The 69,883-nt window shown below is 35.8% G+C and overlaps 7 protein-coding genes, 1 long non-coding RNA gene and 1 pseudogene across 32 annotated transcripts in view; 4 read left to right on the top strand and 5 right to left on the bottom strand.

Moving 5' to 3' along the window:
* The window catches only part of LOC126592931 (uncharacterized), a 9,649-nt gene extending 4,998 nt beyond the window's left edge, over positions 1-4,651 (top strand). Inside the window, exons 7-11 of the mRNA XM_050258735.1 lie at positions 911-1,117; positions 1,846-2,081; positions 3,004-3,082; positions 3,188-3,328; positions 3,946-4,651. Coding sequence (XP_050114692.1) covers positions 911-1,117; positions 1,846-2,081; positions 3,004-3,082; positions 3,188-3,328; positions 3,946-4,161 — 879 coding nt within the window. The 3' untranslated portion in view covers positions 4,162-4,651. The remainder of the gene's footprint in view (positions 1-910; positions 1,118-1,845; positions 2,082-3,003; positions 3,083-3,187; positions 3,329-3,945) is intronic.
* Positions 4,652-6,107: 1,456 nt separating this feature from the next.
* LOC126592932 (eukaryotic translation initiation factor 3 subunit E) lies at positions 6,108-9,734 on the bottom strand. The gene is made up of 8 exons (XM_050258736.1): positions 9,415-9,734; positions 9,129-9,283; positions 8,627-8,854; positions 8,409-8,530; positions 7,613-7,832; positions 7,271-7,413; positions 6,601-6,738; positions 6,108-6,484 (listed from the first exon to the last, which is right to left on the bottom strand). The coding sequence occupies exons 1-8, from the start codon at positions 9,620-9,622 to the stop codon at positions 6,385-6,387; spliced, it is 1,314 nt and encodes a 437-aa protein (XP_050114693.1). The 5' UTR covers positions 9,623-9,734; the 3' UTR covers positions 6,108-6,384.
* Positions 9,735-12,086: 2,352 nt separating this feature from the next.
* On the top strand, positions 12,087-15,928 carry LOC126593045 (alpha carbonic anhydrase 4-like). 2 transcript variants are annotated; one of them, XM_050258907.1, is made up of 7 exons: positions 12,087-12,466; positions 13,672-13,889; positions 14,028-14,134; positions 14,286-14,388; positions 14,898-15,059; positions 15,142-15,195; positions 15,638-15,928. In XM_050258907.1, exons 1-7 carry the CDS (start codon positions 12,337-12,339, stop codon positions 15,725-15,727), a joined length of 864 nt encoding a protein of 287 aa, XP_050114864.1. In that variant the 5' UTR covers positions 12,087-12,336; the 3' UTR covers positions 15,728-15,928. The 2 variants fall into 2 exon arrangements, with proteins under 2 accessions (XP_050114864.1, XP_050114865.1); XM_050258908.1 differs by lacking the exon at positions 12,087-12,466 and adding an exon at positions 13,404-13,460.
* Positions 15,929-17,821: 1,893 nt separating this feature from the next.
* On the bottom strand, positions 17,822-20,517 carry LOC126593044 (probable calcium-binding protein CML49). Of its 6 annotated transcripts, none has more exons than XM_050258902.1 (6): positions 20,135-20,517; positions 19,811-20,101; positions 19,073-19,119; positions 18,790-18,965; positions 18,566-18,584; positions 17,822-18,133 (listed from the first exon to the last, which is right to left on the bottom strand). In XM_050258902.1, the coding sequence occupies exons 1-6, from the start codon at positions 20,460-20,462 to the stop codon at positions 18,029-18,031; spliced, it is 966 nt and encodes a 321-aa protein (XP_050114859.1). In that variant the 5' UTR covers positions 20,463-20,517; the 3' UTR covers positions 17,822-18,028. The 6 variants fall into 6 exon arrangements, with proteins under 6 accessions (XP_050114859.1, XP_050114861.1, XP_050114862.1 ...); XM_050258904.1 differs by having other exon boundaries at positions 19,811-20,068; XM_050258905.1 differs by having other exon boundaries at positions 20,168-20,517.
* A 17,662-nt stretch (positions 20,518-38,179) lies between these two features.
* On the top strand, positions 38,180-41,120 carry LOC126594589 (uncharacterized). Its single transcript, XM_050260956.1, has 2 exons — positions 38,180-39,924; positions 40,120-41,120. The coding sequence occupies exon 1, from the start codon at positions 38,854-38,856 to the stop codon at positions 39,697-39,699; it is 846 nt and encodes a 281-aa protein (XP_050116913.1). The 5' UTR covers positions 38,180-38,853; the 3' UTR covers positions 39,700-39,924; positions 40,120-41,120.
* Positions 41,121-44,137: 3,017 nt separating this feature from the next.
* LOC126594596 (glycolipid transfer protein 1-like) lies at positions 44,138-47,523 on the bottom strand (annotated as a pseudogene).
* Positions 47,524-47,664: 141 nt separating this feature from the next.
* Positions 47,665-64,580, top strand: LOC126594592 (actin-related protein 4-like). Of its 12 annotated transcripts, XM_050260964.1 has the most exons (13): positions 47,665-47,820; positions 47,921-47,989; positions 48,079-48,155; positions 48,353-48,511; positions 48,602-48,651; positions 51,292-51,346; positions 52,208-52,282; positions 52,630-52,670; positions 52,736-52,796; positions 55,692-55,723; positions 57,093-57,158; positions 57,752-57,811; positions 57,899-58,080. In XM_050260964.1, exons 4-12 carry the CDS (start codon positions 48,452-48,454, stop codon positions 57,801-57,803), a joined length of 492 nt encoding a protein of 163 aa, XP_050116921.1. In that variant the 5' UTR covers positions 47,665-47,820; positions 47,921-47,989; positions 48,079-48,155; positions 48,353-48,451; the 3' UTR covers positions 57,804-57,811; positions 57,899-58,080. The 12 variants fall into 12 exon arrangements, 10 of the variants coding, with proteins under 10 accessions (XP_050116921.1, XP_050116918.1, XP_050116922.1 ...); XR_007613334.1 differs by lacking the exon at positions 57,093-57,158 and having other exon boundaries at positions 55,692-55,722; positions 57,899-57,928; XR_007613335.1 differs by lacking the exon at positions 57,899-58,080 and having other exon boundaries at positions 55,692-55,722; positions 57,016-57,158; positions 57,752-57,804.
* LOC126594599 (uncharacterized) lies at positions 52,638-57,825 on the bottom strand. The gene is made up of 2 exons (XR_007613344.1): positions 57,688-57,825; positions 52,638-53,046 (listed from the first exon to the last, which is right to left on the bottom strand). It is a non-coding gene; the product is annotated as an uncharacterized LOC126594599 (long non-coding RNA).
* Positions 60,024-63,083, bottom strand: LOC126594594 (actin-related protein 4-like). Of its 8 annotated transcripts, none has more exons than XM_050260972.1 (6): positions 62,801-63,083; positions 62,374-62,717; positions 61,698-61,757; positions 61,548-61,610; positions 60,613-60,675; positions 60,024-60,328 (listed from the first exon to the last, which is right to left on the bottom strand). In XM_050260972.1, exons 2-6 carry the CDS (start codon positions 62,380-62,382, stop codon positions 60,287-60,289), a joined length of 237 nt encoding a protein of 78 aa, XP_050116929.1. In that variant the 5' UTR covers positions 62,383-62,717; positions 62,801-63,083; the 3' UTR covers positions 60,024-60,286. The 8 variants fall into 8 exon arrangements, 3 of the variants coding, with proteins under 3 accessions (XP_050116929.1, XP_050116931.1, XP_050116930.1); XM_050260974.1 differs by having other exon boundaries at positions 62,821-63,083; XM_050260973.1 differs by having other exon boundaries at positions 62,824-63,083.
* Positions 64,581-69,883: the final 5,303 nt, after the last annotated feature.

Below are 69,883 nucleotides of genomic sequence, written 5' to 3'. Positions count from 1 at the left end.
AATGTGAAACATGCAATTTTAGCATATTCTGAATGGTGTAAAACAGAAGATTGATATCAAACCTTCATTAGGATAAATTCCATTCACAACACACACACACACACACACACACACACACATATGGGGATGGATCCATGGCACTACATTTTAGACACAACTTCAGCCACAAATTTTCTACCATTTGATTGAGGTAAGAGAAAAGATAGACAGTTGGATCGTTGAAGTACATTACGGAGTGCGCCCCACAAAAACGTGTGTCAAAATCTTGTGCCTCGGATCCTAATCCATATATGCATATAGCATCTCTCACTTGATGGTTTATATTTGTATTAGTCCAAGTTGATCAACAATGACAAGAATTCCTCATTCTGGAAGATGAAAATGATAAATATTAGGGTCACTAGGGAGACTTACCAGAAAGGACATGGCAGAAAAATTTTCTGGTTATTCGATATTCTCTAAATACTGGAAATGTGAAAATAGTAAACTAAGTTAGGTCTTTTCCAGTAATAATCGAAGTTTGGTATGAATTTAATATATCATTGCAGTTTGGAACCTCTCTGACCACGCAGAGCATAACTATGTCCCCTGAAATCCGAAGTAGGAAAGGAAATAAATGCTTACGCTGTATGTGGTCAGAGAGTTCCTAAAATGCAGTATTTTTTTGTGGATAGTTCATCAAATGGTTTACTCCTTTATTTGGTGGAAGCTTACTGTTGGTGCGGGTTGGTTGCAGTTTAGTCATCTTTTATTTTAATGATTTTTAACTTACAACTAAGTGTTTTTTTTCTTTTTTCTGGCCTAGTGTTCATAACTGTTCGTGATCATTTGAGTTAGCTATCAGTATGATGATAATGCCAATGCCGATAGTTTTGAGCATTTGAGTTAATCACAGCTCTTCTAAAAACAGAATGCAGGCAATGAAGCATTTAGATCAGGAAGCTATACAGAAGCAGTGGAGCATTATACTGTTGCTTTATCTAGCAATATGGGATCTCGTCCGTTTTCAGCTATCTGTTTGTGCAACCGCGCTGCAGCACACCAAGCTTTGGGTCAAATTACTGATGCCATTGCAGACTGCAGTCTTGCCATAGCTCTTGATGGCAATTATGTAAAGGTATGCCATGAAAGTTCATTTCAAAGTGAATACAGCATAAGCATGTGTGGGTAAACTAAGAATGAATTTGCTCTTTCCTCTTTAATGATGGGAAAAGCCTCTGTCAATTGCTCTAGTAGGGGATGATAGGCTTTCTTGTCACAAAGACCCTTTCTTTTACCCTATTTCTAATTAGTAGATATCAACATACCAATCCATTAAAATTTGACAAAATCAGTAAAGTCTGATATTTTTATTGGAAATATTTCAAAAAATAAATAAAAATCATTGTACTCATTTGCCTTTTTACTTTAAAAGAAAGAAAACCTGCAGTTCTTTTTTCATTTTTTATCAGTGACTACTAGAGCTCACAAAAATATCTGATATTCCAATTAATAGTGCCAAACGTAATCTGTTCAATCTACAATGGGTGCAACTTAAGTCCTGAAACCTAAATATCTGATATTCCAATTGATAGTGGCTTTCCTAATTTTTCTCAAGAAATCAAGGTATTCTGTTAAATGTTACCTGTATTCGTACGTGGTCATCCTGAGCCCTACTAGTTATTGTTCATGAGAACCATTGTATGAGTATAAATAGTCTGTTTCTTTTGGCACTGAATTTTCTTTTGTAATTTTTTAAGAGCACTGAATTTTCTTATGTAATTTTTTTTTCTTTTCAGAGCACTGAATTATTCTTAACTTAAAATTAGATCCTCAGTAGTTTTGTTTCCGATTTTCTCCTAACAGGCAGTTTCTAGAAGAGCCACCTTACATGAGATGATACGAGACTATGGACAAGCGGCTAGTGATCTCCAAAGACTTGTATCCATTCTAGAAAACCAATCTAATGACATGGCCAAAGAGTCTGGCTCACAAGATAGATCCAATGGTAGTGTAAAAGAATTACGCAATGCTCGTCGACGTATGCCTTTGATGGAAGAAGAAGCTAAAAAAGGAATCTCCTTGGATTTTTATCTTATTTTGTAAGTTCCTCTTATAGTAATGCCTTCACAGCTTAGTAATTTAGTACCTTGCATATATGATGCTAGAAGCCTTGTTTATTCTTCCTGAATCAGTTACAGTATAGTTAGCATTTCATTAAATATGGACAGCTTTCAACAATTTAGGGTGTTAAAGTTAATGAAAAGATAAGACAGACGTCAAATGTAATTAGGATAAGAAATCTCTCATTATTCTTAATAGTTAGAACAAGGAAAAAGTTATAGATAGAAAGCGGGAAACTCATGGGCATTTTTGAAAGCATTTTGATATTTACTTCATGGACGTTTCAGTAAAAAGAAAACAAAGACACGATGGATACAAGAGCAATTATATTTGCTGAGCATACATCAACTGGAATCATAGTGAACTTGTACTACATCGGATGGTATCTGTGCATTCATGTACAATAAAAAAAATGTTACAGGTGTGATTCAAGTTGTTTTAAAACAGAACTTAGGTATTATAGTTTGTAGGTTACTTAGTATTCTTGCATGTCTAGACTGCTGTCTCCGATGTTTTTGCGAAAAATCTTTTAGTGGTTTGAAAGTCTTACTTTGCTATCGGCTTGTGGATGAAAGTTTTCCTGTACGTACACCAATGAGAATGATGTCACTGTCAGTGATACAATACGAAGCTTTTTATACTAGAGTTTTGTAGGGAATCTGTCAGAAAATGCTCCAACGGCCAAAGCTCTCCAAACAAATAGTTTGTATATTGTGAAATTTACATTTTAGGCCTACTTGGTCTTTGATTGTGTGTCATCCCATGCCCAGATTTTGGAGTCTATTATGGCGCTAATAATTTTATGGTCAAATTTCTATAAAGGCTATGAGTTTAGAATGTTATGCCTATTTTCCTGTGACTTTTTTTCCAATGAGTTCTTATTATAAATCTCAATGCCAGGGGAATTAAACCATCCGATGAGAGTTCTGAAATTAAGAAGGCTTACCGTAAGGCAGCATTGAAGCATCATCCTGACAAGGTTTTAAACTTTTATACCTCCCACTCTTGTTTAAGCTGTTTTTTTCTGTACATTTTACTCTGACATCCTATTCTGTCGTATTTTTACTTTTTTGGTCGGAGTTAGGCTGGCCAGTTCTTAGCAAGGAGTGAGTGTGGAGATGAAGGGCAACTCTGGAAAGAAATCTCTGCGGAGGTTCACAAGGATGCTGACAGGCTCTTTAAAATGATTGGAGAGGCATATGCAGTACTTTCAGACCCTACGAAGGTTTTTTAACCCCCCCCTGATGTGTGCTAATTGATAGTTATTTACTTTTAAGAGAAACGTATTGATCATTGTACTACAAATTTGAATTTGAATCATTTTATTTAGGATACTTATTGATTTACCACCTCCTACAATATTTATTATTTGCTTTTATCATAGACGTATTCTGCCCTTCCATATCTATAAAAATTGGCCCTAGCTTCCTTTTATAAAAAAAAATTCAAAGCTTATTTTGAAACCTTCATAGATACTGAATTACCGATACAGAAACTGCAGTTTTAAAATTGTGACATCACTCTTGAAGATTATTTGTTTTACATATTTTTTCCCTTTCAAAATTTTCATGTTTTGTTGTAAAGTGTTGATACTCAGTTGAAGCTAAGTTTCATACTTTGACATTTGAAGATCCCCGTCAAGCATGATGACTGAAACAACATTCATTTTTTATGACATGCCTTGCTTTTTGTAAATTTTAGTCATTTAGATGAAATTATAGTTGGTAACATATCTAGTGGGAAGCAGCTACTTGGTGTGAAGTATCGTAGATGCTTCAACTAGGATTTAAACCATGCATTTTACTAAATCAAGATCTCCTTATGTTTTTTTTCTGCCAACAGCGGTCACAGTATGATCTCGAGGAGGAGATGAGAAAAGTAGATATTGAATGCAAGGAAAGCAGCATCTATAGAAAAGCTTCAGGTTTTCAGAGTCCTGGCTGCAGCAGTTATAGAAGACCTGATTTCCGTAGCTCTCCATTTGAGAGAAGCTCTGGTGGTCGAAACTATGGCAGAGAGAGTTGGAGGACATATGGAAATTCGTATCCTCGATGGTAGAAGGCAACTCGTTGATTTGAGAATTTTATACAAGTTCAGAGTGCGTGTTTCGAGTGGCCCTAGTTTGATAGAGGATCAAGGGAAATGTGCTGGCTGCAAGTGCTCGGGTAATTACTTTCAGAAGAGTGGATCCAACTGAAATAGCCGCAGTCTTCGAACTGAAAGCCAGCTACAAATGGATAGCGAGATGTTGAGCCAGGTATACAGCAACAATGTCTATGTATTTACTACCTTCAAAATACAAAACGCAACACCTTGACCCTGCTCCGACGATACTCAGCGAGTGCTGGCGATAACGGAAGAAGAGCTGGAATTCATCGGTTTCCATCCCACTTTGGTGGGAAGCAAATAACAGTGAGCAAAGTAATTGTAACATTTGTATTTGTTCGTAGCAATTTTACAAATGATTAGCCCAATATTATAAATGCTTGTTGAAAGGTGTTATAAAACAATGCTGTAGCTTTGCCCTTCTAAGTCATTTTGCTTGCGATATCGAGCCAACATTTGCACTAACCTTTGCATTTGGACTTTCTCGCTTTAACTAGTGTCATATGTCATTTTTGCATTTGAAATTATATTTTTTTGTTTTCCTATTTCGTTCCTATCCAAAAGGATCATGATTTTTGTGTAAAGAATGACATGTGGCATTTGAAAAAGTGCGAAAGTCCAAATTGACGTTAATTATTGTCACGTGCACACCACATGATAAACCTTTGAAGGTAGAAATGTCACTTTGCTAGGCCTTCAAACACAACAACATGTTGAATCGCATAGATTTGTTGCTCTGCAAAACGTGTCTTGGGCAAAAGTTGGAAAAATTGACGTTACTCTTTTGTCGATTTAGAGGCGCGAATCTGGGGCAATCGTCCAAAGTACCGTAAGTCTACATTTTATCCTTATGTAATTGTTTATGTAATAGATGGCTGTCGGTTTTACATGGCTTTTTCTCTCTTCTGTAGAACTTTGTATGAGATTTCTTTTTGGTTTTCCAATGGTACTTAAATGTATATGTCGTCCCAAAGAAAAGCATGTGCACTTTCTTATCTTTTTTTATTTTTTTATTTTTTTAACAAACAATATTATCTTTACTAGGGGATGAGTTTAACCTCATAATGGGCTAGCAATAATGTGGTTCAAATTCGCCTTTGATGAGAATCACTGTACCGTAATACTTTCTATCTTTTGTCTGCAAGTGTTTTTCTTAATTGAGTAAATGGTATGGTTGTCGAAGTAAATGTGGTAGTTTGGTAGAATCAAGGATAGGAGTTGGCAGGAAGAAAGAGGGGGAAAGTTTTCTTGTTATTTTATTTGTCAGGTTTTCAATTATTTATAAGACTGAAACGATTTAATTACTTTCATATGTCGTGCACTTGCTTCCATTTAACAAAGATTTGAATGGAATATATGGAAAATTAACGATAGAAAGTAGTCGGCTGAAAAATTAGTTTGAGTCCTTAATTTTCAAATACGAAAGTTTAGGGAGACATCAAAACTAAGTAAAAGCTCAAGGAAAAGTAACAAAAGTTCCAATAGAATTATTCAAAATGACCATTGCTCCGCTTTGTGATAAGTTTAAGAACCAGTACTCACAAAATTTTAAGATCAGGGACAACTGCTCCAATTTTTTCAAAGTAAAAGATTAGGGACAACTGCTCCAATCTTTTTCCAATACAAAAAGATAGGAATACGATTGATGGCAATTCAAAATTGATCATAAATGGCAAATCATAGAAATATATACAACGTAAAATCGTCATTTTTGAAAATTCTGTTGATGCTATTCAACATTTAATTTTATGTATACGAGTAATGCTTCATTTACCATCTATTTGTATTATCTCTCTAATAGAGACATGACCCGCCAACGCATGCGGATTCCATCTCTATTAAAGAGATGGTACAGCTAGATGATAAGAATAACATATTTATATATAAAAATATCTTCGTTCCACGAAAATCGAATAAAGTCATCGAATTTCTTGTTAAACTACAACCATCCTTACAAGGAAAATAGCAAACAAGATCAAACGGGAGCATAAGCTCGAAATGAAATTACATTTTGATCCAACAAATCTCGACATGTACTGAGCACAGCTTCATTACTAAAATTCAAAATTTTTCTGGTCACTCAGACTTCAGTTACATGTCAACAAAATCTCGGAGAATTTCTGGATATCAAGGAAATGAAAACTAATAATTTCAGATAAAATTCACCGTCAAAATTCAACGAGCAATCTGTGCTTGTGCATGTTCCAGAATCTGACCAACCAACTTGTAAGTACGCCCCGATAATGCCTTTGTGTGGTCTATCAGTTGCTCATACCTGAAAACCATTTAAGTAATACATTAAAAACGGGCATGAAGCATAAAGACAACTGATCCAAGAACAAAAACAGGCAGTTAATTGTTATAAATTTCAGTCTACGTCAATGAACTTACACATTCGGATGGTTAGGTTCCATGATAACAGTTCCTGACTCCGAGTCAATCTTGGCATCAAGCTTTGAGCTCCGAATTAGATTCACAATCCATCTCTCAGCCTCCTCATAATTTAAGTTTAATTTCTCTGCAAGCACTCTGCGAAACCACGATTCTATTAGATTTAGCAACTGAAAAGAGTGAAGAATGTTTTTTTTTTTCTAAGAACAAAAAAGAAATACGTCCAGTAATAGACAATAAGTCAATTAGGTTCCCGAAAAATTCTACAAAACTATAAAAGACAAGATATCATTCGTACACACTACATATGAAAAACAAAAGGCATGCACCAACATTTTGAACCCAGCAAAAACCCCTACACACATTACTCGTATCTCCCAAGCTCTGGGACAAGAACAAATAAATATGTTGACAGACCGGTCAAATTGCACCTAAAAATCTAAAGGAATATGACTTTAAATGTGCCTAGTCACAATACTTCTATGAAAGTCTTAATAAAGATAAAAAGAAGCAACGAAAGTGTACTCTGACATATGACTTAATCATATACCACTTCGCATGGTGAATTACAGAACTTTTCTACTATTTTCCTTTTCTTATATAGAAATCAGAATAATGATGTCTAACAAAGAAAAAGGGCACAGCCAAACTCATAGAAGAAATTACTTACCCCATGTCAATGCGCTGATGTATACGACAGTATGTCTCGAAGATAAATAGGCGAGCATTTTCAAGGAACTCATCCCTCAGTGGTACAGTAGAGAAATTCCCTTCTTCTGCTCGTTTTCCAAGGAAAGGATCATTCAAAATTACCTACATTGCCAGACAACCCACATTTTCAAATCAATAGTCATGGGCCTAGATGACAGAGATAATGCAAATCAAGTTTTCAAGCAGGAATTGAGATATAGCAGAAGGCAAATTTACAATGAAATGGTCAGCTCAGTTACGCAAGGGTCGAAAAAAGTGGAATTTGAATTCTGAAACATGTCAAGGGTTATCAGGCACTTACTTCTTCACACTCCCTCATCTTCTTTTGTGCACCATCAAAGTCATAATTAACATAAACGCATGTCAAAAACTCGGTGATGGGATCTTTATAAGAATGTTGTTCCTGTTGAATAACCTTTATAAAATCCTTGAACTGAGGTCTCCTCCTCTTATTGACAATGAATGCAGTGGCTAAGTAACGCACAAGATGGGGAGCATTGGTTTGAATGGCATTCAGATACCTGTAAAAAAAATCAAACATTTCTATCAGGAAATAAGTATAAAATACCAAGTCACTTGGTATTCACTAGAACTCAATTTTCCATAGGGAATGTCTATGTTTCATAGCATGAAGCTCAAAAGGATATCCATACTGTCTAATACAATGATAAAACCACTAACTTAATGGCATCTCAACTATGTAAGCTACTAGGATTGTACATTAATAAGCATATTCTTTTTCCAAACATTTCAAGAATGCATTATAAAATGTATCCTGTTCAGAACAATATGCTGACACCATCCACATGGTAGAGGCAAACAATTATTAATGTTACGAGAACAAAAGCACGGGGTGTCACATTTACAGCTCAATACCAGAGCAGAAGTAGCAGTCCCGTTAGTGTCAAATGAATGATCAAGGGTATAAATACATCAATTAGAACCAAAGATGATTCGAAAGTTCTAAGCTTTTAGGAGTAGACGGTGATAAGAAAAGAGATGCGAATGAATTCCGGGTTGTTTTAGCAATTGGTAAAGCAAGAGGTAAATGTAGAGTGAAACCAAAACAGTCAAATCAGTAAGGGCAGATGACATACTTGTCCTGATTAAACAGGTCAATGATTTGTGTTCTCCCGTTATCATGGTTGAAAAATATGAAGAGACTCCAATGCATCAACCATATTCGATTTTGCACTTGATTCATAGGTGAACTGAAACTCTGCAACAGAAATCATCCACCTTTATAATGGAACTCAAAAGAAAAAAATAATACACCTTTAAATAAACAAGTCGATAAGTGAAAAAAATAACAAACCCTTGAATCAATGATTTCTTTCAAGCGGTTAAGCTCTTCAAGGGCAATATCCCAGTTCTGCATCAATATCTCAGCCGCCAGCTTTCCCCACAATGCACTCAGACTCCTGTCACTGTTTGTGCACAAAGCCCTGTACTGATATAGATAATCAGCAGCACCAGAGTAGTTACCACATTCAAACTGAAATTTTGCATACTGATATAACGCCTCGATCTGTTGTGGACCAATCTGTTCATACAACCATGCCATGAAAGTTAAAACTAATGCCAAACCAAAAGAACAAAAAGCCAAAAAGAAAACACAAACCAAATCTCTTTGTCCAATAAAAGTAATGTTAACCACACAAAAATTAGACCTTTTTACATTTAAATACGCAATCTTTTCTAAGATAACATCCGCAAATACTTGCAATATTAAGCTGCATATGCTATTACCCATATCAAATTGGTTGCTTCTACTCCTGGGTTTTAAAAGTTAATAGGAAAAAAGAAATTGGGGCAACCTGGTAACGGTCACTAAGCATCTGGAGATTGTATTGCTTGTCAGCCCTCAATTCCTGAACCGCGGCGGCATTCTGCAAGAAATTAACAAGGGGCGCAGCCGATTCCTCCAGAGCCTTGAGGCGAGCCACGACCTCTACCCTCCTATCCACCATATCTAAACATCCACAGAGACAAATTGTCAAACACCTAATGGGAGCGCACATACAAGCACACACAGACCTATATATACAAAAATTCCCACAAACAAACACATACAAATACATAATGGGTGTGTATATATTTCACCTTGGGGAACATCTTCCGTGTGATAGAGGGACTTGTGGATGTCCATGGCGTAGTCGACCATGTTGGTCTTGTTAAGGAGCTCGATCTTGGCCTTGAGGATCTGCTCATCTGGGTACATCTGACGCTCCTGCAGGAACTCGAGGAGGGGAAAAACCAGATGCCGGTCGAGGTTGGGCGCAATGCGCGGAGTTAGGTCGTACTCCGCCATGGTCAGTGAGCGAGCTCCTGGTTTTTGCGGCAACAGCGGAGACGGAGAGCGTCGAAGAGAAACAAGTAGAAGGAGAAGGGTTTTGATATTGTAGGTTTAGCTTGTCTTTTTTACGTTTGTTGTAGCAACTTGTGCTTTTCTTTTGAGAAGAGGTGGGCCGATGCCCATTTACTAAGACCCGTCGGCCCCAAAACCATTCCTTCCCGAATGCAATTTACATACCTCTCAACCATATTTACTTATCTGTAATTGGAATTGAATTAGGTCTTGAACTTTATCAAAAAGTGATTTTCCCACATCCTTTTTAGCTTTTTACACACTTTTTTTTAATTTATGATCATCGAATTGAATAAATCAAACTAAATTAATACGACCAAGATTAAACAGGGGGATGTGTAGGGGGATAAAATAAATGTGTGGATTCTAATTGCTAGTGTAGGATTAGGTGGGGATGGTTCACCACATTCAACTAATGTTATATTAAAAAATCGATGTCTAACTTGCATATTTTTGCTCATGTAAAAATAGATAATTGATCAATCACGAACCAAGATTGACAAACCCAAAAAAGCCAATCCAACGCCAATAAAGTTTCTCATCTATCCCAAGTCAATGCCCAACGAATTGACAAAATAATATCTTGGAGCTACGAAAAGGAGAATGACTTTCATAAATGAGTTCACCGTTACGTAGCGTTGTGATTTAAAATATCATGTCATGTGAAGAGAAACTTACATCCAACTTGAAATTATTGGAGGAATGCCATAATAGCAATAAACCTGTTTCATACAAGAGTTTCAAAACCTTAATTGAAAATGCAATTGCATTTGCACCTTAACTTTTAATTATACCAACTACATCTAATCTAGTGATATAAGTTCGAATTATTCTTTTCCCATTGCTTACAAAAACCATATGACATGGAGTATACAAAAGACATCCAAAGGATACCCAAAGTAGACAAAGAATTGGACTTGGAATTAATCCTTTTTCCTTTCTTTGTAAAATGAAAGAGAATCAAACCCTAAACCCAACATTAATCTTTAACCCATGGGTAATATGAAAAAGTATGAACAAACTTTCAAAGTTACAGTCTCCTCATTTACTACCTTTTCTTTTCCTTATTTATTTGGACGATTAAGAAAATTGTAAGGAGTTATTTCTACTTACAAACGAATTAAATTATAAGATGTGAATTGTTCATTTTCAAAATTCAAAACTAAGACATCTCACTTACATGTAAAGAGAAATAATATTAAATCATAATACTAAATGGCCCTAAATATAACATTTATACTCTCAACAATGCACCCAATTAGTGTCCGAAATGAGATTGTAAAGATAAAAGAGTCTTACATCGATGAAAGGAGAATCATTGTAAGGGTTTATAAGAGGTTTGACTACTTCCTATATTACCAATTGGTTTTAAGGTAGAACCTCAACTTTTTTATAATATTAGAGCAGGTTGCTCCATGTGTGAAGTCCAATAACCACATGTGCTCCACATCACCCTATTTGTGTTGTCCATGTGTCAGACTTGAAAATTTAAATTTGCCACATGTGAGGGGACGTGTGAGAAAATGAAGACAAAGTTCCACATCGGTGAGAGACCAAACCATGTAAGAGTTTGAGAGGCCAAACCATGCAAAGGCTTGAGGGACCAAACCATACAAAGGCTTATAAGCCATGCATGATTTGAGGAATCAAATCATACAAGGACTTGTATAAGATATTAGACTACTCCCAATATTACGCTTTAATCTCTGGTAAATATTTAAAGTTGTAAACACACCAACATCCAAAATAATTATTGTGATAATTACCAAGTTAATGTTACTTACGACGTTAATCAGGGGCCGACCGACTTAGAGGCAAGGGGGGTGCTGCCCCCTTGAAGGTTGGAGTTTCCCTTCATATATGCCCTTCAACTGCTTGATAAAATGCGTTAGAGAAAAGTTGCCCCTTTACAGTCTAGTCCTAATATTATTTACCTCTAGTTTGTTGTTAGTTGTGATTACAATTGTAGGAAGAAAAAATGAACCAAGTAAAAAACTATCAAAAAATGCAAAGTAAATGAAATGGTGATGTCAGAGAATAACAAAGCATTATCATTCTTGGATAGGATGCAATGATATCAAACATTGCTAGTATGTTCAAGATAAGTGTGTTTCTTCGTTAAGCATTCATATGAGAGCAGCATTGGAACATGTTAGTTACCCATGCAAATGAGGAATTAACAAGTGTGTAGTATGCTTTTCCAAATGACTTCAGGCCTACCAAGACTCGATGAAAAGATGATATGTATGCTATTTCTAGTATAAAAAAAAATTGTGCGCTACTCTTACTGACCCTCGTAATATTATTTCCTAGATTCGTGGCTGATTTTAATTTCCAGCAGGTGGGAGCCGGGAAGCCAAGAGATGAAAGCGCAAGTAGCCGTTACCTCATAACATTAACAGAGAGTGGGTTAATTAAGCAAAAGCCGCTTAATTACTTTGGAAGGTATGGGAAGGGAAGGGCAGACAATCCATCTCCAATTAATTACTTGTTACAGAAATCCTCTACTGGTCTGAAAAAGGCTTTGTCTTCCCAATACGCTGCTCTCTCTCTCTCTCTCTCTCTCTCTCTCTCTCTCTCTCTACATATTTATATCTCTTCTTCTGACATGCCATTTCATTCCGACTCCTCCCAATCCAATCACCAAAACCAAATTTATGAGCTTGTTCTACGTCGCCATGACCAAACCCAACTTCTTCTTTCTCTTTCTTGCGTCTCTCCTCTTCTCGTCTCATCACTCCTCCTTCACCATTTGCAGTGCAGCAGTCGAGGACTCTGATGAAGTTGGTAATTATTCTCTCCCTCTTCCAACATTTCATTTTCTTTATTTTCCATTATATTTCCTGATTTTTTTTGTCAAACCGTTATGTTTCCTTATGAACACCACATTGTTTACGGTGTTTGTTATGCTTTCAATACACACACACACACACTACACAAATTATATAAGAATATGCTGGAAATGGCAGCTCCATTTTCCTAAATATTGTGTTCTGTGAAGTCATAAGAAACCCAGGATCAAAAATCAAGACAAACAATTTGAAATTGAAGTCCTTCTAACAATATAAATCATTTTGATTCTGATTCTTGCATTAATCTAGGGATTTAATGCACCCACACCAACATTTTACCTTTCTTATTATTCCTTGACCTTTTGCTAGAGAGATTTACCTACACTCCCCTTACATTATAGTGGCATCTAAATTAATAATACAATGTCATGTGAGAATTTTCAAACGCGTGACATTGTTATTTTCTAAAGATGCCAAAATGACGTATCAAGAGTGAGAAAATTCAAATGCACGACAATTATCATCAACTCAACAACTTTGCTTAGTATAATTAGCTAATCAAGCTAACAATGCATGTTTAACACGTAGGACCAATTTTGAAATTATGCATGTGATTCAGATCTAGGTGATTTAAATTTTTGGGTACCCCGCTTTGGACTGACTTGTTGAAAGAAGCATTATATACTTGGTATTTTTATGGAATTAAGTTCAATTAGGTAGCAATGTCACGTGCTTGGACCGACATTTTTAGACCATATGAGTTCTTTTTGGTATTCTTGGGAATAGAGAAAGTATTACTTAGCTTCTTACTGTCTGCCATAGGTTGAATTATTCTTAGTGTCTTTCTAACTTTTTCTTTCTTCTCATTCAAGTCCTTGTTTTTAGTTTTAATGTACACCATCCAATCTTTTCTTTGTCTGAGAAAGAAAGTATCCTCTCTCTCTCTCTCTCTCTCTCTCTCTCTCACACACAGACTGTAAATATGGGTGGTACATTTAGACTTTGGTTATCTTATGAAAGTAGATTTGATTTCCACAATTAGATCTTCTATTTCAATCGTAACCCTTCATTTCAGGTATCACTCAATGCTACGTATTATTGAAGATATTTTCATGAAATAACGTGTAGATATAGGAAATAAGACGCTTGGATTACCGTACCTTGTGATGTAATTAACCTAGTTTTTCATATATGGGGCAGGTGATGAAACTCCATTTACTTATCTTGAAGGAACTGGTAAAGGACCAAAGAAATGGGGAGAAATTGACCCTCATTGGAAAGTTTGTGATACTGGAAAATTGCAGTCTCCAATCGATCTTCTTGACCAAAGGGTGCAGGTTTTCCCTCACTTGGGGAAATTGAAAAGGGGTTACAAACCAGCTCCTGCTACTGTGAAGAACCGAGGTCATGACATCACGGTGAGCTACACCGCTCCCAAGTGTCTACTCTTTCTATTCTCTTCCATATTTGTCCATCATATTGAACTTGAATCCAATCAGTTGAATATGTTAATATGTGACAGTTTTTAGTTGTTTTTAACATGGGGTTTTTATCAGATGAGGTGGAACGGAGATGCAGGAAAAATCAACATAAATGGGACTGATTATAGACTGTTACAATGTCATTGGCATTCACCCTCTGAACATACGTTTAATGGATCAAGGTTTTATTTTATTTTTTTTTTCCCCGGTTTTTCGCAATTTTTATTCTGTGAAATATATAATCTAATGTTGCAGCTACCATGCTAATTTATATTGGTATATAACCATTTCTAATTTCTGTCGATGTATTTCTTCCTCTAATTTTCTTCATAGGTATGCTTTGGAGTTTCATGTTGTTCATTTAAGCTCTACCGGAAAGATTGCTGTAATTGGAATTGTGTACAAATATGGTCGACCTGATCCCCTCCTTTCAAAGGTATCTCTCTCTGTTTGCCTCTAAACCTTCATGAGTTTAAGGTAATGAACGTAAACTCAATGCAATAATGTAGAAAAACCTTATCTATTTATACTTGAGACACAAAACACGCTTTGCTCAACAAACCAATTATCATATCAGCTATACAAACTTAGCTAACTAATTAGGTAATATTGCCTGGATATGTAGATGCAGTGAAAAAACTTAAACAGACCTGTTGTATCATGCTGTGGGACGTTTTGAAGTTGAGAAAAACACTCGGTTATCATTTAACACGTATCAGAAAGAGTAGCATGTAATCCCATAGCATAATTTCCTGTTTTCTATGAGTAACCTCCATTTCTTTGCTAAACAATTGATTGGAAAAGGTATAAATTTTCTCATGAAGCGAAAATACAACAAGCTACGGGACTTTTGACTTTTAAGCTGCTATATCATTTCATACCTTAAATGCCAGACTGGTTCCTGGTTTATACACTTATTTGTTATTTTGTTATCCATTCTGGCAGCTATTCCACCACATAAAATCGGTTGGGATAGAAGGGGAGGTTGACATAGGGATTATTAATCCTGGGGATATTAAGTTCGGAAGCAGAAAGTACTACAGATATATCGGTTCTCTTACCGTTCCTCCGTGCACTGAGGGTGTAATTTGGACAATCGTCAAAAAGGTTTTTCACTCCTTACCCTTTTGCAATGACAGATTTTCACTCTACTCCAACAACCTGGTTGCCAACATTTTTCTTTTTATAGGTGAGGACAGTCTCAAGGGAGCAAGTGCATGCACTAAGGGAGGCTGTACATGATGTAAGTATATCTGAATTCGGAAAATATATATCCCAATTGAAAACTCTAAACGCGAGAGACTGTTTACCTATCCGATGTGAGGTTGAGTACTTGATCCACAACCGTGTGACTTGCTCATTAAAAGATTACAACAAAACCATATTGATCAATATTTCTACTTTGAGTTGAATTGAAACCACTGAAATCGTTGGTCCATAGATTCCACACCTCATCTATAATGTTAAACAATGTTAAAACCAAAGAAGTTGATGGAAGAAGACACTTTCCGGCAACTGGATATTCGAGTTCAGATATCCAATCTCGGGTTCTATAAATAGCTATAGAATGAAGAAAAGTTGAAAGCGTGTGAAAGAAAAAACTAAGGCATTGATGCAGAGACACTTTTTCCTTGTTCAATCTGCGTTGCGCAGTTCAAGTTTAACCGTGTGTGTGTCGTTTTCAGGGATTCGAGATGAATGCAAGGCCAACTCAGGAACTGGATGGAAGACCAGTGCTGTTATACACTCCAAGGGACATTGGAGGTTCTGCTTAATTAGTGTCTAAGTACATTAGAGAGGGATATGTGTGCTTTTTCTTCTTTACCCATTTATATTGAAATTGAAGTTTAATAGTTTCCCACTTGTTGAATGTTGGTTGTATGCATCATTTGTCATATCACGTGGTACCCCAATATGATACAAAAAAATGTTGTCTCCCTACTCTATATTAAGATATATCTATTTGAATACTCTCAGATACGTATTATACTTCAACCCTAAATTAGGCCAAATTTTTTTGTGTTCCTTGTGGTGACACGACATTTTCAATGTGACCCTTATGTTGAAACAGTTGTTAATTGTACCTCCTTGGTGAGTGCCGTTAGCAATTGAGGTCCAAAATTAAACTTTCATCAGCCCGTTAAATAAACCCACATGACTATCACACATAGGGGTTACATTTGTCATTTCAATCCAGATTAAGAAGGCCATGGACATCTAGTATGGAGTTGGATTTCATGGAAAAGAAGTTTTGGACAAGGTGAAGCTAATCCTGGAAATCTACGTCAATGGCTAGAAGACGAGGTGAAGGTGAAGTCGCGCCTAATTTCTTAGGTATAGTTTCGTTTGAAAATACGGATGCTTGTGATAAACCATTGTTGTTTGCATTGCCTACCACATCTTCAATCAGGGGTTGAACTCATGTGCAAACAATATATATCCCAAGATAGGAAGAGGGTTGTCGCACCGAACACATCAGTCTCACTCCTCGTGTTTGCCAAGGACGCAGCCACAGGAGCTGTTTGATTTTGTTGCCCTGGGATCAATCGCTAGGTGGTGGAGGAGAAAGAGGTCGTCCTCCAAATTCCAAGGGATCCATCACCAAATCAAACGACAGATATCCATGGCTTTCTTAATTTGGATATAAATGACACCATGTGATAGTCATGTGGTCTTATTTAACGGGAGATTAATGAAAGTTTAGGTTTGGACCTCAATTGCTAACGAGGCTCTCTACAGAGGTTTAGTTAACAACTTTTTCACCGCGGGGGTAACATTGAAAGTACCATATCACCACATAGATCACAAAAAAATTGGCCTATTAATTATATCTACTAACAAGGTAATCTAATCTTCTTTATTTTTTCGGTAACAAGGTAATCTAATCTTTATGTGTGTTTTAGCAAGGAAATATAATCTCGTAGTAGCAACTATTAAGATAATTTAAGGGATGTATGTGCTCTTCATTTTACCTTTTAGGTAGGTAGAGAGTTATTTGGAAGTACTTTTAAAATTGCTGAAAACGATTTTGGTAAAAATGTTTTTGGAACCAATCTTTGATAAAAATGCAAGTGAATCTTGAAAGAGCACTTGAAATGCTTTTGGACCCAAAAACATTTTCTCTAAAAGCAGTTTAAGTGTTTTTAAAAGCACTTCAAAAAAAGCCTTATATGTAACTTAAAACTAGTTTTTTTTTTTTTATTTATTTGGTGCATGTATTATAATAGCTACTGATCAATCCACGCAAATTCAAAGAAAAAATTCATGTGAAATAAAAAAAATATTTGGTAGGTAGCAAAATGATCATTTAAAAAAGCAAAAAAGTGAATCTAATCCGGTATATATGCAAAGTGTGGGACCATAATTTTCTAGAGCCAGAGTAAGACGAACAGGAATACAAACACTAAAAAAATCCAATCATGGAACCAACCGTTCTGAGTGGAGACGAATTTGGGGAAGGGAGATGAATTTGCGAACGACTTGTATAAAAACATTACACAAGCTACGGATCTGGATCTGATGTCCACCAAACTTCGACTTTTTCCAACACATGAAAGATCAAGTCACCCAAATAAAATTTGGTTTTGGACGCTTCATGGCTTTCCTTTTTGTTATTGAATTCATCCTAATATTAGCACGTCAATCCACACACGGCATAACCCACTTTGGAAGCATTTGACCCCAAAATATAATTTTCGCATTCACATTTTGTATTATCGTGCTGCCTGACTGATTAGGGTAACTCTCATACTGAGCGAGACGTGAGTTGGACTGCCGATTAGGCAGCTCTTATATCGGGTGAGATCACAGGTGGAAACAAAATGAAAGACTCATACTTTTGTAAGTACCATGCATAACAGAAAAGAAAATCACTACAAATAAACTTTTATTTCCAACGCATTAACCTTTAATAGGAAAATGATGCAAAAACCAAACTCTGAAAGCATTATTATATGAAAGCTAAAATACAGCTACAGCATCCACTCCACCAAGAAACAGGAAAAAAAAAAGAAAAGAGGTAGACATTACATTACCGTAAAAACCCGAATTCATAAAGCCTTTTAACAACGAACAACCTACGCAATGAGGAATGGCAGGACAGTCAACATGAACTCCTCATAATTGAAAGTTCCCATACCAGTGTACGCTTTGTCCTTCTCCTTAAACTTCTCAGTTAATCCCTGAAAGACACAAGAATAACAAAAGAAAACGCTCCATTAAGTATCAACAGTTTATCCGCTAACCTACATCTTGTACTCATCCAACAGCATAAAACTGCACACAGACACCCCTTTTTTTGAGCTAACTTGAGATAATGGAAGCCCTTTTTGTAAGGTATTAATGTTGTGAAAACTATGACTCAGTGATGAACAATGATTTTAAGGTTTCCGTGCAAAGAAATTAAGCAAAGAATAAAGGGGTGTTTGTTCTCGTTTTGAATACACTTGCACATCGAGGCTTTTAAGATATGCTAAGATAGCAAAAACTTGTAAACAATGCTCAAATATCAAAAGTAGGAGTGAAATTTAAAGCACAGGACCAAGCAAAAGTTCTCCAATTAAAACTATAAATTAAGTGCACAAAATATAAGCTTTAGTGAAAATCAAACTCACCTTAACAGTCAGACAGCACCTGCATTTAACCAAAACAAACAAAAGAACAATGCATAATCAGCATATCGTTAAGAAAACATAATACAAAATACACCAAAACGAAATGCAATACGTATCTCCAACTCTAACGCATAAAGATTTGATCCTCAAACCAAACCCAGCAAAATATGACAGAAAAAAAAAAAGAAAAAAAAAAAGAAAAAAAAAAGTACAAGAAAACATACTCGATGAAATTGTCATATTCAATGGCCCTCTTTTTGCCTCCAGACTTGTCGAATTTAGAGACCAGCAGTTCCAAAACTACAGGTGACACAGAAAATCCCAGACTCAGCAGTGCATCTCTCAACTCATTTGCATCAATGAACCCACTTCTGTCCCGGTCGAACCTCTCAAATATTCCCTAATCAACCACAACGATTACAAAAGAGTTAATTTCCCACAAAAATTAAAAGAAAAAATCTTAGAAAACAAAAACAAAAACAAATAGAAGGGAATTCTGGGGATTACCCTCCAACTTTGAAGACTGTAGAACAGTGCAGCGAATTCCTTAGGCCCTGTTTTCACAATATACCCACACACAGAATAAATATCATTATTATCAACTGTTTCAGTGAATTAATAGTGAATTGAGCTACACTGAAAGCTACAAAGATATATTGTAGCAAATTAGCAATGGTGATGATTTCAAAAGCACGAAAACAGGAGAGCAACTTGCATGTAGAAAAATGAACTGAGACGCCACGGTGAAACTCTTTCCATCTAAGTAATTCTAATTCTCCATGTGTTCCCGGTCCAAGAATAAATGTCATTCCATGTAGAAAAATGGACCGAGACGCCACGATGACGGTCAACACTTTAAGTAATTCTAATTCTCCAAACACAGGAAAAAGTTCTGCATCAATACATTGGATCCCTCCCGCTTAGCATAACGCGTGATGCCATCAACATCTAACGGTCCACTGACCACGACTGCCATACTCGGAATCACACGGTGGGCCCCGGCGTTTCGATTCTATCCGTTAGGCCCCGGTGTCTGACTTAATTACACAACGCGGGCACGCAAATAGAGACTGAGGGCATGATGGACATTACGCAACATGATTCTAACAGCGACTCAGTGCTCACCCCAGACGACACCGTTTGTGAGCCGATCAAAATCGCAGAATTAGGGCATACATTCCCAAATTGGACGAGAAAATTACACAGATAGGAGTCCATGGAGTGTTAGGGTTTGAAAATTGTTACCGATCTTCCTGGCGTTGGTCTGGGTGAAGGTGTACATGAGAAGATGAACAGTCCTCAAGCTGAAGCTCTCATTGTACGACGACAGAGCTCTCTGCATCTCCTTGTCGTCGATGAAGCCGCTGCCGTCCTGATCCGCCAGCTGAAAGCAAGCTATGACGTTCGGGTCTGTGCCCGGCGGGAACACCGACGGCAACAAAGCCGCAAACGGGCTCCCGTAACCATGAGCAGGTGGTGGGTATCCGCCTCCGCCTCCTCCGCCTTGATTCGGGTATCCGCCTCCGCCTCCTCCGCCTTGACTGGGGTATCCGCCTCCGCCTCCTCCACCTTGATTCGGGTATCCGCCTCCGCCTCCTCCACCTTGATTCTTGTGAGGCTTGTCTGGATTGTACGGCTTCTCTGGCGCGTAAGGCGTGCCATACGGTGCTGCCGGAGCACCGTACGGTGCGGAGGATGGAGCGCCGTACGGTGCAGACGGAGCACCGTAGGGTTGGGCTGTCTGGTGCTGCCCTTGCGGCGTTGCGCCGTAGGGTTGACCTTGACCTTGGGGCGGCGCGCCGTAGGGCTGGCCTTGAGGCGGCGCGCCGTAAGGTTGGGCTGGTGGTGGAGCGCTGCCGTAGCCGTAGCCGGGAGGAGGGTGTGGGTAGCCTGACATTTTCTTTTGTCCTCGAGGAAGGTCTGAAAATGGGGGGAGTGTATGAAGATTTTTGAGACCGATGGGGATGGATGTATATAAAGGATTCAAGTTTCAAGATCGGACCTGGAACGGCAAGGTAATTACATCGTTGCCATTGCATTCCAAATTTTAACATTTTCTCTTCTAGTGTACTTAGAATACCTGTCCTTTGTGAAAATAAATGGGAGAAGTCCACTTTATTTATTACTGATTTCATTTTCTTTTCTAACCTGAAAAAAAAAAAATTACATAGTATATTATTTTTATCTTAAAACCATACATATAAAAAAGGACAGGTATTCCAAGTATAAGCGCATCTCAACTAGTTGGTAGACGGCAATGACAATTGTTGAGTAAGGGCAATAAATTGTTCTCACTATTCATTCTAAACAATAATTGCCTTGGTGCAAGTCAACATGTTTGGAAGGAGAAATGGCAAGACCGATTACTATTCACAAACACTTTTTCTTTTATTCTTATATTTCTTTAATCTTTTCTTTGTCTTATCCCACGTATCATTATTGCCGTAGATTTTTGGGTACTTTTAAATGTTAGTTTGCAAGTGTGTTGAACTTTGGAAGATTTTAAAAGTGAGAATAATGTAGGTTTATTTAATTTTTCTAAATAATTTTTATGATTTTTTTTTAATTTTTTAGAGTTGGATTAATCCTGGCCGTTGAATGAATTTTTATTTATTTATTTTTATTCATTTTTATTTTTTAAATAAAAGGCTTACAAAGACCCATGTGGTGTGGGTGGGGAAGTGGGAGAGCTGGTGAACAGCTCACGCGTTGGAATAACTCTGGGCTTCACGTGGCCCCCTGGTCTGTTAGGCTTCAAGTAGGGCGCAAGCCCTTGCAATTGTTGAAGGGGCAGCTGCTTTCAACCAATTGCCTCCCATTTTGTCGACTGTTGGAGGAGTTTTTTTTGGGTGAAAGGCAACTCAACCCAATTGCCCTTGCAATTGGGTGACTAGTGGAGATGCTCTAACTTACTTAGAAAAATTACATAACCAAATACAAGCATGATTATATTTAGGGTTCTTTATATAAAAGCCCATGCAACACTTATTTTCTTAACAAAAACTCATCTCATTTTGAACATTAAAATAAAACCCAAATTTGAAATAGATTGCCATGGAAAATAAGTGCCTTATTATATACTTGTCTTACCATCAAATGTTCCATTTCTTTTATATGTTTGACAATCATTGTAGGTAAATTATTTTGCATGTATGTACCGGGCACATTTGTAATTATTATATATATGTGTGCAAATAATTTATCTACATTTGTATGTAAAATATAGGTAATTAATTAATTTTTTAATCAATTGGCTAAAAACATTCTTTTATTTTGTAGGTAAATTATTTTGCATGTATGATTACATATCCTGGGCACATTTTGTTATTGTTATTTGGTGTGTGCAATCAATCAACATTCCTTTTTTTTTTTTTTTTTGTAAGTAAATTATTTTGCATACATTATTACCAAGGTTCTAAAAGACGCTAGCCGCTAGTTGGGCGGCGGGCTGGAGTCTATCGCCTAGGTGGATTTAAGTAAATCTATTATATTTCGTGTAAATAAGTGTATGTTTATACTTCAAATATCTATAATTTCATCATAAACTACTACATAGAATGATATATATATATATATATATATATATGTATATTATTGAGTACTAGAACATAATAAAAACATGAAAAACAAGCATATAATGTGTGTTTGTTTAAGTATTCGACAAGTTTTTTACAATTTATTGAAAAAAATAAAATGCAAAATGAAAGTTATCTATTTTCTGTCTAAGTGAGTCGCAACCTAGGCGAGCGCTTAGGTGGGTCTGTGTGGGTTGGTGGGCCCCTTAGCAAGTCTAGGCGTCATTCTTAATTTTCAAACGCCTAGGCATTAATCGGGACAATGAAGATTTTTAGAACAGTGATTATTACATATGTTAGGCACGTTTTTGATGTTATTATGTATATGCGTGTGCAAATAATTTTCCAAAATATACGTATTTAATTAATTTTGAATCAAACAATAACTATTTATTTTGTAGGTAAGATGTAACACCTCACATTGACCAATGGATAAGGGGTGATGTGCCTTATATGTACAGTGAGGTCTTTTGGGGACTCACTGGCTTCAGATTTCATTGGAAGTCCAAAGTTAAGCGAGTTCGGGCGAGAGCATTTAAGGGATGGGTGACCCATTGGGAAGTTACTCATGAGTTCCCAGAACCAAAACCATGAAGGAATGGTAAGCCCAAAGCGGACAATATCATGCTACAGTGGAGACGAGCCTGGAATGTGACAGAATGGTATCAGAGTCGTTCGGTGCAAATGTGTCGAAGAGGACGTCGGGCCCTTAAGGGAGGTGGATTGTAACATCCCAAATCGACAAACGGAGAAGGAGTGATGTGCTTTATATGTACATGCTCCCCTCCCTATAGCACAAGACCTTTTGGGAACTCACTGGTTTCAGATTCTATCGGAACTTTGAAGTTAAGCGAGTTTGGTCGAGAGTATTCTCAGTATGGGTGACCCACTAGGAAGTTCTCATGTGAGTTCCTAGAAACAAAACCTTGAGGGCATGGCCGGGGTGCAAAATGGACAATATCGTGCTACGGCGGAGCCGGTTTGGGATGTGACATAAGGTGTTGGTAATTTTGAACAAAATAAGTTTTTTTTATTATTTGTAGGATATACTAATTTACCTATTAGCATCATTTGAAAAGGAACGAAAAAATGCTCAATTTTACACAAATGTGAAAACAACTATATAAGGAACAAAACTTTAATACCAGGTAATTTGTTATTAATATGCATGGAAATCATGTTTGAAAATTTATTTTCCAGATCAGCGTAAGCTATTTGAAATGAATCAAATAATCTAGAATAAATGTAGATAACAAGTAACATATCCAAAGTCAAAGTTATTGGGAGTAATTTAGACATCCAAAAATACAATATTTTCCAAGTCAAATTTAATTAGGCTTTTTTTATGAGCATCCCACGTTAAAATTTAACATGAAATCATTTATGTGCCCTATTATGTAATGACAATTTCGACCTTATTAGGTTTAGAAAAAAACAAGAAATTTCTAAAAACACCCTAAATCACTTTTAACGTATTATTTACCTTCTTCACTATCAAAACCCCTCGCTCTCCATTGTTGAACAAAATCCTAACCAAGCTATGAGCATTGTTTAAGCTATTTGCGTTATTTTATTCCCTAATTTTGATTTCAAAGGAGACCAGTCCCAAATATCTGCTTGTGATTTCCCAGAAACTATACTACCCAAGCCCTATTATTGATTGATTTAAGCCTAATATTTATTTACAATTCCCAAAAAACCATATTACCTAAATGCTTCTCTCTTAGGAACTTCTCTAATAATATGAATTTTGTTTCTTTGTGCTATCAAGTTTAACCTCTAACCATGTAGCAATTCTTCGGTCCTTTTAGTAATGGTGCCTCACTGTTTTCGGTGGTGAATTACTGCAATATAACTCATTCAATTTAAGGGTGAATTATTGCAATTACCTATTCCATTCAATTGGCACCTCTCAAGTGTCTGTTTCCTTCTCTCCACATCAAGCACGCAGGAAGTTAGGGTTTTTTTCCTTCAAAAAAAGATTTGAAGAATGTGGGGTGCATAGAAAACGTGCGGTGTATGTAGAAAATGTAAGGTGTATGTTGAGAATATGGGGTGTGAGGTGTGAGGATATTATGAGGAAATATGTGGGGTGTATTAATATCATTTTAATTAAAAAAAGCAAATGTGGGGGTTTATTCAACAATATGTCGGGTGTTAATATAATAAGCCATTAAATTATGGATAATGCTTAGTTGAAGCCTTGTCATTGGGTTTTTGTTAGATAAATTTATCATGGTGGGTTTTAGTTAAAGAATTGAATTTCAAGGTGTATACTCATATTTTCAGTTATATTTATGTTCTAAGTTTGCAAGACTGTGTATATTTAGAACCGAAAAATTCCCCTAAAAAGTGACTTATAACGAAAATAGTGTCCGATTAGTCTTAAGCCATTTCAAAACATGCTATTTTTTTTCTAAGACGGGACGCTAAGGTTTAACATACCCTCAATAAATCTTACACCAAGCCCTATTTTTTATTTAATTTTCAACAAAATAAGCATTTTAGTGATGCGTTTGGTAGAATGAATTATTTTTATTTGCAAAATCTTAAAAGTGAGATTAAATGGATAAGGTCTGGGCTTGTAATTATCTTGAGTTCGAATCTCCGTTCTCATATGTAACATAGTAATATCTTGTCTTGGAAGAAAACGTGGGATCAAATTGGGAAGTGTGTTCATAGAGATGGCGAGGGAAAATTGATAATTTGCACTAAGTTGAAGATAATCATAGAGCTCATAGAATTACAAGTTGTATTAGTTGTATTCAGAACGCGGTGTCCATCTTCAACTGTGCGACCGACGACGACCTCCATCGTCAGTCAAATAACTTTTCCCTTTTGATTCTAAACGCCATTGACTCCTTCTGCCCAGGGAAAAATGGCATTGACCCATACAATCTTTTGCATGAATTATCATGATATGCACAAATGATATATTAAATGTGAAATATTGTGCGGTTTCCGATGAGCTCGGATGAGTGTTCGAAGTCTACTCATTATTTTGTGATTAGTTATGCTTTATTATAATATTTTTGGATCTACTTATTTTTATCGAATTTTTTAAAATCTAGTTTGAAATGACTTTTTGGGACTGAGCTCTTCAAGATATTATTTGTAATGCCCTTTTCTTTTGTTTCTTTTTTCTTCATTTTTTTTTTGAAAGAGTGACAACGTTATTCACCCTTCCAGGCCCGAAAAGTCTATAGGGAACTTTATGCTGTCTGTAGTCACAGTTAAGCAACTCCCGTTTATCAATGAATGAAATATCGTTCTCTTCTTCAAAAAAATAAAAAAAATAAAAAAAATGATATATTTGTAGTGTGAATTTTTATATAAGAAAAATTTATAAGTCGATTAAGATTGTGCATGTGATATTATACATATTTATTTTATTTTATAATTTATTTGCATTTTTAATGTTTTGTAAGGCTTGTATGTTAGCAACTAAAGCTGGTTGACATTTTGCTATTGCCTAGAAATTCCAATACTCTTATTCTATTTTTTTTGGGAAAATGGGCAAGTTGTGGATTTGGTGCAAAAATCACATGGAAAAACCACTCCATTTAATAACCAACTAGCCTTATTTTAATTTAATATTTATAGCTAATTTTGGTTGATCTTAGTTTTTCTTTATTCGAACAAATAAATACTGACTACTTTTTAGGGTTCGTTTGAAAATGTTTTTAAAATGACTGAAAACGCTTTTAGTAAAAATATTTTTGAAATTAATACTTAGTAAAAATTCAAGTGGGTGCTAAAAAAGCACTGTAAATGCTTCCTACCAGAAGCACAGAAATGACACATGTTTACTTGGAATTTAAACTTGGGAATTGGAGGTCCAAAATTCCAATTTTTTTTTTCTCGGTGGAAATTCTAAATTTCTATGTTTATGAATTCAAACAAATGAATTGGTGCACATCAATTTATAAATTCTGACTTTTACCCTAATTCCAAGTTTATTTTCCTCATCCAAACATAGTATAAGGGGGAGGGGGTGAGCTTAGCGTTACAATGAGCCAGGAATAATGTGGTTCAAATTCGTCTTTGGCAAGAATCGAACCTTAAGACCTTTCACTTACAAGTGAATAGGAATACTATTAGACCGTAGTACTAAGTATTGTATTAAAAATAAGGATCTAGCTACAATACTTACATGTATTTAATATAATCACTATATCGACAATCAGATGGTGATTGTACTAAATACATATACTTACGTGAATTATATCTGACAATGTAAGTATTGTAGTCAATTCCAAAAAAAATGAAATAAAGTTTGTAAATTAGGTTTTGTTTTTAAAAAAAATTAAAAAAAACTAATGGATGCAGTTATCTATCTATTCAAAATACCGAAAAATGCCTTTAGCTAACTAAATTTCAAGAAATTGCATTTTAATAGTAAAAGTTATTCTTTAATAAAAAATTGGAGGAATAAAAGTTTCCAACATGATCCTTTATGAATCCTTTTGGTGAGGATCTTGAGGATCCGTAAATCGTGTTCGTTTATTGTAAATCGTGCGGTCAATTTTTATCTGGTACTGTTTGTGTTTAATTTTAAATAAAAATATTTGACATGATTTATGACCACACGATGTACGATGAATAGATATGATTCACGGATCCTCGAGATCCTCACAAAGAGGATCCGAATTCTAAAGGTTTTTAAACCCAAGTCCAACGAAGTCCTTTTCATTCCCTTTTTTTTGTTGTTTATTTTTCTTTTATTTGGTTCATTACATTCTTTTTAATTAGGGAGTTTCATATTTAGAGACAAAAGCTTTCAATATATTTAAAAAAACTTCACTAGTTTTTAAACATATCAAGAAGAAAAACATAAAAACAACTAAAGCCCTGCCTAAAAACATGGAAACAATGTTTTAAAATATCAGTCATACCCCTAAGGCTTTAGGGTTGTTAATAGAACCCAATCCTCACAACTCCAACAAAATTATATTTGCCATAAGCTCAATCTATCATCGATTATTTCTGCATAATCAGTTTTGAAATTCTATGCTGAATCAGTTTGTATCTTTTATTACTAGAATCAATTCAACCCGTCTTCAACCATTTTTGTAGAATTAGTTTAACTCATCCTCGATCATTTTTGCAAAATTAGTTCAATCAGTCATCGACTATGTTTGCATAATCAGTTCAATCAGTCATCGACTATTTTTGCAGAATCAGTTCAACCTGTCTTTGACCATTTTTGCAAAATCAATACAACCTGTCATCGACCATTTTTGCAGAATCAATTCAACTTGTCATCGACCACTTTTGCAGAATTAGTTCTCGACCATTTTACCGAATCAGTTCAACCCGTCTTCAACCATTTTGCAAAATTAGTTCATCCTCGTCTTCGATCATTTTTTCAGAATCAGTTCAACTTATCCTCGACCATTTTTTCAGAATCAGTTTAACTCGTTCTCAATCATTTTTGCAGAATCATTCATCTCGTCCTCGACCATTTTGCATAATCAGTTTAACCCATCTTCGACTATTTTTGCAGAATTAGTTCAATTCGTCTTCAACATTTTTGCAGAATCAGTTCAACTCGTCATCGACCATTTTTACATAATCAGTTCATCCCATCTTCGATCATTTTAGCAGAATCAATTCATCTCGTTTTCGGCCCATCCTTGAGCATTTTTGCATAATTAGGTTTTAGTAGAACCAATTAGTACATACAGCACAACCCCTCCTTGATCATTTTGTATAGTTTTTTTAATAATCAGATTTCAATATGTAAAACATCAACAAAATTACAAACATGTCATTGGCCTAGTCTGACCTCGACCACTTTTGCAGAGTCAATTTCTAATATATGTAGAATAAGTTTTGTATAGTTTTTAGTGGACTTGGTTTGTATATTTTTTAGCAAAAAAAAATTTCACCGGGAAAAGATATTTAACTCTTAATTCCCCACTCTTTCTGCAAGAGAACTGACCTTATTTACCATAAACACTCCATCATATACTATTTCCATAATGAGAGGGAAAATGTGGTTGGAAAACTCCCCACCTTAAGTCTTGACGGGCTAAAGTGATTTTTTTATTGTTAAATGCGTGTTTGAAATTCTCTCGAGTATATGGGTGGACATGATTTGGTTCAATACAGTTCGAGATGAAGCCTTTGGTGCAATTTGAAGTTTGAACCAATATGGAACCAAACCATTTGGTTGCGGTTCGTTTGATTTCAAACGGTTTTGGTTTCGGTTTCATTGCAAACTAAATACATTATCTCATCAATACAACAAAAATTGAGAAAGAAATTCATGATCACACTACTAAAATTCAAGTTGAAATGAAGATTAATGTTGTTATATATCAATTTGACCTTTGAAATAAGTACACAATTGACAAATTAGATAGCCAAGAGAGAACATTTTTAACATTTTATATGCAGATACACACAACATATTAGTCAAGCAGATGTCAAGGTAGCTAGTTTCATACCATGGAAGCTTCAGATCATGCTCGAACTGAAACACAAGTTTTTTTTTTAATCATGGGCATGGTTTCAGATGAGGGTCGATCCACTTCCCTAGTGCTTATCAACTTGGGAACCTTCTTAGAAATCTATGTTGGATGTTGGACTCTAATCCAACAGCTAAAAGGTCAATATGGTTAATAAGGATTGATGTGGAATGTAAGCGTGATTCGGGTTTAGTTATAAGCTATAACTTGGACTCCAAGTAAGGTATATAACCCGGTTATAATTGGAGAGTAAGGGCTCTTGATACTATCCTATTTGGATTGAGATTTGGTAGATTATATCCTTGTACAATAAGGGATCTTAGTGTATGATTACAAGAATGTACACTAGGGTTGTAGTAGTATAAATACCAAGGGAAGGTCCCTGCATACACCACCGATACACATACTTAGAGAACTCCCTATAGGTTCAAGTAATAATACAGTGGTGGTGAGTGTGCAGAAGATCATCATTTAAAGTTCAAAGTGTTCGAGGAGTGTTTGCTGCAACTGCAGTGCTTGTTGTGCTAGGAAGATGTCTTCTCAATGTTAGTTCAATGGTGTTTTATTATGCATGAACGTATTAAGTTTAACACTTGGTATCAGAGCCAACGTTTTTGTAGTTAAAATCCATAAGAAAACTAACATACATGAAATCATGCATGCAAGATGAATGAACTGATGTTTCTTCAAGTTTCGATTCTGGTTTCTTTTCTGCTGCTATGTTTAATACTTGCATGCACACGTATATGTATGAAGTTTTTGAGAGATACTATTTGTGCATATTGTGTTATGCTTGCATTCACGGAAACCCTAAAGCTGTCTAACATGCATAACTGGTGTAAGAACTAATTTTGGCCTATTAGAACTCAGAAATTGTTTACTTCTGAAGTCTTGATTGTTAAGCATGTCTAATAAATCGAAAGTTTTAGGGTTCATAGCATGTTGAAAGTTATAACATGATCAATGTTTTTGAGATGTAATTGAATGAATGAAACACAACAAATTCGTTTCAATCATTCAAGAATTGCTAAAAATTCAAGATTTAAATTGATCAGCTTGTATCAGTAGCCATAACAATGAGGTTATATCCCCAAATAAAGGTGTGACTAATCGACATTGGTTCAGTTACTAATAGCTCAATGAAAACATACAAGATGCATGAGCTATGAAAGTTATTACCAAACAAAGGTGGATGGCTTTCATGTTGTACCATTACTTATGGAACTTATATGCTTTGCACTGATACTGATTAAACTTGAAAAAAACCAAACAAAGGTTGAGTTGGTTCAGTTATACAGAATGTAGAGTCTTGAATGCTTATTTTCATTTGAAAATCTTTCAGTAATTAGCTCCCTGAATTCAATTCAAACACTCAATGGAACCAATTATAAGAGGTAGAGGCAAGATATTGAAATAACTCTAGGACTCATGGGTTTCGATTTAGCTCTAAGAGAGAATGAACTAGCCAGGCCTACTGAAGATACAACTGCAGAAAAGAAGAATGAATATGAAAAGTGGATTAAAGCTAATAGAATGGCGTTGCTGGTAATCAAAAGATTGATCTGGTTTGAGGGGCAATCACTGAGTCAGACAATGCTAAGGCATACCTTGACTCCATAGAAGCAAAGTTCAAAGAGTTCGAGAAGGTAGAAATTGGAACACTCATGAACACTCTTATAACCACTAAGTACCTTGGTGGTGATGTGAGGGATCACATTCTCTCAATGGTTGATGTAGCATCAAAGCTTAATGCACTTAACATTAAGATAAATGATCATTTTCTAGTTCATCTTGCCTTGAATTCCTTACCCTTTGAGTACTTTTAGTTGAAGAGTACCAGAACGAGTTGATTGTTATCTATGTGCATGAAGAGCAAAATATTCGACAAGATAAGGGGAAGAAATGAGTCAATGCAGTGCAGAATGTCAACCTTGCTAATCCTCCCAATGAGAAAGACAACCCTCCATAGAAAAACAATAAAAGGGCTGCAAGAAGGGTCAATAAGGGCAATAATCATCTAAGAGTTCATAAGGGTATTGGAATAAAGTGTTTCTTCTGCAAAAAGGTGGGACATCAGAAAAAGGAGTGCACTAGGTATAAACGTTGGAAGGAAAACAAAGAGAGTAAGAAAAACAAAGGTATGGTGCATAAAATTTCAGTTTGTTTTAAATCGAATTTGGTTGAGATATCTTATGATACTTGGTGGCTTGATATTGGTGCTACAATTCATGTAACAAACTCATTGCAGGGGTACATTAGTAAGAGGGTGCCAAATAAGTATGAGGTGTCAGTGTTCATGGGCAATGGAGCTAGAGTTGTAGTGGAGTTCATTGGAGTAGTTAAGCTTGAATTATTTTCTGGTTTTTTGCTAGATTTGGTTGATGTTGCTTATATACCTTCCATGAGAAGGAATTTAGTCTCAGTTAGTAGGCTTGTTAAATCGAAGTTTAAGTTTGATATTAATGAGATTGGCTTTTCAATATTTCGAAGTTCTAACCTAATTGGTGATGGAGTATTGACTGGTGACATGTTTGATAAGCTCACATTTATATATATTTTACATCAAATTCACTTCTCTTTTCTTAGTTAGTTCCTTATATTTTTGAGCTATTTACTTTGTTTTTGTGTTTTCTAGGATTTGTCAAGCAAAGAAAAGAAAAATAGCACAAGTGGGATTTTATGTAACAAATTCGTCAAAACTGCCTGTGCAGGTCAGCTGACTTTGGAAGCAAGTTGTGAACAGGTAAAAATAAATTAGAGAATGAGCCTTATATTCTTGGAAAGCTACGGATGACTATTTTCTGGAGCATTTCGCAGATTGTTAATATCATTTTTTTAGAATACGTTATGGACATTTTAACACTGAAAGGTTCACAAGAGACTGAGCAGTTTGTAACTACAATGAAAGCAATAAACCCAATAAATCTAGCAGCCAAAACTGATGCAGCCAAGAACAAGCCAGCTGACACCTATTCAAATATCAGAGGAAATGGAAATAAAGATGAGGATTAAGTGGGAGTAATTGGCATAAAGGCTAACCAAAGAGTTACAATTATTTTACCATTTCCTCTCACTTATTGCCATCACTAAATGGCTGTTAGTGGGTGAGTTAAGGAGAAGAAAATGGGGCAGCAAGTTAAAACGGGGAAAGGTTGCAGGTTGGAAAAAGAAGAGAAAGGAAAAAAAATAGAAAAGAAAGAGGACAAGGCAGCTTTGCGGAAAGGAAGGAAAGGAAGGAGGAAATCTTGGCATTCTCTTCTCTCGGTTTTATCTTCTCAAACTAATGTCTTTCTTTTGGTTTTATTTGATAATAATGTGTAACTAAATTTTTAGAAGTTAGGGGCTGTTTTGAAGCCTCGAATATGATTGCAAGTTTGTTATGACATTTTGTTTGAATTACTTTTATGAATGGATGAAAATTGATTCACTACTTGTCTCATTGATGAATTCTTTATGTGTTTTCTACGGATGCATACTTAGTAAGCATATCTAGGATTTTAACGTTATGAATATGTGTGTGCCTACCCTTGTCGAATGAGGACCTACATATATTCTAGAGTAGTACTTGTTAATTGCGATTAACATATGAACCAATTTCTAGGATAAGTAAGACAACGCTAGTACTTACGATACCTTGTGATGACTCTAACACTTTTTGTTCTTAATGATTTCTACTTGTTAAATCTATGAACACGACATTCTAGATTGCATGTTAGGGACTAAGTTAAGTTGAAAACGCCATTCTCTTAACATACTACATAAGAAAGAGTAATAGGTTGAGTTCTAACATTGAGCCAACTTGAGCATTTTCATTCTGAAATAAAAGGAATTTGAATGAAACATAACATGTTTGCATGATTATTTGGTGGTGGATAACAATTCCCCTAACTCGTTTTTCTTAATTTGTGAACTACTTAAAATTTATTTCTGTCATGTTTTTGTTAGATTTAATTTAAATAGCAAATCAACTCCAAAAATCCGAAAAATTTGTGTGAGTGTAGCTCTGTGTGTCTAGTGTGTTCATATAAAATTTCGTAGACTTTAGATAAGTGTAAGTCGGTCTAATAATTATTTTTTGGTGGCTGGTCAGTAAGGACAACAACCAGTTTTTGTGACATTTTAAGTTGTTAGATAAAACAATATTCTGCGGGAAAGACCCTTATTTTCATATGCTACAATTGACAAATCTTAGTGTTAATAAGAAAAATCAATAGGACATTTGTGTGCTACTTTGTGGTGTGCTTTTAATCCTATCAAATTTTTGGCGCTGTGTCACCAGGGATTGTTATTTCTAATTACTTATTTTTCTATTGTTTTCTTTTCTTGCCTAATTAGTGTTTTTGTTTTTGTTTTTGTTTTTATTTCAGGTACTCTTCGTAGTATATGCATACTCGAAGGTCCAAGAACATTGATCTTGCTTAAAAATCAAGCAGAAGCGTGCATCGGTGTCTTACCACCATCTTCTCCACCACATTGGAAGGAGAGATGAGCTACCTCTTAAGAAAGTTAACAAGGTAAGTGCTAATTCTAGTATTGAATTACAATTAGCTAACTTGACTAATCTTGTGCAACAGGTTATGGTGGCTCCAAAACAGGTGTGCAGTGTATGTTCAATGATGGGATATGCCACAGACATGTGCCCTTCATTGATGGATCAAGGTGGTCTTGAGCAAGCTAATGCGTTAGGAAGGTTTCAGGGGCAACAAAGGCAAAAATATGATCCATACTCCAACAACTTTAACGCGGGGTGGCACAATCATCCACACTTAAAGTGGAACAATCAAGACAACGGACAACAATAGGTTCCCTACAACTATAATCGTCCACCTGGCTTCTTTCAAGCAAGACCGCATGCACCATTTCAGCCTCAACAACAACAAGCTCCAAGTAAGTCTCTTGAAGATTTAATTGCTTCTTTAGCTAACTCTACTCAATCTCATCAACAGAAAACAGACAAAGCAATTGAAAACCTTGAGCGCCAAATGAGTCAGTTAGCAAGTTTGATAGGGCAACAACACTAACCAGAAAGGTTGCTTAGCCAGACCGTGGTGAATCCAAATGTGGAGCAGATGAATGTTGTGACTTTAAGGAGTGGAAAAGAAGTTTTTGAGCAGTCAAGGATGCAAAAGAAGACTAGAAAGATACAAATGAGCAAGGGGAGCTACAAATCAAGAATCTTGGGCAAGATGAGGCTTCAACAGAAATTGAAAAGTCTCATAAAGCTATAGAATTGAACACAAAAGATTCTGATAGGTAATAAAGAAGTTCAAAATTCATTTGACTCATGTGTCCCTATTCCTTTTCCTCGTAGGTTTATAAAGTCTAAGAAAGAGCAAACTGATAAGGAAATCTTGGATACTTTCCGGAAAGTCCAAGTGAACTTACCTCTTTTAGATGCCATAAAACAAGTGCCCAAGTATGTAAAGTTCCTTAAAGAGCTTTGTACGAACAAGAGGAGATTCAATGATCAAGAAACTGTGGCATTAAGCGAGGAAGTATCAACTGTTTTGCAGAGGAAGCTACCACAGAAGTTGAAAGATGCCGGTAGCTTTACCATTCCATGTGTAATCGGAGGGAAAGAGTTTGGGAGAACATTGTGTGATTTGGGTGTATCCATCAATTTTATGCCAATTTCAGTGTATGAATCATTAAACCTTGGAGACTTGAAGGAAACAAAGGTAGTAATCTAGTTGGCAGATCGTTCAAATAGACATCCTAAAGGCCTATTGGATGATGTACTTGTGCAAGTGAATGAGCTCAATTTTCTCGCTGACTTTTTTGTTCTTGAGATGGAACATGACCCTATGCCTACTGCACTTCCTCTTATATTGGGAAGACCATTCCTTAGAATGGCACGTACGAAGATTGATGTCTACGATGGTACCTTAACCATGGAAATTGATGGAGATTACGTCAAGTTCAGAATCTTCAATGATATGAGGTACCCTAGTGATTTTGAATCTTGTTTGTCTATTGATGTGTTTGACTATTTTGTGCAGGATTGTTTTAATAAAGGTGTGGGACAAGATAATTTAGAGAAGGCGTTAGTGCATAGCATTACACATGGACAACTTAATTATTCCGAGCACAGTGAAGAAGAATTAATCCAGACAGTGGTAGCCCTTGAGTCACTTTCACCAATTCGTGGTAAGTCTTCTTCCTATTTTATTTCTCTTCCTACTTCTAACGAAAAAACTCTTCCTTCTGTGATTCAGGCACCCAAATTGGAGCTTAAATCGATTCCTGAACATTTGAAGTATGCATTTTTGGGAGAGGATGAAATATTACCGGTTATCATATCATCACAACTCACAGCAGAAGAAAGGGGGAAACTGATCCGGGTACTGAAGGATCACAAAACTTCCATAGCTTGGAGTATTACAGATATCAAAGCGTTCTCCGAATCTGGAGAGCCAGATCCCTAATAGGATTGCTTGTTCGAAAATCAAAGAGGCACCGTTCTCCGAACTTCAAAAGCTAGATTTCCTTGGATAAAGCTTATCTGCAATCTTCACACGCAACATCAGCTTTCCAGATACCACAAACCACTTTTTCAAAATGCTCTGACAAAGTTAAGCACAAGATCATTACTTTGGGTAAGGAGATGTGTCGTAGCATCATTGTTTGACCTAAATGTCCTAAAAAGTCATGTCAAAGCAAGTAAATTGCTCAATCACCAGGCTCCAGGACGGCCACATGTGGTGTATTCCCAGTTGGGATACAACTCATTGGCTTCAAATCAAAGCTTCAGGCTCATTTTTGAAAGTGGTGCAAAGATATTTCACTTTATTTTCTTCAGTGGTTTATTTATGATCATTATCATCTCGAATATGCTTAAAAACTCAATGACATGGAGAATTTAAGGTCCCTTAAATGGTGATATAGTACCATTCATACAACGAGGAGCGTGCCAATGTTCTTAATCAGGTTGGATAGACCTAAAGTCTTTGTTAGAGATGTGATTTAGGTGTAAAGTTAGTGTGCGTAGTACGCATTCATCCAAACAACTAACTTTCCCACATTCCTACCTAATCACGTGTTTAATTGAATCGATCACATGTATTAAGAAACATGATTCAATTAACTCATATTCGAGGACAATATCAATAAACTTATCCGTAAGTAAAACATACACCAAACTTGAATCCAAGAACATGGAAAAATGTTCACAAAGTAAATGGTTTACTAAAGGGATTCAGCCAAAAAGGCCATCCATGTCAAAATTCTGCTCTTCCAACGGTGTTTGGTGGAGCAAAATTAGTCTAACGTATTGACAACTAGAATGGTACTCCTTAACAACATCGGTAGGGGCACGAACAAGTGCATAACCAATGGTCTATTCCATCGAGACGGAAATAGATTCTGCAGGGTTAAGGTTTGGGATTATTTTCCCTTATTCTTGAAGTTTTAAGTCTTAGGTACCAAGGATCATGCTTCAGGCATGATGTCATACCTTGGCAGGCCCTGATTCTACCATATGTTGTAAAAACAAACTCGAAATTGGATTGTGAGAGAATATGACATTCGATGTATCCCTGTCGAAGCAGTGCATCACCATTCGGTAGACTTTGACCGAACTGGGTCAAGTTATTCGATAGACTCCAGCCGAACTGGGTCCATACCTTTCTCTTACGTTTGTGGTAGTAATTAGATCCGAGAATTTGGTAAACTTTCGCTATTTACGCTACTGCTTCAGGGGCAAGTTAAAAACAAGGAAGGACAAGAAAAGTATTCTCCAGTCAAAATTCGATCGGATTTATAAAATTTAGAATTGTACTCATTTATGGACGTAATCATGGTGTGCTTCAGGCAATGCCTTTCATGATTAGATAGTCCATATGAGCGAGCCAAAGAGCCATGGAATCCTCGAGTGGGAGATATTTCCATTTGTAATGCTTCGAGCATAAGTCTTGGAATGAAGATCATGGCAGAGGCTTATTCAGCTCTTCCATGCCATTGTTGGCTTCAATGGTTTCTCAGCTTCTTAATAGTCAAGTGGAGATTCACGTCTTGTACCCCACATAAAATGGTTTCTATTAGAAATGTCCAAATCAAGAAAATCGAACTTGTGATGGTTCGACAATCCACTGAATTGGAGGGAACAAGATTGTGATTGGTGCTATGGGAATGAATCATCCATAAGCATCAAAGTTAGAATATTCGAGTTCTAAGACATGATTTTCATGAAAAATGTCGAGTTTTCATGGGTGTATTGTTTTATGAAAACTTCGGGTTTCAAAGGCACTAAATTTGAAACTACAGGTTCAATTTAGTTTATGAACGTTTAGTTCATAAAAGAGAGGTTCCTGCAAGAACACAGAATGCAATATACAACTAAGTGTAGTGGATTTGGGTATGTGAGTGCTTCGGGACTACGAAAGTATGTCAACGGTTCAAAGTATAAAAATAAATTATTAAATTGTTAATGTCAAAAGGTAGGCTTCAGACTAATAATTTTGGATTAATTATCAGATTAATGGACTGCAAGTCACTTTTAATTAATTTAATAGATTAGGACCAAACATGGTCAATTGTAGAAGCAAAATAAAATTTGTCAAGGCCCATTAATTATTTAATGTTACTTGCAGACCACAAAAATAAATTAGGCCTAAATTTGGGCTCGGGTAGGCTGTAATTGACAACCCAATAACATGCAAAACAAGTTGCATGCTTGCTGCAGTGTTACGGGCCAAGCAAAAAAGAGTAGCTCAGCAGCATTAGGCTGCTGGCTGTGCAACCCAAGACGGGCTAGTATGCGGGCTAAAGCAAAAAGCAAGCACAAGTAGGTTATTAGGAAAAAGTAGCCCAACAAGGCATGCAAGCTGCAAGCTTGCAATTAGGAAGTGGGCTGAGGGAAAAGAGCCCAACAGATGGCAACAGGCTTCATGCTTGTCCGAACAGCAGAGGTCCAATCATGGGTCATGGTCTTTGTGCGTGATAGCCCAATATGGGCTTCGTTTTAGGCAACCCAACGTGGCTAGGTGTGTGCCATTCGCCAGAGAAATCAAACGGGCCGCTTCAGGCGACTGTTCGAAGTGGTCCTCTACGGTGAAACGAAGAATCAAGCACGTGGTGGCCGTTATTCGTGAAGTGGGTCCAAAAAACTGGTGAGATTTAAAGAAATCTCACGAGATTCACTGGTGATCTCGAATCCAGTCGTCGTAGATGACATGGTGTCCTCGTTTGACGACTGCAGGTCGTCGGAGATGATGGGTTTCACTAGGAAGTTTAAGGGAGATCCAGAGAAAGACGGCAGGCGGTCTGGCACTTGATGAGACGACAGAGACGACAGCAAAACGCCGTTATGTTTAATTCGGCGTCTAGGTTTTGGACACGGCTCACAAATTGGCTTGGCTTAGCGGCTAGGCGTGAGTGCGTTTTTCCTTCTTTTTTTTTCCGATTTTGTTAGGGTTTAAGAAACCCTAAATTTGCTTCTAAATTGATTTTATACTTTGACTCACATATTCCACATAGCAAATATAATTGCGCAATGCATGAAACAAATATATATATATATATATATATATATATATATATATATATATATTGACCAATATATAAAACATATATAATATGTTTGTACCATACTAGGGCCTTCGTATTTAGACCTCGTATAAATACTTGGAGGACTCAAATGTAATTATGTAATAAATGAAGGGGCAAATATGTAATAAGTGAGGGGCCCTTATTCTATAAAAGGACTCCTCACTCTCCTCATTAAGGGGTCAAGGTTTTAGGCCATAGGAAGAGAGCACACAGAAAATAAGCTAGAGAGCACACTGCCTCTAGCCTTCTTGTATATTTACCATTCAAAGTGAAACAATATCAACATCAGTGTGGACGTAGCCCAAACATTGGGGTGAACCACAATACATCTTGTGTTCTTTACTTTCTTGCAGATTCACGGTCGGATTTACGTTGTTCCAAGACCCCTCCGATTTTGTACATCAACATTTGGCGCCGTCTGTGAGAAACGACACGAAAAACTATGTCGGTTCTCTTTCATTTTTTTCATCTCACCACACTCCACCATGAATCTGCAGAAACCCAAGAACCAAACACCTGCACAGTCACTGCAAAACCCAGGTCTTCCGCTTAATGGAAACACAGTCACATTCCTTCCTTCTCTCTCATCTCACTAACCCACACAGAGACACCAAGTTCATTTCTCTCTCTCTCTTTCTCAAATTAAGCCCCCAAAAGCCCAAAAAAAAAAAAAAAAAGGTGGAAACGACTTGTCATGTTCCATTCGAGAGAAGGCAACCAGAAACGGTGCCGTCAGCAACAAACATTTCAGTTGCCGCAATTGCAGAGATTTGAAGAGAGGGAAACTCTCGGAAGAAAAATTCGAATGGGGACTTCAGTTCAGGTGACGCTGCTGTGCGGCGTATATAACGAGAATCCGCTGTCGTATTTGGTCCCAATTGACGGCTTCAACTTCCTCATTGACTACGGCTGGAACGACCACTTTGACCCCTCCTTCCTTCAACCACTCTCCAGGGTAGCTTCGACGGTGGATGCAGTCCTGCTGTCGTATCCGAATACACTTCACCTTAGCGCGCTTCCGTACGCCATGAAGCAGCTCGGCCTGTTCGCTCCCGTCTTCTCCATCAAGCTCGTTTACCGATTAGGTCTCCTTACTATGCACAATTACAGGATACTGCTGAAGCTGTGCATCAGCAGGCGAAGAAGAACAGGAGAGGACCGAGGTCTCGGATGCACAAAACTGATCTCACTAGAGGATATGATGCAAGCGTGTTTGCTCTGGGAGAAATTTGACGTCCCAGTAATGCTTCGAAAGTTTGATAGTGGAGTCATGGTCATCCAGAATAAGTCCCACAACCAAGAAGAAAACTGTTACAGAGGCTACCTACCATCCATCAGTGGAAACACTCATGAAGAAGGCTGTCAGGTACTTGATTGGAAAAACATTAAAGGGAAGAAGATAAAAAGAAAGAAAAACAAAGGCAAGTCTGCAGGTAAAAAGGAAAAGTATGTCTGGAGGTGGAGAGACAGAGAGAGGTGCGGTGGAAAAGAGAAAAGTAAAAGCAGAAAGCAAAAGCAAGAAATAAAGGGAGGAAAATAATGAAAAAGGAAAAGATGTCTGGAGATGGAGAAAAGCCGAGGAAGTGGAAAGCATGGCACACCCATAGCCACTGTCATTGATGAATATTTTATTAAGTTGTTTTCTGCAAACTGGAGCAATTATTGTATAGTTATACTGATGTGTAAAGAAGGCAAAAAAAAAAAAAAAAAGTACGTCCAGTACTCCAAAATTATTCGGCAGCCTGCCGCTATTATCACCAACTAGGTGATCAAAAGTACGTCTAGTACTCCAAAATTATTCGGCAGCCTACCACTATTATCACCAACCAAGTGATCAAAAGTACGTCCAGTACTTCAAAATTATTCGACAGCCTGCTGCTATTATCACTAACTAAGTGATCAAAAGTACGTCCAGTACTCCAAAATTATTCAGCAGTCTGCCGCTATTATCACCAACTAGGTCATCAAAAGTACGTCCAGTCCTCTAAAATTATACATGAGCATCACTCATGTCAACATTTATGAGCATCACTCATATCAACATTCATGAGCATCACTCATGTCAACATCTATGAGCATCACTCATGTCAATCAACATAAACATTCATGAGCATCACTTATGTCAATCAGCTTCGAAAGCTTCATTTACAGAGCTCCAGCTTCGAGAGCTCAATTTACAAGAGCTCCAGCTTCGAAAGCTTCATTTACAAAAGCTCCGACTTCAAAGCTTCATTTACAAAAGCTCGAGCTTCGAAAGGTTCATTTACAAAGCTCCGACTTCAAAGCTTCACCTACAAAGCTTCAGTGCATGATATACAAAGACCACCTCCCAACAACCGTCACTTCGGCCCATACATGGATTGAATTTGAAGTCTCCAGCCAACAGACCCTATTGACTGAAGACTTGGGGGACTACACTATGTACCATATATTGGGCTTCCGCAACTGGGCCTCATAAAAAATACTTGGGGGACTTAGCCCATTATTTATGTACTGAGAAGTGAACCTTTATTTTATAAAAGGGACTCCCTCACTTTCATTAGAGAGCACCTACTATTCATATATTGAGGAGCGAACCCTTATTTTATAAAAAGGATTCCCTCACCATCATTAGAGAGCATCGCCGCCTACTGAGCAACCGCCTCGCCGCGAGCATCAACTCTAGCCCATCACTTATGTATTGAGGAGCGAGCTCTTATTTTATATAAAGGACTCCATCACCATCATTAGAGAGCATCGCCGCCTACTGAGCAACCACCTTGTCGCGAGCATCAACTCTAGCCCATCATTTATGTATTGAGGAGCGAGCCCTTATTCTATAAAAGGGACTCCCTCACCTTCAACACCACAAGCCGAGCCAACCAAGGCAACATAAGCCATAAGCCGAGCAACCTCGCAACATGTGCTATTTCTAGTTTAGCATCATTTCACATTGAGCACCGCATCATATCGAGTATCAGTTCTAGACGACATCTAGTTACTTCGGCCTACACATTGACTAAATTTCAAGTCTTTAACCAAAAGACTCTCTTGACTAAAGACTTGGGGGACTACTGTTTGTACCATACTTAGGGCCTCCGTATTTAGACCTCGTATAAATACTTGGGAGACTCAAATGTAATTATGTAATAAATGAAAAGACAAATATGTAATAAGTGAGGAGCTCTTATTCTATAAAAGGACTCATCACTCTCCTCATTAAGGGGTCAAGGTTTTAGGCCATGGGAAGAGAGCACATAGAAATTAGGCTAGAAAGCACACTGCCTCTAGCCTTCTTGTATATTCACCATTCAGAGTGAAACAGTATCAACATCAGTGTGGACGTAGCCCAAACATTGGGGTGAACCACGATACATCTTATGTTCTTTACTTTCTTGCAGATTCACGGTCGGATTTACGTTGTTCCAAGACCCCTCCAATTTTGTGCATCAACACAATATATATATATATATATATCGGAAGGAAAATATAAACATAGAGGGGTTCATTCATCATGGAGAATGTTTTCATACTTCAATGTCGTTTCAAATATCTTACTTTATTTTAAGCGTACCTGATTGGTAGAAAAAAACAAAAGTCTTTGAATTTGTAGAAGTTCCTTTTCGGAAAACCGGAATTATGCGTTGTATCAAGTTAAACATAGAAAAATTAAATTGAATCAATAACATGTAGATAAATTCAAAATACTAAATTACGCACAAAAAAATGATAAAAACATAATGCTCCCCTGATTGAAGATCAAACTCTCTTTAGCGCAGCGTCAAGAACGTGTTGTAGGCATAATTTACTGAACAATTATGGAGGCCAGAGAGAGAGGGTATGGAAGGTGCGGCATAGAGAGAGAAGAGACATTTGTAATTGTGAGGTGTGTGTTATTCCACCCCATTGTGCCTTTGTTTATAGTAGCAGGGAAGGTTAATTCCTTACCTATTAGGATTACAACATTTAATGGATAATTTACTTGTAATAGGAATACAAGAGATATTTCAAGATATACTAGGATTTACACAATCACATTCCTAATCTAATAGGACTGCAACAATTTGTAATATATTTCAATATTTATAATATTTTTCAAATAGGTGAATTCTTGCCGCTCCCAAATGAGGATACTTTGAGCTTTTACGTTTTTGAATTTATCCGCTCTCAAATCGTTGCCCCGCTCCTTTATTCGTGTCTACCACGTGAGAGCTATTAGAGTTGAATTTAAAAAATGCATAAACATTCATTAATTGTGGCTAAAAGTCAATATAATTTTCCCCTTTGGGGCCATATTGAATGGAGAGATTTTTCAGTGAAACCGTCACACGAGGTGGTACATCACATGTTCTTATATAAATGGTGGGATATATATGTTAAAAGGTTAATAACTTAAAATTTTAAATTTTCCACCACTCAGATAAAAACACATGATGTATCATCCGTATTCCCGTCACAACTAAAAATTTCTCATATTGAATTATGTTATTAAAAGAGTAGGATTCTCACCCCTCTTTTTTTTCCTCCCCTTTCCTCCCCTCCTATTTGAACAGTTACGGTTAAGCCACGTCAACATCTTATATTAATTTTTTATAGAAAAAAAAAAGAAGACAAAATAGAGAATGTGAGAGGAGTGGATGGAAGATGATAGAAATAGGAAGGGAGAAAATCCTAGTCCATTATTAACCGTGTCCATTTCAACCAAATTCCAAGGCCAAAGAAAAGTCACCACGTCACCAAAATTAAATTCCTTCCTGGAAGCTATCGCACAACTCACTCGATAGAAAACCCCGACCAGGAAAAACCCTCGTCTTTCTCTCTCAACAATTCTCACTCTGTAAAACCCTATGTTTGGATGAAGAAATTTAAGATTACTAAGAAATTTTAAAATGATGGAAATTGAAACCACGAGATTTTAATTTCCAGAATTTGCGAATTTTCTTGTTTGGTAAACCTAAAAGAACAATGGAATTGAATACGAAATTTGTTATTTTTAAATTCTCATTCATAGAAATTAGGAAATGACACCTATTTACATGAAATTTAAACTTGGGAATTAGAGGTTCCAAATTCCAAGTTTTTTTTCACGCGGAAATTCTAAATTTCTATGTTTATGAATCCAAACAAGGGAATTGGTGCATGTCAATTTATAAATTCTGATTTTTACCCAAATTCCAAGTTTATTTCCCTTATCCAAACATAGTGAGCTTCTGTTCCCCCGACTTTCCCGATTAAGATCACTGTTCCCAGAATCCAGATTCCATACTTATGGACCATGGGTTTGGGAGCGAGAAAACTCAAAGAATCTCCATTTGGGAGTTGGCATAGGTTTATAAAGTGAAAAATAATAATGTTTATGCATTCGATATTCATTAATTCCCCTACTTTTAATATTTAATAATTTAATTTATTGTCATTTAGTATTACGGTCTATTGATATTCTTTTTTATTTGTAGATGAGAAGTTTTAAATTTAATTATCGTCAAAGATGAATTTGAATCACATTATTACTGGACCATTGTGTGACTTAGCTCACTCTTTCACTGCTTTAGTGTAAATAATATACAAAATCACAATATAGTGTTGGGTTTTGGGCTTTTTATTAGTGAATTTTCAATTATATTGGGCTTTTTATTAGTGAATTTTTAATTGTCTTGGGCCCAAGAAGACTTCCTCCTGCTTTTGTTCAAGCTTGAATCTCCATTTGGGCCAATTTGTATTGAGTTGCAGTCTAATTGTTGTCCGAGTACTGTGTGATATGAAAAATAAATGGCTGTGAAAAATTTAAGGGTGTGTTTGTTGCACCAGACTTTCTCGGACTGGACTAGCTGCAGGGATTAAGTTGGACTGGCTTAGACTAGACTAAGCTGGACTAGCTTAGTGAAGCGTTTGGTGCAGTATCGGACTAAGAAGCAGAATAACATAAATATGTGAAAAATGGATCTTTTTTTTTTAACTAAAGAAAATATAATGCCTAAATAATGATGAATACCACGCCGTGAAAAATTGTATCAATTGATAAATTTTACACCCAATGTTTGAAACTTGAAGGCCTACTTGAAAATAAATACAATAAATATTGCACCAAAAGCCATGTGTGAACATATATAAGATATTCTACAAGAAAATGTTACAATAAGAAATAAAACAATAAACTTGATGCAAAAATGTTGTTAAAGGATGTCTTCGGAAGTCTTGTTGTTATGAGCTGAATTGAGTCTCAAAACTAAGTGTATGGCATTCAAGATTCCCCAAGTTTAGCACAACAACAACTCCCGTCTCACAGAATTCAGGAATGCTAATGAGTCCTTTCCATGTAAACCAACAAAAGTCCTTGTTAAATACATAGAAAGTGAAAGCACATGCCAAGAAAACTTTACTCTTCCACTAGACATCATAATTAAGCTTAAGACAAAAGAAGCAAGCATGATACAAGGCAACTATATCAAAAGAAAGCAAACACTGAGAAATATACAAAGATGCAAAACTTCATGTTGTCCTAGTCTTAAGTATATTGCTTTATGTGAGAATATCACCCTAGAAAGGAAAATGCAAAGCCATCTGTTACAAAGAAAGCTTCACCTAGAACATCACCCATGTCTGCTACACGCAAGTCGTGGCCATCAACACCAACACTGAGAGCCATAGGGGCATCACCAGCTAGAACTCATGTGACATCACCATTGCCTCCGATGAATATCTATACTGCAATCTCTATGCAAAGCCAAAATTGGATAGAGTGAGAACACTAGCATGCATTCAAACTTAATAAACAAAACATACGACCTGACTTCACATGCATAATAACCAAAAGATGTTCTGAGCATACGGATGCAAAGAGTTTAGATTAGCATTGCCATGTCCAAGCTGGACAATGCAAAGCGCTCTAATTAAGGCAAAATTACAAAAGTAGAAAGTATGAGACTCAAAGCAGAAAATGAAAGGGAAAGGGGAAAATACATGAAAATAACATCTTACCACTACACAAGTACGGATGTCAAAAGTAACAGGATACACAACATTTCCAAATTCAGCTGCATCAAGCCCAGAACCAAATCATAAAGCTCATATTGTACAAATAAATAACAAATGGTCATGTAGCTTTATGCTTAACAATCGTTATAAACGCCAAGTCTCAGGTGTGTGCCTTCTTGAAAACTTAAAGAAAGGTTCAAAGCTTGGAATCAAACAAATTAAAGCCACTATTCACGGGATGAAATAAATGAGAGAAATGAATGAACCTATAATAGGCAAAATCTTATTGCACGATTCCAAGAAATGCTTCGTCAGAATCTCTTTTGATTCAGACTTAACACTCTCCAATTCTTCCAAAGCAGGAGCAAACATAGTCTTCCCCATCTTTCTTTGTTTTGGGTATGTACTTGGTACCTTTGCTACAAGGCTAGCACGAAATAACTTCAAATCATCCATTCCAGCCTGTCTCAAAAGTGTAAAGTTCATGAGCAAATATTTTAACATTTTAGAATAACAAATGATTTAATAATTCATTGCCTCCTTTTTCTATTTTAAACTTCCCCTTTCTCCAGAGAACCTCGACACGGAAGGGAGGATTTATTGGCTCCTACCAGCTGAGAAAGGATTATTAAGAGTAAGGAGCCTAGTAAATTATGCAACTGAAAAAAATAACTTACCAAAAACTCGTGATTCTGTTTAAGTAGAGGAGTAAAGGAAGTGCAAAATTTCTCCATGTCTCCCATGACATCACCATTGCCTCCGATCACCTTCAACAAGTCTTTTTCAGGAGCATATTTGCTTCCAAGCTATCATTCCAGTGAACAATTACGTGAAATTTTCTAACCAATAAAATTTCACTTAAGAGAGTAGTAAAACAATAAATCATAGAGTACATCCAATGATAAGTTGCTGGGAGTTTTCCGAAATTTCCTCTATTGAAGCAGTAAGACTATACTAAGAAGAAAGGCATTTCTCGAACATGGGAAAACACATAAATGCTTTTGTGTTTAATAAGTGTAATAGCTTCATGCTTACATATGAGTTCTGTACTATATACTAAAAAGAAAGAAAACTAGTTTAAGTACATGGAGAACATGGAAATACACTAAAGTGTTGCCAGGCCAAGTAATTAAAAAGCAACTAGGCAAAGCCGGCAACTTGCAGAATATAATTGTCACTAGTGAAGCATAGAAATAGGACATTCAAAGGGAAAGATTAGTACAAATAATCCTAGGTCACCAAATAAATGAAGGGGAATCAAAGTCAGTACAATTTTTTCATCATGCCATTTTATCAGGGTCTTGGCATAGGCATTATAAACAGCTCGAATCGTAACCCAATTTGGAGGATGCTCCCGTAAGTTCCGAAACAGCTCTACCAAAAAATCCATGTATCTGAAAATAAATCAAGAGTAGTATGAAAAATGTGATGTATCGCAATTTGACAAAGTGCAAAGGTGGTTCTAAAGCCAAAAGAAAATAATCTGAGTTTATGATTCTATCGTGTACCTTGTGAGCCAAACAAGAGAAACGGAGGTACTCTTGAAAAGAGTATTTGTTTTGACATCATGGTTCACCAAACTGTACAAGTATTCGAACTTGGAAGGATTGGATTGATATATTCTTTCCATTTGCTACACACAGGAAAAAGTGCAGAGAGTGAGTATAATAACATGCATTCACACATAAGAAACAAAATATATATCATATGTATATAGATTATACCCACAAGACAAAGACAAAGACGAGTCGATTTTCTCCATAATGACAAAAGCAAGCATAAGGTAGTAAAAACTTGCAGCGAAAATAAAAGGAGAAAATAAATGAAAATAGCATCTCACCACTGCACAAGCAAAGATGGATGTCCTAACACGATTCAAAGGTTCTCCAAATTGAACTGGATCAAGGCGAGAACCAAAGTCAGGAAGTTGATCGATGTTATACATATAAAAAATCACATGGGTATGTAGCATGCATTAAGCTCAAAAAACCATGTGCAAGCAGCAAGCAACGAGGTTTAACACTTCATATGAAAGTTATACACACACACACACACACACACACACACTAATCATTGGGGTTACCAGCACTACCCCGACCCGTCAAAAACCCAAGCCAAACAACTAGAAGGTATATATAAGCATAACAACTAGAAGGATTATACGAGGAATCAATTAATAATTTCGAACCCAAATCAACAAAATCAATCAGAACCCAATAATGATTTCACAATCTACAAAACAAAATCATAGAAATAGGTCGTCGAATTTGGAATTTACCAGTTGAAGATGAGCAGGATGAGCGAGAAGGACCAGCGAGGAGGACCGGAGAGGAGGACGACCAAGAATGAGGAGCGAGCAACACTCTCGAAGACGGGCTTAGCAATCCCGTGAGAATTGGGGGTTCTCGCTAAGAACGTTTAGAGAAGGGGTTAGTCGGAGCGAGTACCGGCTAATCCCATTAAACTTAATCCCCGCACCAAACAAACATTGGACTATAGTCCAGTCCAGTCCAATGAAACTTAGTGAGCCCAAACAAACACACCCTAAATATTACCCTCAGCTCTCGCTCCAGCTCTCGCTCCTGCTCCTGGAGCGTGAATCGGCATCGGTGCTTCATATTGATCCCTCCTAATTCACAATTGTTCATTTTGGTGTGGAGTCTTCTGTGTTAATTTGCTAGCTACTCAGTTTTGGTAGCGACCATAGGTATAATTTGTTTACTATGTTTCAATCCGTTTATTGAAAATTTGCATTATTAGTGCATATGCAAATTAAAAATTTAAACTAATTGTGAATTTTTGTGTAGCATGCCGGATTTCTGGGGGATCACAATAAATTTGGTGTAGGAGATGAGGCTATAAAATGTAATATGGAGGTTAGTGTTTGACTCATTAACTTTTTTCTTTGAAGCAAAAATCATATCTTTTGCAATAAGATTTTGATTGAGAACTAGTGTTTGATCAGGTTTTACCACTTTTTTCGCCCCTGGATGAAGCAGATATCGACCTCCGAGTTTACCGGAACGTACTTTACTTTGTTGGGTAGGTACCGATGTCTTGCATGTGAGGCAGCAGCCCAAATAGCTGCTTCTGCTAGGCTTAAGGACCTAATATAACAGATTCATAGTTCAAATTCAACTTTGACGTGAAGGCTTTCTTTTTTATCTTTTTCGATTATTTGTCTGTCTGGCAATTTCGATTTCCCGATCATTTATTTCTGTTTTATTATATTTTCGTAGTACTCGGTTGGGCTGCTGCCAGAAGCCGCATTTAGGAGTCCCGTGCTACTTGCAGACTCATTTCAAACCCGACGACAGAGAGAAAGGTTATCTGACAGTATGACGCAGTTATTGTGTGAAGAGTTCAATGTTCCGAGCTTAATTATTGCCAACAGTGCTGTATGCCCTTGTCTATCTCATCCCCCTCGATTCCAAATTCCAAATTCCAAATTCCAAATTGTGAGCGACTTGAATATTTTATTGTGCCAGGTTCTCACAACTTTAGCATCATGTCGTACTACCGCGTTAGTAGTTGATTGGTAAGAGATCACACAATTTTTATTCTTATTACGGTCCACTATGCAACTGCATCATTCTTACACATCCTCTTCTGCTTAATACACTAATTGTATGTACTTTGGCATACATCATTCTTACACATCCTCTTCTGCGTAATACACAAATTGTATGTACTTTGGCATCCATCATTCTTACACATCCTCTTCTGCGCAATATGCTAATTGTATTTACTTTGGCATACATCATTTTTACGCATCCTCTTCTGCGCAATATGCTGATTGTATATAATTTGGCATACATTTTTAGGGCTGTTTCCTTTTTTTTTTCACATATATATACAAGGCTATTGTAAGTTATAACCGTTTACTTGGTAGAACTGGATAGGACTTGATAAAAAAAATGTCATCCAAAGTAACTATGATTGTCAGTATTGGGTAGAACTGGATAAAAAATAGAAATTTTCTCAAAACATGAACATTTTGAATGGAACTTTAGGAGATGTATATGTATGCACTTTTTGAAAGTAACTGAGAGGTCTTAGCTAGTTTTGCTAGACAGTGGATTTCTTATCCACTTTTTGTAATTCCTTCTATTGTTTTGATTAAGTTCTATCGTTTCTTCTCAAAAAAAGAAAAAAAAAAAAAAGGAAACAACATTTCATCAAGATACAACTCCTAAAGTTACACAAAGAATACTACAAACTAGCACTAGCACGGTTCCACCCTAGGATGCACATTTGGGAACAAACTGAGATGAGTTATCCATCAATTGCCTTAAGTAGGATTTACAAGAAAATTCCCATGACTCTTTTAAGTACCTTCTCTTATCTGGTCTAGAGGATACGAGAACCACTGTTTGGGCGACCCTATCATTCAAATTTCTCCAAAATCAAGCTCTTAAAGGAAGAGTAAGGAATTAACACACCCTTGTATTTGGAAAATTATGATACTGAAATAACCTATAAATTCGAGGAAAAGAATAGCAAAATGCTGTTTTCCCCACCTCCCTACCTCTCTTCCACCTTACCCTTTCCCATTGCCCACCAGAAAATGAGTTGATTCCTTGCGAAATATTTTTGCAAGGACTTCGGCCTGAACCCTGATGTACAATATTGGAATTCCAACCATTTGCATGCAGCCGGACTTTCTCTTTATGAAAAAATGCCATAATCAATCCCCTTTCCTCTTGGAATTTGCATAACCATTTCACCAGAAACACAGCTCATTCTCTTTACATGGAGTAGTATATTGATGGCTGATAGGTCGCCATTGACCATGCTTTGGAACTTATATTAATGTGAACAAGCATTCCTTTATACTTTAAACTTGACAGTAAACATAACAATCTCTCAAAAATCATTGTTTTGGTTTTTCCTATAGTTTGGGGCATTAAATAACACTTTTTATACGTAATTCTCTTAGAAGAGTTTTTATACCATACATTTGCTTTGTCTATTCTTAAAAACAAGTCATCCTACAAAAGCGAATTATTTATTTTCTAGTCATACAAGAAAGACAATTGAGTTATTTTAAATAACCACAACGACCTCCTTGTGTTCCTCTTTCTTCGTTTCAATAGTACAGTCTCTTTATAAAAATAAAGAAGGTTATTTAAGGCCCATAATACTGCCTCTCACCCTGAAAAACCATTAACTCGAAAAGTAAGGCTCATAAAATTCATTTCATAATTCTCTATCTCACACCATTGTCTTCTTTTCCTCTGAGAATTAACCTCTACTCTTTCCCCTCTCCCCAGTGCCCGGTTGTTTACTTATCTAATGTAAACTTGGGCGCATGACCATGTCCTCCATTTTGGACCACACTTGAGAAAAGAACTTTTAAAATATCCAGATATTTTGGTCTACATTTATTGAAGCTAAAATTCAATTGGCATTTATAAAAATTTCAGGGGAAGTAGGGCTTTTTGCTTGGGTTTCCATCAATATTGGAAGTCACAATAATCTCTGCAGTTAGAAGGAAATACCATCTTCTTATTGAAAAAAAAGTGTATATATATTTATATTTATATATCCTTCAATCCCTTAGGATGTCTAAAATTTTGAAAATTTGATTGCATTTTGTTATTCCTGTCCAAATCTTAGATGTTGTTCTCCCGTCTGTTGTTTGAACAAAGCATTATATGTCGATCAACTGTATTTGGATAAGCTCAGCTGATTATTTATTTTCTTCTTTTAGTTTGCTTTACTAAGCAATATCATTGCTATCATAGAGGAATAGAAACTTGACTCAGTAGATTCAAATTCCCGGTGAAACAATATTTCTGAAGGGAAGTTCATGGTTTAATGGAAGTGGAAAAATTTAGTTCATGTCCTGAATCCTGATACATGTTTTAGGAAGAAAAACCAAAAGTTTTCTTTCCTGAGGGATGTTAAATTTTTTGAACTTCTGTTCTTTCAATACTATGATTTGAAATACCATTTGTTTGCAATGAAATATGGATAAACCATGGTTTTGCTTCCTGCCCTTTAGGATATTTTATTAAAGGGAATTTCCATCTTGGTCTGAAATTGGTTATCGAACTTCAAGTTTTAAGTATTGCTTGTAATAGCTTTATAATAATAATTGTCCCTTCATAGTTTTTATTGATTTTTCTGAACACAACTAATATATGAGGTTACCTGTCATTATAAATTCATCCAGTGGAGGAGGATCAACTATAGTTACTCCAGTTGTTCATTGTAGATCTCTTGCACAGGTATTAATCATGTTCCGACCGAGTTAAATGACTAACCTCCTGCGAATTTTGTTTTAAATTACATATTGAGAGAGCTTCTGCAAGTATTATGAAAGGGTACAAAATTGAGGCGGGAAGATGTGCTGTTTAATTGTCACATTCTGCATCAGATGGAGATTGAGGTTGAGTTGTAGAGTTTGAGGACGGGGTATATTGCCCTGTTGTAAACACTGCCATTCTGCAAGTTTTGGTTAACCCGAAGCAGACCAAAAACTAAATGATATGACTTGTTTAGGGCATGAAAAAGTTGGATGCTGTTGTTTGCATATGTTTGAATTAAAATAGATGGTAATAGTTTGAAATTGTATTCAAAACTTGCAGAAAGTTTCTCAGGTAAACTGCCGAATACCCTTGTACCTGAGGAAAATTGCCACTGTCTCATCCGTAAATGCCTTTTAAAACACTGGTATACGCTCGCATGATCCCAAAGTATATATATTGTTTCTTTCTTCAATAAAAGGTATATATATAGACTTTGGGATCCCTAAGCGGAAGGAGTGGTTGTTTATAAATTGTGAATCTATTTGATTGTTCTTATTAACCGAAGTGTAATTTTAGATATTCATGAGTGCATATGTTGAGATCTTGACGAGAAAGATATATACTATGGGCAAACATCCGTTTATGGTGGTCTAGCTAGAGAGGAATAGAATAATGTTTGATGGTTCAAGAATGCTTTATGTGACTAACCTGCTGTTAATGTGTGACTAATTAGCTGACAGTTCAAGAATGCTTTATGTTTTCAAGTGCCAAATTTTGACCCCTGCTTTTAACACACTTTTTTTTTTTTTTTTTAAATTTTATTTTGTTTGCTTTTTACAGGCTGTGATATCTTCTCCTGTTGCTGGAGAAGTTCTTACTGACTGCTTGACACGACGTTTGGAAAATAATGGACAAGTGGGTGACCACCTTGCCTAACCAAAATGATTTGCTAACGTTTTTGTTGGTTTTTTTTTTATAATAGAAAGCTTGTGAATGCTCATGGGTACCCAAGAACAATGAAATGTCTGTTTGTGCCTTTTATTTTTTGTATGCTTCTTTATTTGTCTTGGATTAAGGAACAATGTTGATGCCAACAAATAAAAATGTTTGGATCCTCATTAACACAATAAAAGCTTATTCTATTCATTTATTGGGTATAGTGTAATCTAAATAAAACTTAGATGTATTTTCCAGCTTTTTATTCCTTAGTATCATTAATGAATTGTTAGCATGTACTGTAATGTTGTGGGTATTGGTTGCAGCTGCTCAAAATTGGACGGAAAGCTACAGAAACTATTACAAGGTTTGTAGTTGACCATAAGATCTTAAGTTTAGAAGTCATTTTATTTATCTATTCTCTTGTGGCAGAGGAAATTTGCTAGTGCAATCAAGGAAAAACTGTGCAGATTCTCTGAAGCTCCACATCACGGTTTGTTGTTCTTCCTATTTCTCATGTGTTTCAATGATTTTACGAGTGTACTTTGTCTATTGCATTATTAAAGCTTTTTATTTTCTAGTATTGATGCGAATTTCTTTTTTCAATTAGCCAATTTGGTTTTTCTGTTTGCTACATCAATGCTTGATATTTTGCATCTTGTCACGCTGTTAAAATGGTTATTAAGTATCTACCCAAAAAACAAAATATATTTTTTGGATAGTTGCCTCTAGGTTAACTCCGCCTATGTAAGTTTATCTTACATTGCCGGTCCCAAGCCCGGGTAAAGGAGGAGGGGGAGGGCGTCAGGATGGGTGTAGCGGAGATAAGGATGCTTCGTGGGATGTGTGGGCACACGAGAAATGATAAGATTGTGAATGAGGATATCCGAGGTAAAGTAGGAGTAGCCGAAGTTGAAGGAAAGATGAGAGAAAATCGGTTACGGTGGTTTGGACATGTGCAAAGAAGGCCTACTGACGCTCCGGTTCGAAGATGTGACTACGGAACAGAGGTTCGGAGCTGAAGGGGTAGAGGAAGACCTAGGAAAACTTTGGAAGAGACCCTAAGAAAAGACTTAGAGTACTTGGATCTAACGGAGGACATGACACAAAACCGAGCGCAATGGCGTTCTAGGATTCATATAGCCGACCCCACTTAGTGGGAAAAGGCTTTGTTGTTGTTGTTGTTGTTGTTGTTGTTGCCTCTAGGTTCAAATATAATTGAAATGAAGTTTGAGGGATGCCATTAGCATCTCCTCTTTCTACAAAAGGTTCTTTTGGCAAATTTATTGGAATATGAGAGAATTAGGCTACTTAAGACATGTCCAATTGGTTACCTCTTATATTTTCGTCAAATGTGTACTTTGCTTGCTTGGTGTTATGAGGCACTTTGATATCACAATGTGATACAACAACAAGGCCTTATCCCATTAAGTGGAGTCGGCTATATGAACCCTAGAACGTCATTGAACTTGGTTTTGTGTAGTATCTTCTGTTAGATCCAAGTAGTCTAAGTCCTTTCTTAGAGTCTTTTTTCAAGTCTTCCTAGGCATTCCTCTACCCCTTTGGCCTTGAGCCTCTGTCTCGTAATCGCATTTTTCACCGGACTGTATGTAGGTCTTCCTTTCACATGTTCAAACCACCTTAACCGATTTTCTCTCATCTTCAATTTCGGTTACTCCTAATTTACCTCGGATATCCTCATTCCTAATCTTGGCTTTTCTCGTGGGCACAGCATTCTCATCTTTGCTACACTCATTTTGTGTATGTGTTGATGCTCACCGTCAATGTATTAAAAGGCGGGAGCATGGCCGAGGTGTCCCATGGATAGCCTAGCCTAGGCGCGAGGCATGAGGTGAAGCCTCACCGAACCTAAATTTTTAATATATATCATATAAATAAGTATTTTTCTAACAAAATAATACTTTGTAAAAACAAATATAATTATAACTAAATCAAAGATAATATCTTTTTCTGTATTATTAAGTCTAGTTGTACTTGGAAACTATGTCATATAGTCTTAAAATGTTGTAATTATTTATTTTATTGTAAGCAATTATAGAGAACTTCAAGGAAAATAAGGATGAGTGGTCACAATTATAGGAACTTTCAAGTGAAATAAAGGCTGAATGTTGCAATTATAAGTAATTCAAAAGGAAATAAAGGCTGAGTGGAGTAATTATAGGGTATTTAAAATGAAATAAAGGCTGAGTGGAGCAATTATTATGGGACTTAAAAGGAAAATAAAGGGTTAAGAGGAGTATTTATAGGGAATTTAAAATGAAATAAAGGCTGAGTGGGGAAAATAAAGGGTTGAGTGGAGTATTTGTAGGGTATTTAAAATGAAACAAAGGCTGAATGGTGCAATTGTTATGAAAATTTACGGGATTTGGAGAGAGAGAGTCTCTCCTTCTTCTTCGTTGAAACTAGAATGGCAGAAAAATATTTCAGAAAACCTGGATTTTGAAGAAAAAAAGCCTAGATGAACGCCCCGAACGCCCTTAGGCACGTCTCCGCCGCCCAGACGCGCTTCGGTGACGCTTCCACCCACTCCCACGAAACTGAGGTGGCAACTCTCAGTTCAAGCCTCGGAGGCGCCCTAGGTGTGCCCCGAGGCTAGTTTTTTTAGAAACATTGTTCATTGCCCAACATTTCATGCCATAAAGCATTGATGGCCTTATTGCCGTCCTATAAAATTTTCCCTTGAGCTTTAATGGCACACAACGGTCTCACAACACCCCCGATGCACTCTTCCACTTCATCCATCTAGCTTGTATTCTATGGTTGAGCTCTCCATCCAATTCTCCGTTCTTTTGCAAGATAGGTCCAAGATAGCAAAAGCGTTCGCTCTTTGGTACTTCTTGATCTCCAATCCTCACCCTTAACTCATTTGAACCTCAGTTCCCAATGTGATATTCACAAAATTTTCATTCCAATGCTTACCTCAAATGCTTTTATCACAAATGTTTACCCTTTTATTTATTTATTTTTTATTTTATGGTTGCTTTGGTGTATATATAGTTTTAGTAATGTATTCAAAATGTTTATATAATGTTGATATTGTATATTTGTTGTATGAAATCATTTGAGGTATCCGTTGCCATATTTCCGACATGGCACATCTTATGTACCCAAATTTACAGTTGGAGGCAATCCTTGGAGATGCTCTAAGGAATAATGAGATAGCTCAACTCTTGGACAACTTGATCTATTGGAGGAATAATGAGATAGCTCAACTCTTGGACAACTTGATCTCTTAGAGTTTAAGATATCTATGAGCATAAGTAGCTTAATCTTTTGTCAACTTGAATGGAATTTTAGGATGTCGTCAAGTAAGAAGTCTTGAATTTTTCATTGTAATATAATTTTTTTTTTTTCTTTTTTGTTTCAGATGTGGAAAGCTATGAACTTCCTGATGGCAGGTTAGTCTTATACTACTGTGTATTTTTATTTTTTAATTGGGATATGCTTTCCTTAATTGTTTTGAATCTTTGAATTTGCAGTTTCTTTTATTCATGGTTTCCTCATTAAGTGAGAAATTGTTGTTTAATTATGTTTGATTTTCGTTATTGGATCAAATAAAGACTGATGGTAATCCAACCCTGGTACCTCTCCTATTTCCCCACCCATTAGTGTAAATATTGAAACAATAAACCTTTTATAAAAATGCATCCCAAGTTCATCATAAAAAGGAAATCCTGACCCATTCTTTTAAGCAAAAAAAAAAAAAAGACCGGAAAGAACTGAACAATGTTAATCTTTAATAAAAAAAAGATAGAAATTTGGAAGAAATAAAGCCAAGAACCCATCAACCACCCCTCAGCCACGCCCCATGAGCTTCTCTCTCCATGGACACATTTCAATTGCTGATGCAGGACAGTAGCGTTATGCTGCTGTCCCGTGGTAATCTATGCCAACCTGCAGGAAACTAGGGAGATTATAGCAAAGGTCGAAGTAGGAACGATGATTATTGAGTTCTAGGGTTAAATCCCAAGAGAAACTTTTAATCTGAAATTTAGGAATATTATTGATAAAAGAACTGAATACAATAATCTGATAATAGCCTTTATATACTAGTGAGAAACCCTACTTCTCGTTTAACAAGAAATCGCAATCCAATCACGACTTACCTAATTAATCCCAAATCTACTAAGATTACGTAATAATTTAATAAATCCTATTAGAAATAAAACACAACAGGAAATATGATAAATACTTGACCTTTCCGTATTAATTTGAACCCTAGACTAATTGCCAGCGGCCCAAGCAACCTAGAAGATCCTTGTCGATGCTTCGCTCAAATACCCTAGTTTCTTAGACTGTTGTCGAATATGTGCCGTCTTCTTCGATTCGTCCTCTACTTAGTTGTAACTTCAGGGAGGTTAGAGGATTGGGTCGTGAACCATATGTACACCAGTGATGGAAGTGGAAGGGGCGGCGAGTTCAACCAAGAGAGTCGCTCCTTCTATCTTTATAAAAATTGGAGATGTTGAGGCCCTCTCCTCTAAGTTTCTAGAGAGAGAGTTGCCTGACGGTGAGAAGAGGTATGCTTGTCATCAGGGGGGTGGCTTTCTTTCTAATTCAGTTTTTGTTTTTCTAGTTTATTGGACTTAAAAGCGTTTAAGTTGAGATGTTAATCTTGAATTGTTGCGTTAGGGACAATTGAGGAGTAAAGTTGGGTGGGACGAGAGTATTAGAATTTTTTTAAATTTCAGGGTAGGTGAAGAAAAAGGTGGGGGGCATAGAAGCACTCAATAAGAATTTTAGTTACTTTATGATCATGTGATTCATGACAATTGAAGTTGGAGCTGAACGATTCCAGATCCCTGAAATTCCTTTTAGCCCATCCATGGTTCAGGTAGATTTCTTATACGCTACTTGGTGCCAACATATTATCATCTGTTTTCTGATTCCGTTTAATTGAGGATTCTGAATCCATTTTCATCTTAGTATGTGAACCCTGGCTAAAGCAAGATATGTGATTCATCTTAGCATTTGTTTACTATGCAAGAATCTCAAACATTTGTTTATGGCAACAAAATTGATGGCTTGAAAAACATGTCTTGAGTTTGTTTATGTGGATTGTTATAATATTTCTGATAAGTAAGCAGTTATCAATTGGTTTTAACAGAATAATTCTAATATTAAGTTATCAACTTCTTATGAATTGTGGGAGCTTGGCCAGTTTCATAATTTTTTTATGGAGTTGAAGCATTTTATATTGCAATATAAATATGAAAAAAATAGTTGGACCTCATCTTAAATTTAGCTTTTAGTTGCACCTGATAAGAAATTTTGGATCCCTTATGACGGATGCTACTGTGATGTCAACTTTAGCAAATGCTTTTGATGATGGAATAGTTGTAATAATATGTCAATGTTAGCACATTCTTCTTTTTATTTTCTAGCCTGTTATATTATGTTTATTTATTTTTTTGTTGAAAATATCAGGAGATTGATGGTATCGAGAATGCTGAGAATATTGCTAGTCATACTGGTTTAACTGAAATGGTACATTGTGCTTTATTTGACGATGAGTGTCTACTTCACCATCATTTTATGAACTTATGGTGAAATTCTCGTGTTTGTTCTCTCCAGGTTATAAACTGCATTAACAAGTGTGAGGGTTGTCATCATGCTGAACTTTATAGCAATATACTGGTAAAATGCATGAAACCACTTTTTTTTTTCTCCCAAGTAATTAACAAAAAAAAACAATAGCATAAATCAGTTTATTATATAGACAACAAGATGTAAATGAGTATCTTTTGCCGACCTAAGGCCCCGTTTGGGGTTTGCTGTGCTTTTAGAATAAGCTGTTTATTTTGAGGACCTAAAGTGTTTGGTCGTTGAAGATGTAGGAGTTGTGGGTCAAAACAGGGGAAAGAGTGCTTCTAAAAAAATGATTTGAACAGAAGTGGAGCCGTTTAATTAAATATGTATGTATTGTCCTCGCTTGTTTTCAGAAATGACGTGAATTACCCTGCACAGTTTTCACCCTCGGTGAAAACTTGTTTCAAAGGAAAATGCTTGGGTACTCACTAGTAAGTACTCATCCAATATGGAGTTGTGAAGCTTTACTTCACAGCTCATTATTCTTTTTTATTTTTAAGCTCAACAATATCATATGCTAGGCTTAGTGTTGCAAATTTCTATGGGCATATAATATACAGACTTCCTATTATCAATAAAAGTGCATTCTCTCTATGGGATTCCTTGTCCTGCTTCAGGAACTAATTTGGTTTCTTGTGTTTTTATATTATACAGCTTACTGGAGGCCCAACTTCAGAGCCACAGTTGAAGGAGCGTCTTCAGAAAGATGTACAGTAGGTATGGCTTTTCAAAGAAGCACTGTAATGGCTTTTCCCCACCAATGTTTGATTCTTGAATTTGGATTCTCTCCCTTAATCAGTGACAGATTGAGAGGATTAAAATAGGTGAATTCTGTAAAGGGGGATGTTATTGCTCATCCCCTAAATTTCAATTGACATTCCTTTTTATTATACTTTTTTATGCGCAGAAACTTTTGAATAATTTTGAGTAGAAGTAGTTAGATTGATAAAATTTTGAGGAGTGCCAGTTTACATGATAAAATTATTCGTACTCAGTCTTGTATGAGCCATTTTGACTCTTGGAGCAAATTTTGGTGATGTGGCTCTACATATTTAGTTGGAAAGTGGATTTGTGGAGTTTGTTGGAGATGCTCTTATTGTATGGATGAAGTATCAAAGTGTCATCTTCTATCTACAGAGGTCTTCTTCCCATCAAGTTAAAGTATTAACGAGACCGAGTAAAAGTATGCAGTGTTTCTAGTTCACTCTCTTTGTACATGCTACAACAGATAAATTGTGTTCTAATTTATGCAGCAAACCTTCATGCTGTAATAATAGTGGTATTATGAAATTTAATGTACGGAAAATACTTCCATGCAATTTGTCTTCCCTGCCTTGTTATTTATCCAGTGTTTGGGTACGTGGTAGTCTATTGGCATCTCTTGGTTCATTCCAGCACATGTGGTTAACCAAGAAGGAGTAAGTGTCATATTTTAGTGTGTGCTTGCACTTTGACTAGTATTGGAGTTACACATCCTCATTTTATGAACGTTTAAGCCATCATGACATGTGTGGCAATTACCTAATCATATTTTTGGAAAGCGTTACCTAATCATATTTGGTATCATGTAAATGCTATTGATAGGTTCGAATACTATGGGTATGTCAGGGCAGAAGAAAATGGGAGTTTTATAAGGACGTCTAGCATGAATTCGTATTTGTATATGCTTGAATCACAGCTTAAAGCTATAAGCCAAAGACCTCACAGCTTAAACCCAGGTCTTTGGCTTATAGCTTTAAGCTATGATTCAAGCATATACAAATACGAATTCATGCTAGATGTCCTTATAAAACTCCCATTTTTCTTCTGCCTTGACATACCCATAGTCTTCAAATATATCAATAACATTTACATGATACCAAATATGATTAGGTAACGCTTTCCAAAAATATGATTAGGTAACTGCCACACATGTCATGATGGCTTAAACGTTCATAGAATGAGGATGTGTAACTCCAATACTAGTCAAAGTGCAAGCACACACTAAAATATGACACTTACTCCTTGGTTAACCACATGCGCTGGAATGAACCAAGACATGCCAATAGACTACCACCTACCCAAACACTGCATAAATAACAAGGCAGGGAAGACAAATTGCATGGAAGTATTTCCGTACATTAAATTTCATAATACCACTATTATTACAGCATGAAGGTTTACTGCATAAATTAGAACACAATTTATCTGTTGTAGCATGTACAAAGAGAGTGAAGAACTAGAAACACTGCATACTTTTACTCGGTCTCGTTAATACTTTAACTTGATGGGAAGAAGACCTCTGCAGATAGAAGATAACACTTTGATACTTCATCCATACAATAAGAGCATCTCCAACCAAATCCACTTTCCAACTAAATATGTAGAGCCACATCACCAAAATTTGCTCCAAGAGTCAAAGTGGCTCATACAAGACTGAGTACGAATAATTTTAGAATGTAAACTGGCACTCCCCAAAATTTTATCAATCTAACTACTTCCACTCAAAATTATTCAAAAGTTTCTGCGCATAAAAAAGTATAATAAAAAGGAGTGTCAATTGAAATTTAGGGAATGGGCAATAACATCCCCCTTTACAGAATTCACCTATTTTAATCCTCTCAATCTGTCACTGATTAAGGGAGCAAGAATCAAACATTGGTGGGGAAAAACCTATAAAAGATCAAAAGCCATTACAGTGCTTCTTTGAAAAGCCATACCTCCTGCACATCTTTCTGAAGATGCTCCTTCAACTGTGGCACTGAAGCTATGCCTCCAGTAAGCTGTATAATATAAAAACACAAGAAACCAAATTAGTTCCTGAAGCAGGACAAGGAATCCCATAGAGAGAATGCACTTTTATTGATAATAGGAAGTTTGCATATTATATGCCCATAGAAATTTGCAACACTAAGCCTAGCATATGATATTGTTGAGCTTAAAAAGAAAAAATAAAAAAGAATAATGAGCTGTGAAGTAAAGTTTCACAACTCCATATTGGATGCCCCACACTTTCTCTTGCCACACTTGTCAATCAACACCTCAAGGTTCAATATTTGAAACCAGATAATACAGTACTCACTAATGAGTACTCTATGTACTCACTTTTTTATTTGGCCCGATAAAAAAAGGCACGTGTTTCTTGTTTTTAAGTCTAAGAAAAATTAAATAACATGTTCATTATTTTTTTTAAACAATAAAGCAAGTGTTAAAATAGTATTTGACAAAACCAAAAGATGAGTACTTACTAGTGAGTACCCAAGCATTTTCCTTTGAAACGGTGAAAACTGTGCAGGGTAATTCACGTCATTTCTGAAAACAAGCGAGGACAATACATACATATTTAATTAAACGGCTCCGCTTCTGTTCAAATCATTTTTTTAGAAGCACTCTTTCCCCCGTTTTGACCCTCAACTTCTACATCTTCAACGACCAAACACTTTACAACAACAACAACAAAGCCTTTTGAGGACCAAACACTTTAGGTCCTCAAAATAAACAGCTTATTCTAAAAGCACAGCAAACCCCAAACGGGGCCTTAGGTCAGCAAAAGATACTCATTTACATCTTGTTGTCTATATAATAAACTGATTTATGCTATTGTTTTTTTGGTTAATTACTTGGGAGAAAAAAAAAGTGGTTTCATGCATTTTACCAGTATATTGCTATAAAGTTCAGCATGATGACACCCCTCACACTTGTTAATGCAGTTTATAACCTGGAGAGAACAAACACGAGAATTTCACCATAAGTTCATAAAATGATGGTGAAGTAGACACTCATCGTCAAATAAAGCACAATGTACCATTTCAGTTAATCCAGCATGACTAGCAATATTCTCAGCATTCTCGATACCATCAATCTCCTGATATTTTCAACAAAAAAATAAATAAACATAATATAATAGATGCAACAGGCTAGAAAATAAAAAGAAGAATGTGCTAACATTGACATATTACATATTATTATTCCATCCACAAACTATATCATCAAAAGCATTTGCTAAAGTTGACATCACAGTAACATCTGTCATAAGGGATCCAAAATTTCTTATCAGGTGCAACTAAAAGTTAAATTTATGATGGGGTCCAACTATTTTTTTCATATTTATATTGCAATATAAAATGCTTCAACTCCATAAAAAAATTAATGAACTGGCCAAGCTCCCACAATTCATAAGAAGTTGATAACTTAATATTAGAATTATTCTGTTAAAGCCAATTGATAACTACTTACTGATCAGAAATATTATAACAATCCACATAAACAAACTCAAGACATGTTTTTCAAGCCATAAATTTTGTTTCCATAAACAAATGTTTGAGATTTTTGCATAGTAAACAAATGCTAAGATGAATCACATATCTTACTTTAGCCAGGGTTCACATACTAAGATGAAAATGGATTCAGAATCCTCAATTAAACGGAATCAGAAAACAGATGATAATATGTTGGCACCAAGTAGCGTATAAGAAATCTACCTGAACCATGGATGGGCTAAAAGGAATTTCAGGGATCTGGAATCGTTCAGCTCCAACTTCAATTGTCCTAAATCACATGATCATAAAGTAACTAAAATTCTTATTGAGTGCTTCTATGCCCCCCACCTTATTCTTCACCTACCCTAAAAAAATTCTAATACTCTCGTGGGTGCATCCTAACAAGTAACAGCTCAAGCTTTCAAAAATAGTGGTGGACCACAAAAATTTAACAATTGTCACAACAACAAAGAACATGATGAAGATTAGATGACATCATTATGATCAATTAAAATGGTAGCTGACACATCATTAAACTTCTTAACAAGGGAAGTGGCATCATATTCCTGCATTTTTGCATTCAACTTGTTACAAACTAAAGACCATAGGATTATGGGTAAGAACTGAAACAATTAGATTTTTATCTTACTTCCCAATCGGTTTTATTACCACCTAGATAATTTGAGAAAGCTTTCTGGCCCCATGGACAGTTTGCAGGATTCACAATGGGTGCAAAGGCAGATACCGACTGGAAAATGAATTACACAAACGAGTTAGATTCAATGTAAGTTTCTCCTATGAATCCACTCCAATAATTGCATAAAGCTCCCCTGCAACTCAGTAACTTTTATAGAAAAATTGAACTTTCCAAAGTTGTTAAATTAAAGTCAACTTCTTTATGAAAAAAAAAAAAAAAAGCAAGCTAAATTGTGGTAAAACACCCATAGAATGACCAGATATAGATGCCCGCGATGTATCAAGCTGTGAAAAATTTTCGTTCAGAAGTTGTGGCAACTCCTTGACAACATAGTCGTACATGCGCCAGTTCTTCCATTTCTCTTGAGTAGCGTTGAGATAAAATCCAGCACCTGTTTGAGGAGATAATGCACACACACATACACAAAACTCAGTGATGGTTCTTAACAGCTAAACCCTAAACCCACTACCCGGCAAAGCTTGTCCCTCTTGCTAACTAAAAGGAGTTTGCATTATAGCAATGCATTGAGTAATTTATTTTATATATATATATATATATATAACCTTTTGCATGGAAACTCTCAAGAAATCAGAAATTTTGCAGGAAACTCTAGAGTTCTGCCTCTTTAGAACCTACACATTTTTATATCCACCTTGTACGTGAACAAACATCCTTTTCCAGTATTACTGCTTATACACCTCAAACATCCTCATCTCCTCTCTACTCATTTTATGCACATTTTTCTTACTGGTTCAACATCTTGCCCAAAAAAAATAAAATAATAGGGCATACAGTATTTGAAGGAGGAGAGGAGGAGGAAGGAGGAAGGAGGAGCAGGAGGGGGGGGGGGTTGTTGGCGGCGGTGACCCCTAATTCATCTTGACTAGATTTAAACTTAGGCCTTATCTAGGGGATCCCTATTGACTCTCCCTCCACCTTTAAGATACACTTGACCATATTGTTTTCCCTTTCCGAATAATAGAACTATTAGTGCTTCCGTTTTAACAATTTAAAATACAATTGCAAGATAAAGGTTATCTGTCCTGAGTAAAGTAACGGTTCGCAAATCCCATACAACGTAAGGCAATTTTTGCAGTAATACTTCATAAAATGAAATATAACAGTCTAATGTTGCGTACCTACACCAAAATCCCAGCTATCCGCCTCTCCTTCTATAGACAAGCCTCCTATTAAGAGTTTACATGCAGAAGTAGTGAGCACAATAGGAACATAATAACAAAAGATATATGGTGGTTTAGAATGGAACATATAAAATGACAGCCTATCATAAGAAAATGAAAAAGTAACCGTAAAGAAATAATGGGTTAGTTACTAACAGCAAATGTAGTTTTGACTATTTACTGCATTTTTTTTATATTTACAAATAATCTACAATATTATCCCCAGTTTTTTGCATTTTTACTGGTGGTGACACTCCTAATTTTTATTTTGTTTTTCCTCTATATTTCTGTGTCTGTGGGAAGTGGCTGTAATTAACTTATAGTGATTAGACAAAGTTGGATGAAAGTTGGAGGGACTTTGGCTACTTGTCAGGACACACAACAAGGAACAAGGTCCAGCCCAACTATATTACAACAAAAAGTGAACATTTATGATATAAAAACGTTTAAAGGTCATTATTATCCATGGGAAACTAACAACAAAATGTGCCATGAAACTCACAGCTGCGGTCAATTCACATTATAAGTTAACAACTTGTGTTCTTTTTGGATGTCAATCGCTCAGAATGGCGAAATACCATGGTTATTACATCAAATTACTTGATTATGTCACATTTCTACGACATTTGAATACATGACCCAAGCAGTTGCCCATTGTGGTCGCTAGTCAAGTTGTTTAAAAGGTTACCAACTAACATCAGTCCTACTTCCCTGAAAGCCTAGCCAAAGGACAAACAACAATAATAATTTTTTCACATCCACAAAAAGCAATTAAAGCTAGCATCACAGACACAATAATCAATTGGAAGTTAAAAGCAGGAAATTCAAGAACATGAAGAAGTACGGGAAAGTAGTTTCAAAATGCTAAACAAACAATGCCAAGAGAAAATTTATGCGAATCGTTTCAGCTATATAAGGTTCCAGTGAAAACTTTATGAAAAACTTTTCAGCTTACAATTATTTGCACCCAACGAAAATTTTATGATGTAAAACTAATTCAAGTAGTGCTACAAGCATCAACGATTGTCCCTACTTTTAATTCTAAGGAAGACAAACATCTCCTCTTTCATTTTGTTCATAGATTTTAAGACAGTGAGACAAAACTATCGATTCAAATAATAAATCAAGGACGCTTCCTTTTCCCTATCTTAAATTCCTTGTCTATGATGATAATAAGGGATGACTGAATTTACAACTATAATGTTGTATGTACCATATAACTAATTTCACTTTCGATAAATTCGGTTACTAGTCTGCCCTATAAGAACCCAAGCTGTCGGGCGGGTCTGTAAACTAAATTAAGGGATACTAAATTCAAAATTTCTCAATCAAGTATAGCAAAACCATTATCAATTAACACCATATATTCACAAATACAATATATTTCAGCCACATAACAATCAGATAAAAACCCAAATAGTATATTCATTGGGAAATGAAATTTCAAAAGAGGTTACACATGGGTGAGAGAGAGAGAGAGAGAGAGAGAGAGAGAGAACTTACAGGGAATCGGTGGGAAGGGGAAGGAGAAGGAGGAAAGTAGATGTGGAAGGTCATGGAGCAGCCGAGCGTAAGGCTGAAATGCTTGTACCTCTTGTTGTACCCTCCGAACATCTTCGAGCGGCTGATCTCATTCGGCTTCGTCTCCATCTCTCTCTCTCTCTCTCTCTCTCTCTCTCTCTCTCTCTCTCTCTCTCTCTGAGCTTCTTCAGAAGTGAGTGAAGTTTTCTTCGGTACAAGTAGTGATCGGCGCTCTCCGAGTCAGTTTCACTGTTTTGGTAATTGCATTTTACACCCTTGTAATTTTGTCTATGTAAAAATTTGGTGCATGTCTTTTGAAAATTAACATTTTAATACCTAAAGTTACAAATAATACCAATAGTCATACAACAATTGTTAATGTATTTGTCATTAATAATATAGTTTGACTTCATGCAAGCAAAAATTAAACGAGTGATATGTCAAGATATAAAGTTAACTTGAAAGTTGCACTAAAAGAATGGCAATAAAGTGTCAATGTTAAAATAAATGGACCAAAATGTTTTTGACTACACCAAAGGGGTGCAAAGTCTAATTAGCTCTTTTTCAACCCAACGATATTCTAAGGATACGTATATGGAGTTTTATGGACTCGACTCTGAAATCTAGTGTATTCAAGATTAGACTTGTAAGGAGTACGTCATCTTGTATCGAATAAAGACTTTATGAATTCATAAAATTTATGAAAATTTTGTGATATTTAATTATGACTTTGTATTAAAAAAATTATTGATTTTAAAGAATTTTAAAAAGTTATGAATTTTCATAGATCTTTAGTTCTTTTGTAGTAAGTTTTTGTCACATCAAATCCATCATATCTCTTTAAGATTCTGATGGAGTTCATTTATCCTTCCACCACCATGTTGCCACCACCATCACCTTACCATGACCATCTCCTCCACTCCACTACAGCAATTGTCACCATTGCCATCACCATAGTCATTCCCATGGGCATCATCACCGACACCACCACCACACCGCCTCAACTACTACCACTTTATCATGACCATCACCATAATTTCATCACTACTGCCACCACTACCATGCATCTTATCACATCGGTTACATTTTGTGGTTGTCGTCACAACCGACGCCACCTTCATCATGACTCCCAACTTTACCACCACTATCACCACCCCATCACTTGTACCGCTCGCACCCTTACTCCTCCACCACCCGCCGTCACTATTTCACCCATACTATTATCATCACCACCAAAGGCACCACCTTCACGACCACTATATTGCTGAAAGCCACCACTTGGCATTTCCGCCACTCTATATGACCACTTCATTATGGTTACAGTCAACATTTTAAATAATGAAAATTTAAAAATAGCAATGTTAATTAATTTCATTTTCTTATATAGTTATTTCATAATTGTTTCTCGGGAATCGATAGTCGTATACTTCATAATTCACTTATAGTAATGGGTATTGGTAAAAATAAGTTGAGAAGGTTCTAGTACAGAGTTACGTCAAAATCACTATGCTGCAATACTAAGTTTCTTGTTTAATTTCATTTTAATTTTGGTGATGCTAAACTTCTATTTTATTTATTTTACCTATATTATTGTATTGTCTTTGCTAGTTGTAATAAAGACATTAAAATTGAAGTTACAACTAACTTCGCTCTAAAAATATTATTTTTAGCAATATTTTTCGATCATGACACCAAAATATTACTTATTAGACTATAATAATTAACATTGATTTGAAAAAAATTCATGATATGTTACATAAATTGTATTGTTTGGGAATGATTTTTATGAAGAAAAGTGTTCTCGATTGTTGCTAGGCGTTGTAGGTAATATGCGGTGTTAAAAATTTATTATGTGTGTAAAGCATGAACAAATGGTGCAAGAGAAGTATAAACAAATAAATCATTATTATTAGAATATAATAACTTGTACTTGGTAAAAATATTATTTTTAACAACATTTTTCGATCTTGACACCGATGGAATTTTGGATGATGATATCTCCATCTTTTGTATTTTTATTGTTAACTCATTATCAATTTTGAAATATACATTGTTCATTCTCAAATATAATTTTTTTTGTTTTTATCCAGTTTATCATGTGCACATACAAGGGTGTGAAAAATCCATAAAGTCAATATCTTTGAATGTTATAAAAAATTATATTTTGATGAAAAAAGTTGGACAGATGACGCACTATTTCTGTTGTGCTATTTGAAGTGTACACATATTGTCAGAGTAGAAAATCCCAAGAGTCTTTGAAATATGCAAATAAATATATTCCTTTATTGATTTTTCCAAATTGAGAAAAATAAATATTTAGTTATTAAATTTTTGACATGTTATATGTGGTAGTGTCTCAATTTCTTGAAGTGACAAAAACTAAAAAGTTTATCTTTTATAGGATTTGCTTTAGTTCTAATCAAGGTGCCTTCACATCTTATAAGCATCTCAAAGAAAGAGCTTTGAGATTGAACCCAAGATGTTAAAAACTTTCATGATGTGTTACATAAATGTATTTTTTGAGATAAATTTTTAGTTATTATTTTCATGCTCTTATAATAAAGAAAAATTTTGGAGGATTTTTATGAAGAAAAGTGTTCTCGATTGTTGTTAGATGTTAAAAAGAAAAAATTAGGTTTGTTTTAATTTTGTCTGAGATTGTAAAGTATGAAAAAATGGTGCAAGAGAAACATAAACAAATAAATCATCATTATTAGAATATAATAACTTGTACTTGCTAAAAATATTATTTTTAGCAATATTTTCCGATCATGGCATCGATGAATTTGCATGATGATCTCGTCATCTTAGGTATTTTCATTGTTAACTCATCATCGATTTTGAAATATACATTGTTCATCCTCAAATATAAGTTTTTTGTTTTTTATCCAGTTTATCATATGCACATACATGCGAATAAACCATAAACTTGATGCTTTAGAAGCTTATAAAAAATTCTACTTTGGGTGATTCTAAACTTTTGTTTTATTTATTTACCCATATTATTGTGTTGTCTTTGTTAGTTATAATAAAAACATGAAAATTGAAGTTACAACTAACATCGCTCTAAAAATATAATTTTTAGCAACATTTTTCAATCATAAATGTTACTTTTTAGACCATAATAATTAATATTGATTAACAAATTTCATAATGTGTTACATAAAGTGTATTATTTTTTATGATTTTATGAAAAAAAGTGTTCTCGATTGTTGTTAGATGTTAAAAAAAAAAAAATAGGTTTGTTTTGGTTTTGTCTAAGATTGTAAAGTATGAAAAAATTGTGCAATAGAAACATAAACAAATGAATCATCATTATTAGAATATAATAATCTGTACTTGCTAAAAATATTATTTTTAGCAATATTTTCCGATCATGGCATCGATGAATTTTGCATGATAATCTCTTCATCTTTTGTATTTTCAATGTTAATCTTATCATCAATTTTGAAATATACATTGTTCATTCTCATATATAAGTTTTGTGCTTTTTATCCAGTTTATCATATGCACATACAAAGGTGCGAATAAATCCATAAACACGATGTTTTAGAAGCTTATAAAAAAATTTACTTTGAGATATAAGTACTATTTATGTTGCACTCTTTGAAGTGCACTTATATTGTCAAGCTAGAAAATTCAAAGAGTTTTTTAAGTACACAAATGAATATAGTGTTTGATGATTATTTTCCTACTAAAATAAAGTGTTTTTTTTTTTTATGGAGAAAAATGTTCTCAAGTGTTGTTTAGATGTTTTAAGCAATATGTGGTGTCAAAAGTTTGATAAGTTTATGCTTTAGTTTTGTGTTAGATTGTAAAGTATAAACAAATGGTATAAGAGAAATATAAACAAATGAATCATTACTTATTATAACATAATAGTTAACATTTGAACAAACGTACAAGAGAAGCATAAACAAATGAATCATTACTTACTAGAACGTAATTGTTAATATTTGAACAAATGTTGCAAATATGATCTATCGATGACTCAAACATGATAAGAATGTCAAACACAAGTGCCTTTAATGTTATATTTTGTAAATAATGACAAAACACAACTAAAGTGTTTTCATTATCAAGTAAGATGGTTTGTACAATGTTCGATGATTATTTCCTTACCCAAAAAAAAGTTTAATTATGTGGGAACAAAAGTAAGTAAACGAGCTTATCTAGATTGTAGAAACTTATAGTTACATGGGTTTAGAATATGTGTCAACTCTTGTTTACTTAACATAACTAGATGAAGTAATAATTCAATTTACCTATAGATGAAAACGTTGCAATTAAAGTCGGTGATACTTTTGATGATTTAGATGATAATGGAGAAAAA

This window comes from Malus sylvestris, chromosome 12 (genome assembly GCF_916048215.2).
Source record: "Malus sylvestris chromosome 12, drMalSylv7.2, whole genome shotgun sequence".
In the NCBI taxonomy this organism is placed as follows: domain Eukaryota; kingdom Viridiplantae; phylum Streptophyta; class Magnoliopsida; order Rosales; family Rosaceae; genus Malus; species Malus sylvestris.
The sequence above is the reverse complement of the archived record's forward strand: the minus strand, read 5'-3'. Positions and strand labels throughout refer to the sequence as shown.

What these genes read in the sequence shown, in the direction of transcription:
- LOC126592932 (XM_050258736.1), bottom strand. Translation starts at nt 9,622, where the DNA reads ATGGCGGAGTACGACCTAACTCCGCGCATTGCGCCCAACCTCGACCGG. An exon ending in GACCTGTTTAATCAGGACAA is followed by an intron (nt 7,833 to 8,408) that starts GTATGTCATCTG and finishes TTTTTTTTACAG; the next exon opens with GTATCTGAATGCCATTCAAA. An exon ending in AGATGAGGGAGTGTGAAGAA is followed by an intron (nt 7,414 to 7,612) that starts GTAAGTGCCTGA and finishes CTGGCAATGTAG; the next exon opens with GTAATTTTGAATGATCCTTT.
- LOC126593045 (XM_050258907.1), top strand. Translation starts at nt 12,337, where the DNA reads ATGAGCTTGTTCTACGTCGCCATGACCAAACCCAACTTCTTCTTTCTC. An exon ending in CGAGGACTCTGATGAAGTTG is followed by an intron (nt 12,467 to 13,671) that starts GTAATTATTCTC and finishes TATATGGGGCAG; the next exon opens with GTGATGAAACTCCATTTACT. An exon ending in CATACGTTTAATGGATCAAG is followed by an intron (nt 14,135 to 14,285) that starts GTTTTATTTTAT and finishes TTTTCTTCATAG; the next exon opens with GTATGCTTTGGAGTTTCATG.
- LOC126593044 (XM_050258901.1), bottom strand. Translation starts at nt 20,462, where the DNA reads ATGTCAGGCTACCCACACCCTCCTCCCGGCTACGGCTACGGCAGCGCT. An exon ending in GACCAACGCCAGGAAGATCG is followed by an intron (nt 19,120 to 19,810) that starts GTAACAATTTTC and finishes TTGTGAAAACAG; the next exon opens with GGCCTAAGGAATTCGCTGCA. An exon ending in ACAGTCTTCAAAGTTGGAGG is followed by an intron (nt 18,966 to 19,072) that starts GTAATCCCCAGA and finishes GTGGTTGATTAG; the next exon opens with GGAATATTTGAGAGGTTCGA.
- LOC126594589 (XM_050260956.1), top strand. Translation starts at nt 38,854, where the DNA reads ATGTTCCATTCGAGAGAAGGCAACCAGAAACGGTGCCGTCAGCAACAA.
- LOC126594592 (XM_050260960.1), top strand. Translation starts at nt 48,452, where the DNA reads ATGACGCAGTTATTGTGTGAAGAGTTCAATGTTCCGAGCTTAATTATT. An exon ending in GTTTGGAAAATAATGGACAA is followed by an intron (nt 52,283 to 52,629) that starts GTGGGTGACCAC and finishes TATTGGTTGCAG; the next exon opens with CTGCTCAAAATTGGACGGAA. An exon ending in CTCTGAAGCTCCACATCACG is followed by an intron (nt 52,797 to 55,691) that starts GTTTGTTGTTCT and finishes TTTTTGTTTCAG; the next exon opens with ATGTGGAAAGCTATGAACTT.
- LOC126594594 (XM_050260972.1), bottom strand. An exon ending in AACTTTATAGCAATATACTG is followed by an intron (nt 60,676 to 61,547) that starts GTAAAATGCATG and finishes TATATTATACAG; the next exon opens with CTTACTGGAGGCATAGCTTC. An exon ending in TTCAGAAAGATGTGCAGGAG is followed by an intron (nt 60,329 to 60,612) that starts GTATGGCTTTTC and finishes ATTCGTACTCAG; the next exon opens with TCTTGTATGAGCCACTTTGA.